This window comes from Neltuma alba, unplaced genomic scaffold, assembly GCF_004799145.2.
Source record: "Neltuma alba isolate B1F8T4 unplaced genomic scaffold, ASM479914v2 tig00010818_pilon, whole genome shotgun sequence".
Lineage (NCBI taxonomy): Eukaryota > Viridiplantae > Streptophyta > Magnoliopsida > Fabales > Fabaceae > Neltuma > Neltuma alba.
In genome coordinates, this window is record NW_021635626.1 from 1 (window position 1) to 72,089 (window position 72,089).

At 33.4% G+C, this 72,089-nt stretch overlaps 3 protein-coding genes and 1 pseudogene across 3 annotated transcripts; 1 reads left to right on the forward strand and 3 right to left on the reverse strand.

The window, feature by feature from the left end:
- Positions 1 to 339: 339 nt before the first annotated feature.
- LOC114759328 (sugar transport protein 10-like) lies at positions 340 to 2,541 on the reverse strand (annotated as a pseudogene).
- Positions 2,542 to 8,396: 5,855 nt separating this feature from the next.
- Positions 8,397 to 10,515, reverse strand: LOC114759331 (sugar transport protein 10-like). The gene is made up of 3 exons (XM_028948498.1): positions 10,060 to 10,515; positions 9,055 to 9,678; positions 8,397 to 8,852 (listed from the first exon to the last, which is right to left on the reverse strand). Exons 1-3 carry the CDS (start codon positions 10,513 to 10,515, stop codon positions 8,397 to 8,399), a joined length of 1,536 nt encoding a protein of 511 aa, XP_028804331.1.
- Positions 10,516 to 12,763: 2,248 nt separating this feature from the next.
- LOC114759332 (sugar transport protein 10-like) lies at positions 12,764 to 15,817 on the reverse strand. Its single transcript, XM_028948499.1, has 3 exons — positions 15,362 to 15,817; positions 13,921 to 14,544; positions 12,764 to 13,231 (listed from the first exon to the last, which is right to left on the reverse strand). Exons 1-3 carry the CDS (start codon positions 15,815 to 15,817, stop codon positions 12,764 to 12,766), a joined length of 1,548 nt encoding a protein of 515 aa, XP_028804332.1.
- Positions 15,818 to 63,543: 47,726 nt separating this feature from the next.
- LOC114759335 (uncharacterized acetyltransferase At3g50280-like) lies at positions 63,544 to 65,239 on the forward strand. Its single transcript, XM_028948502.1, has one exon. It carries the CDS (start codon positions 63,717 to 63,719, stop codon positions 65,109 to 65,111), a length of 1,395 nt encoding a protein of 464 aa, XP_028804335.1. The 5' UTR covers positions 63,544 to 63,716; the 3' UTR covers positions 65,112 to 65,239.
- Positions 65,240 to 72,089: the final 6,850 nt, after the last annotated feature.

A 72,089-nucleotide genomic window follows, 5' to 3' on the forward strand; every position in this document is an offset into this window, starting at 1 on the left:
GTCATGATTAGCCTCATGGTTGCATTTTTATTGCAAAAATGGTGGTGTGTACAAATACAAATGGAAGAGTACACACAAAATTCCCATACATCGTGTACAACTCGCACATCACTCAGAAACAACAATCATCTTTTTCGCATAAGAGTGTACACCAGTACGATGTTCGGAGACAATAGAACCATGCAGTGTCCAATTTCCATGACTCTATCATATGTCTCAAAGTTATTTTGACAAATAATTTTTTTTGGTTTGTTTTCACCTTTTTCACTTGTCACATAACTCTTCTTCTGGAAATAGTGCTGAAAAATTTGTGCACCAATAATTTATTTTTTTCAGCTTTCAAGGAGTGGACTTTTGGTCAACACTTTTAGTTGCGGGAGCATCTTCATAAGGAACAAACTTGCACCAGAACCAATGTGATTTCCAGATATTGCTCATTTCTTCAATTGGGACACCCTTTGTCTCAGGAAGGAAGAAAGCAATGAAGAAGGTCATTACGAGGACAAAAGCCGCGAAGAAGAAGAAGAGGCCAAACTTCAGGTGACAAAGCATGAGCAAGAAGATCTGGGCAATTAGAAATGTGAAGATCATATTCACTGCAACATTAACGGCCTGCCCAGCGGATCTGATCTCCAAAGGACACACTTCACTTGGCACTAACCATCCCAATGGTCCCAAGACCAAGCAAATGCTGCCACATAGGCACAAATCAAGAACAGAAGCAAGTCGGCCTCACCTTTGTTGAATGAACCTTGCCCATTCACTCCAAACTTCAAAGCTATCATGATTCCCACAGCAATCTGAAAGCAATTAGTAATAATATATGTTACAAGTTTTGAAAATCTCGAAGAAACCTAAATAAAATATACCAGAGGCTTTAGTTATCAGGTTATTTAGCACAACTGACACTAGACATCTTCTTAAATCTTAGTTAGTTAAGCATGAGGCTGTGTGTTCGACCCTTTATAGGTACAAGCCATAAAAAAAAAAAAAAAAAAAAAAAAAAAAAAAAAAAAAGTCTTTAGTTGTATGTCACCTGGCAAACAAGCATCTGAACGCCACCTTCAAGGAACAGAATCCTTCTTCCAAATCTATCCACAGTGAATATAGACACCAATGTGGCTATGACGTTAACGAGTCCAGTAATAACTGCTGACATGAGGGAAGCTTCAGCACCAAAGCCAAGAGTCTTGAAGAGAACTGGTGCGTAAAACATGATGACATTGATGCCTGTAGTTGTTGGAAGAATGGGATTAAAGTGCAGAAAGTGATTTGGGGTCTATATTTGGATTGTGCAATGTTCTTCCATGGGTGTTCAACTTGTTTGGCTGCTTCACTTGCATTGATCAGATCTTGGAGTTCGTCATCAACGTTCTCAGTTCCACGGATCTTAATCAACATTTTCTTAGCTTTTTCGGTTTTGCCTCTTTCAATCATGGAGTTTGTGTGTCTCCCAAGAAAACAGATCCTAAGCACAAGAAAAATGCAGGCACGGCTCCTACACCTAGTGAAACTCTCCATCCGTTTTCATACTTGGCAGTTCCATAGTTGATAAGTTTGCGATCAAAATACCAATTGTTATCATCATTTGGAATCCCATGTTAAGTGCTCCTCTAATATGTGCTGGTGCCATTTCAGATAAGTATACTGGAACAGACTGTAAAAAGTATGAAAGAAAATAAAGGTGTTAAAATCAACAAAAAAGAAGTGCTTGAAAAAGACCATAGGGACCAAGATTGAATATTTCTTACTTTTACTTGTTTAAAAATTTATTTTGATGTTTACATAATTTAAAATAAATATAATTTTTAATTGTCAGTTTTTGAAAAAAAAATGATTTTTTATTTACAATTTAACCCTTAAAGATGATACATATCTCTACAATGGACATCAAAACCAGCTCAATGGGGTAGGCTGGATTGTGAGTTTAAATCTCACATGGTACCTCTGTAACATATAAGAAGAGGAAATGTTTTTTTTTTTTTAGCCATCAGTATCCTCTAATGAAAGCAATCTTTTGAGGCCGATACTAAATATTATGGGCACTAAAAAGATGAAATGTTGATGCCAAAGTTTATTACTTACTTGATTACAGTAGCCCACACCAAAACCAAGCAATATACGGCCAATGATGAGCATTGCAATGTTTACTGCGAAGCCATTCAATAAAGCACCGACAAGGAAAAACAAACCACCAAGAAACATGGAAGGTTTCCGACCAAGTATTCTTGTAGTGGAAGAAGCGAAGAACGACGCAACCAAAGCTGCGAGGTACAAGGACGAGGTGAACAACGTAAGGATTTCGTCGTCAAATTTGCAGTATGTGTTCTCATGAACACCAGCCTTTATTCTTCTATACACAGAAGGGAAAAACTTGATCAAGAATGGATCCATGGAAGTGACTCCTCCTGTGATTCCAAGATCGTAACCAAAGAGCAGACCTCCCATGGCTGCCACGAAACATGTGATCAACACAAAGGTTGTCACTTTGCCTTCAAACTGCTTAACTTGACCTTGATCAACAAAAGCACCTCCTGCCATTTTATTCGAAACTGATCAATAATGAGCAATTATTTCAAGCTTAATTACAATGCTCGATATATTTACTCACTTCTTTGAAGTGTTTATTGTTTTTGGTTCTACACCTCGATGTGTGATATGGCTTATATAGGATCTGATGTGGTGAATAATTCCGAAAAGTCAGTGTTTGTTTTGCGAAAAGGTTGATCCGATTCAACAACTTTGTGCCTTTTACGACATGTCACTTGGTCATAATGTTCTAAATTAGAAGTTGTTTCACCCCGAATTCGTCGTTGAAGTATTGCCACAGAGTACACTGGATAATAGGAATAGTCTTGACTAGTTTTCCAATTTTGAATCCATAACTTTTTTGGTTTGTACTAACAGAATAATAGTATTCAATAATTACTTTTGACATAAATTAAGCACCAGCTTTGGTGGAAAGTGGATTAGTGGTTCTCCTTTTATTAATTGAATTAATGATATTCATATTATTACACTGAAATTTTCATTGGTTTTACTAGTTCACGCATGCCTAAGTTTTCAAGAAAAAGTTGTAGGGTTGGAGAAGCATGCGTATGGCTCAAATTGAATAGGATACGAACTTTAAATTAAATTGTTTTTAGATTAAATGGTTTAAATTTTATTTTATTTTTATTTTTCAATTCCTATCGTCCTTGGGAAAAGACAAAGAATGAAGCTTATTCTTCCAACTTTCAGAATATAAGTATAGTGAAAATCATAAAACGGTCTTAACTGTATTATGTATTTTATTTGTTTATATTGAACAGAAATGCCTTCATTCTGTTTTAATCGAGCCGTTCCAATATAATTTTGCGTTTAGTGCAGCAAAAATAAATGAGATAAGAAGCCGTATAATCATTATATCAAATACATCTTTGAAGTACTAAAGTAAATAAACCGGAATTTCTTTAATTTCAAACTAAAAATAGATTTGGGAATTTTTGGTTATATAGCTCAATTATTTTCATTGCTTCAGATTGGTAATTGAATTATAGAACATTGGTTTGGGATTAAATGAGATTGTTGGATGGTATTGGATTATTATGGAAATCTCATATTGCAAGCAAAATTGGAGATGGACGGCCTTCTAACAATTTAATGATATAATCAATTATAAATAGTATTTTACAATATCCATTTCTTTTTATAAATCCCACTCTTGCATGAAGAATATACATGAATAATTATCAAATGAGTTATCTATACTTTTTTTTTTCAGACCACCTTCTTACTTTTCATTTCTATTTCTCCCGTCTTTGTTTTCTTCTTCATCTTCTTCTTCTTCCTCTTCTTCCTCCTTTCGCTCATCCATTTTTTTCTGATTGTTTCTTCGCCAACCTCTCTTTCCATTGGCTGTTCTTTTACCTGGTGGGGAACCCAAATATGGGCTTCATTGCTTTTGTTAATCCCTTGCTTCTTCTTTCTGACAAGCTCTTTACTCCTGCTTTTAGTTATCTTATTTGTCCTAAACTCTCTCTTTTTTGGTTTATGTTGTTAGTTTCTGGTTTAGTTTGTTTCTTGTGCTTTGGTTGCAGGTTTTGAGCTGCAGTTAGAATAGCAAACCCTATCATCCTACGGCATTTTCAGGGCCTTTATGGTCCATTAAAGTAGTTTGTAAATTAGCATACTTGTGCTAATTTTGCATATGGTTGCCTTCCATCTTGCTGGTCTTGTCTTCTCCTTCTGCAACCCTTTTACTGTGAGTATATCAGGGAGTTGGTCTTCGTTCCAGCTCTTCGTTGGTTGTCCGTCTATTTGTATATGATTTTATTTAGACTTCCTCTTGCTTTCCTTTGGTTGCACGTGTGTGTTATTGTAGTTGTTTGTGTTTTTTTGTTTGTTTTGACTATGTATAGACGTCCTTTTATTAGAAGTAATGCTATTTGAAGTACTGTTATATAGTTGTTGGTGTTTTTATTCTCTGGAGCTTATGGGTTTTTTTTTTCATTTTTTTTAAAATCATGTAAAGAGGCCCATTTTGTTTTGCACCATTTACCTTTTTTTGGGTATCATTTCATTTTGTATATACAAATTTTTTTTTTCCAGTTTTAAGGCATGTCCTTATTTTAATGAGTTGTCGTGATCCAATTCACATAAAATTTTTGTTATCAATAAAATAGAACACAAAGAACAAGGTAATGTGGCTTATGTAACCAACATATTTGATAAAATAAGACTTGTTATAATTATTGTGATTTTTTTGGAAAAAATCACATGCATTGTGCGATTTTATAGTTTTTTTTAAACCAAATTTTATAATTTAAGTTATGACGAAACAAATAGGCCAAGCGCAAAATTAACTGTCACGAGTAATTTTATTTTACTTAATCTATCTATATAAAAACTAAAAAAATTTAGAATTACTGCAAATAAAAAGATACTTACACCTAGCAAAAAAATTTTAAAAAAATTAGTTCAATTCTATAACTTACTAAATGCAGTGAATTTTCGGAATAAGCTCTGTAGAAATTCCCCACAAGAATAATGTGAATGAATTTTTGAACGCTTGAAGACTATATGCATGATAAAAAAAGAAAGAACACTCTATATGCAAGATAAAATATAAAGTTCTTTTTTTTGTATGGAAAATTTGGTATAAAATCTTTGTTTGGAAATTTATTGATAAGAAGGATTTGATATGTTTTCATATACAAATACTGATATTTTGCAAGATTATATGTGTATATAAATATATATATTTATATATCAAGTACTGGTATTGGAAATTAGGCCTTTCTGGTTAATAAAATTTTCAAGTAGAGACTTTTTATTGGTTTTTTTTTTTAGTGGTGTGTGTCTCCCTCTACTTTAATAGCAAAAAGACACAAAAATATATCCCAAAAGATGGTGCTCCAGCAACCGGCTGCCCAGGCTTTGGCAGCCCCTCCCTGTTAGAATAATTTCATTTTTATCCATTAATACTGAACCAAAATTTCAGAATTTTTTTGACTTATTGAAAATTAATTTGCATCTGTAGGGGTAAATGAAACTTTCCTATAATGTAGCATAGTACTCTTTTTTTTTTAGTAACAATAAAATCAGAACAAAATATAAAAGGAAAAAAGATAAGAAAATATCTTTAAAGACACAAAATCTACTGGTGAAAAGCAAAAAGTCATGTCAAAACAGGTATACTGATTTGGCATTTATAAATGTGGATAAAAGATAAGCCTACCCTTAATAAATTGATAAAAGGAAAGACGATACAGAGAACAAATTAGTATAGTCTATTTATGTAAAGGTGTTGTTAATCGATATGAAAGTTTTGTCAACATGTCTAGCAAAGGGGCAACATATGATTTGTTTAAGTTTTCTAATTGGTTTGTCCTGTAATGAATTTTGTTAATTACTTGTTGTAAATATACTCCTCCGGTTCTTAATATAGGACCCAATTGTTGAGTTGGTTTTGGTCCTGAATATAAGACCCATTTATCATATTTATCAATTTTCTCTAAAGTACCCCTATGGATACTCCCTCAACCACAATCAAGTAGAAGAGGGAGATGAGGTATTAAGAAAGATGATTATGGTATTTTAGGAAAAACATGTCATATTTCTTATAATTAACTAACTTACTTAACTTCCTTAATCTAATCAAATTAGTTAAATGGGTCTTATATTAAGGACCGGAGGAGTATATAAAATTGTTGTCAATATATTTGAAAGAGTTGTTAATAGCCCTAACCAATTGATAGCATGTAATTTGTCTAAGTTTGCTGATTGGCTTTCCTTGTAATGAATTTTCCTCATTACATGTTGCCAATACATATAAAAGTGTTGTTAATATATTTGAAAGAGTTGTTAACGTGCTTCACAAAATTGTAATGAATTTCCTTAATTACTTGTTGTCAATATATATACAAGTGTTATTAATCTATTTTGTAGAGTGGTCAATGCTCCTGACAAAGTTGTAATGAATTTTCCTAATTACTTGTTGTGTTGTTAATATATTTGGAAGAGTTGTCAATAAGTCTAACAAAGTTGTTAATATATTTATGTGATAGTAATTGGTGTGCCCTATTATGAATTTTACATATTACTTTGTAGTGAGCATATATAAAGTCATTGTTAACCAATAAATTATACACAATTCAAGTGATGTTTTTGAAATATAAGTAGTCACCGGATACTACACAGTTGTCAAAAGCTTTGATAAAGTAGCTAGTAAACACCTAATTCATACATTATCATCACGTAAACCCAACGAGCAACAACCTCGCTCACTACTTGGACAAGTGTTGCCACTTTGTTGTCGTTTTTTTTCCTTGTTCAAGTACCTTCAAAGCTTTAACCCTTCTATAATTTCCATCATGGTTAATGAGTCATCTCAAGAGATCACGTCTAAAAGTAGTCACTTATTCATTTGTGTATTCTAATGCCACATCTGGATCCCATTTGTTTAACCATATCAACACATGCACGCCACATTCTCTCTTAAGCAAAAAAGTCAATAATTAATTCCAGGTCATTGAAGCAAACGTTTTTTTTTTAAAAAAAGAAGAAGTGTCAAATTACAAAATACCAACAACATTAAGCTCATAAGAATTAAGTAAATGAAGCAATTCCACACTATATATAAAATATAATATATTGCATAAGTAGATTGGATATAAAATATTAACAATAATACTACAACTATTAACAACTTTACTTTAGTCATTGACTACAAACTAGACTTTTCATGACAGTGACAAAATTCGCTATATTAGATTGAGCATTAACAGCAATAATGAGTTCCTTGCATTTGGGACACCTAAGAAATGGTGAAATGGTCATACCAGAAGAGAGCTTAGAGTTGATCGCTAAATCCTTTAATAACTTCAAAGTCCTGGTGGTGTCCTCTTGTGAGGGTTTTAGTACCGATCGATGGACTCACTACAATTGCTGCCAATTGCAGGTCTTTTCATTCTCAGTTCTCTCTTCTTTCCCATGAATTTTGTCTTGGCTTTGCTTTTGTCAGAGTGAGCATGAAAGGGAGACAATTTGGGCTCCGAACATTTTTCTTTTTTCACAGAAGATCGTGAAGTTTGAATCTTTTCTATGGGAGAGAATTTTGAGACACAAAGGAAGGATAGTGGAAGCAGAAGATCGAATTGGTGAAATGAAGACTAAGGAGAGAAATGAAGAAGCTAAAAAGAAGGAGTAGGAGAAGACGAAGGACCTAGAAGGAAGAAAAAAGAGAAGGACAGAAGGAGAAAATGAAAAGAAGGTCATGTACGTAAATTGATAACATTTTGAAATTTCAAATTGGTATGTGGGAAAGAATTCGGCATTTGTGAAATTTAAAGCATTGATTTGAAATTTTATAATTTTGAAGGTAATTATATGTCTTTTTTCCAATATAAAAATGTAATTAAAAAGGTTTATACTATTTATAAATAATGAATAGTAAGGCTTACAAATACTATTCTGTAATGAATCGATGCTTTCAAATAGTATACAATACGCATACATTCGTGCGTGTGTGTGTTAGTTAATTATAATCTCTCGTTAGAATTACTGTTATTGCTTGGGTTCAACACTACCATATATGCGACACGTATATAACGAGATAAATTCTAACAGGAAAAAAAAAAGGCTAAATGTGAATTTCCCATGTAAAATTATCTGAAAGATAAACTCATATTCCTAAGTAAAAAAGGGATGCAAATCTTTGGAGAAACAAATTTCATATTCGTAAATAAAAGTGTACAAGCTTTCGAAAAGAACTGAATGATTTATTCAGTATTTTTTCAACATCATCACTCAAGATCATTGACCCTTTTTTCCTCAATTATTGATTTCAATTCTTTTCACGTACTTGTCATCATGTTATTATGTCCAACATGAAAATTTCTCCCCCTTTAACAGCTTCATGGATTTGTCTTCTGATCATGACTTTTTGTGTCAGCATCGAGGGGAACAAACTTATTCCAGAACCAATGTGACTTCCACACTGAGTTCATCTCTTCAATGGGTACGCCCTTAGTCTCAGGAAGGAAGAAAGCAATGAAGAAGGTCATTATGAGAACAAAAGCTGCGAAGAAGAAGAAGAGACCGAACTTCATGTGGCAAAGCATGAGCAAGAAGATCTGGGCAATTAGAAATGTGAAGATCATATTCACTGCAACATTAACGGCCTGCCCAGCTGATCTGATCTCCAAAGGACACACTTCACTTGGCACTAACCATCCCAATGGTCCCCAAGACCAAGCAAATGCTGCCACATATGCACAAATCAAGAACAGAAGCAAGTCGGCTTCACCTTTGTTGAATGAACCTTGCCCATTCACTCCAAACTTCAAAGCTATCATGACTCCCACGGCAATCTGAAACAAAAATATTAACACCAGTGAATCAATGTTGGAAATTTTTTTCAATTCAGGAAAGATTTAATGAGTTAACCACTCGTTCTTAGTTTCAATGAAACGGTTGAAAGTGACTTATATTTTGTACCAATCGGAGCATATAGGCATATATAATATAATAGTGCATTACAATGTAGAATCGTATAAGTTGTATATATGTTACCTGGCAAACAAGCATTTGGATGCCACCTTCAAGGAACAGAATCCTTCTTCCAAATCTATCCACAGTGAATATAGACACCAATGTGGCAATAACGTTAACGAGTCCAGTAATAACTGCTGACATGAGGGAAGCTTCAGCACCGAAGCCAAGAGTCTTAAAGAGAACTGGTGCGTAGAACATGATGACATTGATGCCTGTTAGCTGTTGGAAGAATGGAATTAAAGTGCAGAAAGTGATTTGGGGCCTATATTTGGATTGTGCAATGTTCTTCCATGGGTGTTCAACTTGTTTGGCTGCTTCACTTGCATTAATCAGATCTTGGAGCTCATCATCAACATTCTCAATTCCACGAATCTTCTGCAACATTTCCTTGGCTTTTTCGGTTTTGCCTCTTTCAATCATGGAGTTTGGTGTGTCTCCCAAGAAAACTGATCCAATGCACAACAAAAATGCAGGCACTGCTCCAACACCTAGAGAAATTCTCCATCCGTTTTCATACTTAGCAGTTCCGTAGTTGATAAGGTTCGCAATCAAAATGCCAATTGTGATCATCATTTGGAATCCCATGTTAAGTGCTCCTCTAATATTCGCTGGAGCCATCTCAGATAAATATACTGGAACAGACTGTCATATAGTTCAAAACAAGATAAATTACATTAAAATCAACAAAAGACGAACTACATGAAAAATGAGTCTTGGTATTCTAATGTGCCTTCCTGCCTTCCTCTAATGCCATTGGTAATTCCTCAACCTCACGAATTTTTTCCTTTTTATAACCATTACATTCTAAATAAAATGATAAGTGATCTTTTGAAATCATCGAGTTTTCAATATTTTTTTAATGATTTTTCAAAAGAAAACGCTATGAAATTGTGCTTTTTTTTTTTTTCTTTGAAAGGTTGGGACGTTGCAAAGAGCATTTGGAGAATTTCAGAGAAAGGTGCATTAGAAGCCCCAAGTCTCATGAAAACGGGTATGCTGATGCAAAGATCTATTATTACTTACTTGATTACAGTAACCCACACCAAAACCAAGCAGTATACGACCAATGATGAGCATTGCGATGTTTACTGCGAAGCCATTCAATAATGCACCGACAAGGAAAAACAAACCACCAAGAAACATGGAAGGTTTCCGACCAAGTATTCTTGTAGTGGAAGAAGCAAAGAACGAAGCAACCAAAGCTGCGAGGTACAAGGACGAGGTGAACAACGTAAGGATTTCGTCGTCAAATTTGCAGTATGTGTTCTCATGAACACCAGCCTTTATTCTTCTATACACAGAAGGGAAAAACTTGATCAGGAATGGATCCATGGAAGTGACTCCTCCTGTAATCCCGAGATCGTAACCAAAGAGAAGACCTCCCATGGCTGCCACGAGACATGTGACCAACACAAAGGTTGTCACTTTGCCCTCAAAATGCTTAACTTGACCTTGATCAACGAAACCACCTCCTGCCATTTTTGAATTAGCTGAGCAATATCACTTCAAATTTTATTTGATGCTCAATCTTGTTTTGTTTATTTCTTCTTCAAGAGTGTATATGTTTTTTCTTTCTCTTCTTCACTACGATGTTTGCTGTGGCTTATATAGTGTTTGATTTGAACAAGAAGCACGAAAAGTCAGAGTTGATTTACACAAAGATGATCCTATTCAACGTCTTTGTGCCTTTTTAAGACATGTCACATGGTCGTGTTTTCCTAAATTAGCAGTTCTTTTTATCCGAATTCGTTGTTGAAGTACTGCCATGTGGATATTTTCTGTAAATAGGAATGTCGTTAGCCTAGTCCATTTCTATTTTTGAGTTGATAAAATTTTCTTGTTATTATTTAATCATTTAGTAATTATCTTGAGATCGGTAAATTAAATATTTTGTTTTAACAGTCTCTATTTGCAGGGTATGGTTGAGGAAGGGACAGATCCTTCGTCAATTCTCGCTTTAATTTATTTTATTTAACTTTTTAATACAAAATAAATTGGAATTATTTATAATTAGACTCGTTTAATGGAAAAGGGATTATGCTCAAAACAACCCCGGGGGGGGGGGACCTGCATAGATACCATCTAACAATATGCAGAATAAAAACAAAGTAGAAGCTGCCTAAAAAATGGAGTCTTATTTAATTCGCTTCTTTATTCTCAAAAATAAGCGTGTTATGCAAACCTTCTAGTCTTATTTAATAATGTAATGAAGAAACTGTCATAGTCAACTTTCTGCAGCTTATGACCTGAGATGTGTGATGAATTTTTTTTTTTTTTACCAGCATGAGATGTGTGATGATTAGATCATCAAGATAGACGAACAATATACACAAGTCACGTCCCCCTCCCGGCACAGGCATCTCTAATATTCTTATTAGAAATAATATTACTTGAGACGCTATCAAGTATTAAATATAGGCATCTTTCAACAGGAATTTGAATTTTGATTTATCATATTATGGGAAATTAACCCCTTCTGCTAGACTTAACTTGATGGTTAAGTCACTTCCTCTCTTAGATCATGCTATGTCTAATGAACAAAGATTGATCCCTGGCATAAAAGAAGAAGAAGAAGAAGAAGAAGAACAAAGATTTGATCACGTTTAGCTTCCCCCCCCCCCCCTGTAAACTCTTGTTGTGGAGGAAAAACAAAAAAAATTAATCACATTTGCTTGACTCAAATCCAAAATTGAGCATTGTAAAACCTCTTGAAACAAACCAAGGGCTCTGGAGAATATTAGTATAGAAACTCTTGTTTTCAATGATTAGTCTCTTGTATCTTAAGCTAAAAACAAAACAATTGTAAATTATTTATCCGAACGCCACCTTCTTCAAATATGAAGATCCTCTAATACTCATTTGTACAAATTTAAATATATTTGATATTTCTACGTTTTGAATAGAGAAGTCAAATATTGTTAGCATGTAAATTTTATTTAACTTAATTTTAAAGTTAAATACATTTTATTTAAATAATAAATATAAGAAATAAAATAATTTTTTTTTTAAAAAAATGCCCCATTGACCGAAGTTAATGGCCTAAAAGTGAATGAAATTTATTGCAGGTATATGTAGATTAAATATTGTACTACCTCCAGTCCTAAATATAAGCTAATTGAAGATTCATTTTGATTCTAAAGTATCAATATATTTTGTCTCCTATATTTATTTATTTATTCTTAAAGTAGTGCCTATGATGTTATACATGTTAAACGGCCTCTATTCCAATACACATTATGAACAAAGATATTTAAAAAAGAAACAACACATATTTGTTACAAATAGCTAGTTTAACTAATTTTCTTAATATGGACAAATTAGTTATTTAGCTCTTATATTAAGAATCAGAGGTAATATTATTTTAATGCCACAATTAGCGATCTTACATTACTAAATCAAATGAACAATTAAATAAAGAACAAGGGGATTGTGTATGGAAAAAGATACTAAGAGAAAGTAGAAAGGATCCATGTCCATTGCTTGTATTTCTATTACAAAACGTTTTGTGTACAAAATGTATTGAAGAATATACACATGTAATTTTATACACATGTAATTTTCATACATCATATACAACTCCTCTATGCACAAGAAATCAAAATTATTAGTCTCGAAAGAGAGAGAGGGTGTGAACTTTGGAAAGAAATGAAGTCATATCCAAACGTTTTCCTGATTCTTCTCACATTTTTTTCTTTATTCAGTGCATATTTAACTACTATATAATCTTTCAAAGATTAATAGCCTTTCGATTGTATCCAACATTCGGTGAAGGCATGCGACTGAGAGGAACAATCTTGCCCCAAAGCCAATGTGTTTTCCAAATAAGATGCATTTCTTCAATAGGAACGTTCTTTGTTTCTGGGAGGAGCAGAGCAACAAAAATGGTCATCATGACAACGAAGCCGGCGAAGAAGAAGAAGAGGCCGAACTTCATGTGGCAAAGCATGAAAAGAAAGATCTGAGCAATGATGAAAGTGAAGAACATGTTGACGGCGACGTTGATGGCTTGGCCGGCCGATCGGATCTCGAGAGGGCATATTTCACTAGGAACTAGCCAACCTAAGGGTCCCCAAGACCAAGCATAGGCTGCAACATATGCGCATATTAAGAACAGAAGCACATCTGCCTCTACTTTGCTAAATGATCCTTGACCACTTACTCCAAACTTCAAACCTATCATGACTCCCACAGCAATCTAGAATAGCAATTCAATGTAACGCATATTAGTACATTTTGAAGTGCTCGGAGAGATTTTAACATGCAAGACGAGGCATTTGACGCTAAATACGAAAAGCATTCGTTAGATGTAAATAAAATACATACTACCCTTGTTTTCAATATAAGTCATTTTCAGAAAAACAAACAACATATAATTTAATATATATATATAAGGTTTTTTGTTCAAAATTTTAAGGGTTCTTACACCTAAAATGCCCCTGAGAATATATGGAAACGGGTTGCCTCCCATTATCGGGCTTCATTAATATTAAAATTAATGATAGTATAAAGGGTAAAGTTGAGAAATAAAATTGAGAGCTGAACTATTCTTTTGGTCCTATTTATAAGAAATAACTTTTTTTTTTTGGTCTAGAGCATTTATTGAAGTTTTCCTTTCTATACTTTTATTAAAAACGAGTATTTATTAAGGAGATCAATTATTAAAAGTCTCCAATCAATTATGAAATAAGAGTATATTGTAAAAGAAATATGCATTTTTAACATGTCTATCAACCTAACTGACTTTTTAACTATTATTTTCATTGTTGAAAATTAATTGTTTGCCACTCGTAAAAAAGGACTCAAAGAATACCTATAGCTATTTTTATTTGTGGGTGTAAATGTCTTGTATGTAAATATTTTGAAATGGGAGGAGTATATATATACCTGGCAAATAAGCATTTGGAAGCCACCTTCAAGGAACAAAATCCTTCTTCCAAACTTATCAACAGTGAGTATAGAAACTAGCGTGGACAAGGCATTAACAACTCCAGTAATAACAGCTGACATCAAGGAAGCTTGAGAACCAAATCCAAGAGTCTTGAAAAGAACTGGTGCGTAGAACATAATGACATTGATGCCTGTTAATTGTTGGAAGAATGGAATGAAACAGCAGAAAGTGATTTGAGGCCTATATTTGGGTTGTGTGATGTTTCTCCATGGATGATGAACTTCCTTGGCTTCTTCGCTCGCATCGATCAGATCCTGAAGCTCCTCGTCGACGTTCTCGGTTCCTCGGATCTTTATTAGCATTGCCTTGGCTTGTTCGTGTTGACCTCTTTCTATTAGGGAGTTTGGTGTGTCACCCAAGAAAAGTGATCCTAAACACAACAAAAAGGCAGGCACTGCTCCTAAACCTAATGAGATTCTCCATCCTTGTCTATACTTAGCTGTCCCATAGTTTATGAGGTTTGCAACCAAAATACCAATTGTTATCATCATCTGGAATCCCATGTTTAGTGCACCTCTGATTTTTGCCGGAGCCATTTCAGATAAATACACCGGAACAGACTGTGAACACATTGAAGAATAAATCATAATATTGATTTCCTGGACACAGATTAGTCTCAAATCTATAGTGATTTAGAGATACTGTGAATTAGATTAAAAAAAAGTCATAATATTGATTTCAAGACATTATATGATCACGCGCTCCAATTCTTAAAGAGCCCTTTCTTATATTTTTCTTAAAAGAAATATATATATATATATATATATATATAGAACCCTTTGCAAAGTAGGATGCAATATTTACTATTCATTAATTGCCAAGTTAATATACTCAGATTCAGTTGACGTGAAAATGGGTAATGAAATAGAGTCTACACATTATCGTACATTCTTTCAATAAAATTAAATAAAAAGCAAGCAAATTTAGAAAAGATTTTATATATATATATATATTGTTTTATGAAAATTAAAGCTGTCAACTAGCTTCCTTAATTGGCAACATTCAGTTAAAGGTGTTTTATATTTAGGTTCAAAGTAAGAGAGTGTATATACATATATGCCACACTTCGAAGGGAAGCACTTAAAAATGGTTAAAAGAGACAGAATAACTTATTTTCAATGATAAAACATATATAGTTAACGTTAATAAGATTAATCAATAGGTTAAAAATTCAAATTTCTTTTTAAAATATCATCATTTAATTACTTGTGGTTTTAACAATTGATCTTGTTGATAAATCCTCTTTTTTTTAAAATTAATATGATATAAAAGAAAAATTTTAAGAAATGCAGACGATAAACTTGTTGTTCCTTATAAACGGGATCAATAAAACTCGAAAAAATTTCTCTCATAGAAAGAACAGGAGAGACTACTTACTTGATTACAGTAGCCAACACCAAAACCGAGCAATATACGGCCAATGATAAGCATTGCAATGTTCAGTGCAAAACCATTTAAGAGAGCACCAACAAGGAAAAACAAACCACCAAGAAACATGGAAGGTTTCCGACCAAGTAATCTTGTGGTGGCAGAGGCAAAGAAAGAAGCCACCAAAGCAGCAATGTACAAGGACGAAGTGAACAACGTAAGAATCTGATTATCAAATTTACAATACGTGTTCTCATGCACGCCAGCCTTCATTTGTTTATACACAGATGGAAAAAACTTCTCCAAGAATGGATCCATGGAGGTCACTCCTCCGGTGATCCCAAGATCGTAACCGAAGAGAAGGCCTCCCATGGCCGCCACGAAGCAAGTCACGAGCACGAACGCCGTCACCCTTCCCTCGTAGTGCCTCACCGGACCTTGATCAGCAAAAGCTCCTCCCGCCATATTTGAAATATAGCTTCAAAGTACTTCAAATTTTTTTTTATTATATATGCTGTCTAGCTCTACACACTTATTTGTTTTTGTGTGGTAACTTATTTTTTATGTATATACAATTTGGTTGAAAAGAATCAGAAAAGCTAGAGTTGGTTTTGTTTTTTTTCCAGGTTGAAGACGATAGATGTTGTTTATATAGAAGAGAATATTGTGGGTTTTTTTTTTTCCCCCGAGAAAGGGTCATAGTGCAGTCTTAGTTTCTAAAATTAGAAAGAAGTCTTTGAATTTTCAACCGATCAGAGAGTTCGTCGTTAAAGTATTGCCATAGGGATGTAGCCAAGGAAATCGTACTCTTGACTAGTTATTATTCTTTTGTTTTTTTCAATGGATAAGTTTATTTTTTTCTAATTTTATCCGATAATTACTGTGATACAATAGTGACATGGATTCAGTCAACGAATATAAGGACAAAAAATTGGCTTAAAAAGGAGGATAATATTTTTAAAATGTAAATTTAATTGTTTATCGATAAGGCAAGATATGTTTTAATTGTATTGTATCATGCTAGTATATATTATTAATTAATTATAATTTTGAAATCATTGGAATGTGTGGTTGAAAATATTTACTTATTATGTTATTATGTATGTTTGCACATTTGACATATATAACATCCCTTCTAAATAAATTTACATATACTGTGAAAGATGGAGGCATGGAGCTGAACACTTCGTACGCATATATATAACCAAAATATGCAGAACAATCATATATAAATTATAATCTCTCCCGTCATTATTACAAGGAATACAGCATGTTTCATAACATAACATATTTTGTCTGAAATATTAATTTTTTTACCTGGTATTCCTAACTAACTAATTATCCCATCCGGTTCATATTTCCTCCATTCCTTTTTATAAAAGACAATTAACTAAATTATCTTGTTCAAAATGTTGGTTAAAATTAGTTGAAGACAATAAAGATGTAACAAAAAATGTAATTTTTTGCCAACTATATATCCTCAATTATGTAGAAGAGAAATGATGTGCAGTGGGGGGGAGGGAATATTTAAGAATTAAATACAGCAATATAAGTAGTGAGTAATTAAATGGAGTAAAATGGGAAATCAAAAAATAACATTTAAGACAACACCTAAATATCTCTTATATAAAGTGTAAACACCCTATTTTGTTCGGGCTCACAAAAAAATAATAATAAATCAGATATATAAAAAATAATAAAAGAAAAGTCCTTCTTAATTCTTTCTTGGAGGCCAAGTTTGAAAGGTCTATTATGTGGCAAGCAAAAAGGAAAATCAAACAAAATATTCTCCCTACAATAAATGAGGATAAAAATATGTCATTAAATGCCGATTGACTTTTAAATTAAGAAAGGTGATGTGGAGTGGTTAAGGAGGAAAATAAGAAGAATCAAAATTAAAAAATAAAAATCTCTTATTTAAGATGATTGGCTCCCAATGTGAAAATTTCCTTTGAACTCATTATTGTGGAAAGTAGAAAAAGCAAAATTAAGATAAAAAATCACAAATTGATTGGAAAGGTTATCAAGAGTCATTATTGGGGAAATAAAAATTAAAAATTAAAAGAAAAATAAAAAATTATAGACGAAACCTATAAATAAGAGAGTAAGGGTTAAAAAAAGACAAATAATTTTTATTTTGGAAGAACGGAGGGAAGAGAGAAAGATAGATAGGCATAATTTGAGTTTTATTATCTCATTTTCCAAAATAATTTCTTGTGGGAAAGGATAGTTCACCGAAGAGACCCTCTTACTTTCGCTTTGTTCAAACAAGACCTTAGGATTCTTGCCTAGGCAATGAACATCCGTAGTTAGAGATGGAGGCATGGATCATTTAAACATTCGGCAAATCCTTTATTTATCGTTTGCCTATATTGCATGTGTCCATATTCTCATGGTAAAGGGTATGTATTTTAGCATATGTGATTGCTATCTTGATTTGATGAGTGTTTCCTCTTCTATTTCATGAAGCCCTGGACATCAAAGGCATGTGCTAATGATTATTATATATCAAAATTTTCCGCGCAATACTTGTTGCATTTTTTTAAAAAAATTTAATGTAGGGGGAAATGATGGATTCCTAATTTCCTTTTTGTCTACGGAATGCTATGGTAATCTCATGGTAGGATTTTCTGTTTGCCTTGACTTGTCTTGCCTTTTTCTAATAAAATTGATTTTTTCCTTGTCTTCATTCATTTATATATCCTCTTCGATATAGGCATATGGCCAAAATAATGGCATATAACTGTGTCCATATTTCTCTGCACACCTCATCTTTACTGCTTTGCTAATTTGCTTTTTTATTTAGTTGCTTGTCCAATCCATGAAGGTAATGCTCCAAGAGGTATGTGCTTGCTCCTCATCATCTCCTAGAATGATTCTGTGTTATGCTGTAGTGAATTTTATTAGATAATATAATAAGCATGCAATTGCTTTTTTTTTTTTTGGTTCGCTTAAATGTTTGCATAAAGTTTCATTTCTGTTGATCTACCTTTTTGCCAACAAATAAATTTTGGAAAAAGCTAAAAGCTTCTTCTTTTAAAAGAAAATTAATAAAAAAACTGTTTTCAAAATGATTTTATGTTGTGTGATGTTTTTAGAACTTATTTAGGAAAAATTAAGGGTTAATATGATTTTTGGTCTTTTAAGTTTGTCTCCATTTTGTTTTTGTTTTCTCAAGTTTTTTTGGTCCCTTAAGTTTCTTTTTATTTATAACATTAGTTCCCATAATCTCATAAAAACATGGATCATTTTACTCTTTGAGAAACCAAAACCTATGGTTTGAAACTTGAGGGATCAAAACCAAAATAAAAGTAAACTTAAAGGACCAAATATTATATTAACCCAAAAATTAATTATTTTTTCTTGCAAGGTTATGCAAATCTCTTTTCAGGAAGTTTAATCTAAAATGTTTTTAAAAAAATAAAATAAGATTTCAAAATAAATTTATGCCATATGAGGTTTTTAGAACCTCTTTAAGCAAAATTAATTATTTTTCCGTGTAAGATGATCAAAATCTCCTTGTGAAGTTTAATTCACAAATATTTCAAAAAAAAAATTTCAAATAAAGATAAAAGAACTTTTTTATCAATTAAAAAATACAAACTGGTAAAAATGTTTTCCGTGAATAAATTAAATATACCTTTCTTTTAAAAGACAACAGCCAAGCCAAATGCATTTATATCATCAAACTATGTGGGTTTGATCTTCTAAAGAGTGTTTAGGTCCTAAGTTTTTATCTTAAGTCAAATTTAGCTTTGAAAATAAATAATTTTTCCCTTTTTCATGAATAAACTTTATTTTTTTTAGGCTAAGTATAATATAATTTAAGGCCAGGTTAATTTGGGTAGTCGACTTAGGGGCGTTACAAGGGATGCTGTGGGGTGTCTAAAATTTCAGTGATGACTCCTTCTTTTTTTCTTTTGTTAGACGATCGGGATTGGGACTTGACAGAAAGGAACATCAAAACATTCCATACTCCATAAGTGTCTCTTATAAAAAGGAATAGATGGAGTATAAACTTCAACTAATTACTTTAAAAATAACAAAAAATCAGCTAAACTTAGTTAAAAGTAATAAATAGCTACAAAAATATATTTTCTGAAACATGCATTAATAATAAATGAGAAAAAAGATGAAAGAGAATATATGAAAAAATAGAATGAGAGGGCGCGAGGAAAAGAGGATAGAACAAATAATTAAGGATAAAATTGACCCAAAAAAAGTATTGAATGTTAACATAAATCCAAATTAAAACCTATAAAATAAATCAGACCTCTCTCCAAATTTAAAGCTCTTAAATAGGACAATTTCGGAGCTAATTAACGAAACTCTTCTAACTAGCTAATATTTGTATTGAAGGTAATTTTGATATTTTACAATAAATAACTGATTTTAATTAACTTTATTAATTTATATAAATTTGTTAGTCGGTGTTTTTAATAAGGATAAGAGGGAGTATTTTTTCTTTTCGACAATGGGATAAGAGGGAGTATTAGATTTTTCTATCATAACATTATTCATAATACGTTTTTTGACTGCTCTAAATATGGCCTAAATTGTGGATGATCATTAAGATTTGGTGCATGAAAGTTCATGAAACTATTGAAAAAAAATTCATGGAGTCCTATTAATTCATAGCTCCTCCATAGTTTAATTTTCTATTCATATACTGATTTTTTTTTCCTACTGCTTGATCCTTTCATTTTAAAACAAGTAAATGAACTTTTTAATATGTGTGTGTGTATATATAATAAGTTTAGTTATAAATGGATAACTCTTGCCAAGAAAAAAAAAAAATCATTGCACTAAATGCACCTGATTACATATAGATTTCATTTATTGAAATTATTGAAATTATTTTAATACTTTTTATTATATCTCGCTTCTTTTAATTTATATTTAATTTAATTTAATTCTAAGTATCTTGCCTTACTTTATTTTTAGATTCACCTCGAAATATAAAATTTGATAAAATTTTCTGTAACATTTTTATCACGTAAATAAAGAAAAATAATCGTCAAAAGGTTAATTACATTTTTACATACTTTAGGAAAAAAAACGAAGGAAGAACTACCACGTCACGTACCAATTTCTTATTTACATATATTATTTTCTGCGAATATTATTATTATAATTATTTTATAAAAAAGGCATTACGTCCTGAATCAAATAAAAAAAGATTTAGTCAGATATAAATTTGTTAATGATTAAATCTTAATAATTAAAAAAATTTCAAACTTAAGTAAATGTTTCCACTTTAATCCCAGATTCTGCTAATTTAATATGATAATTAGACGAGAAATCTACAATCAATCTTCACAACGGATATTTTTCCTATCCACCGCCTTTCTTACTTTCCAAATTTTTTTTAACCAAATTACTTTCCTAAAATTGGCACTCGGTGGATTATAAATACAATCGACAGATTTCATAATTAGATTTTGAGAGTTTATTTGATAGATTTGTATCCTTCTTCTCTCCTTCCCACGATGTATCATTCAGAGCTTCTATCAATTTGTTCTGAAATTTCAGAGTTCTTCAACAAAGTCAACATCGCCGCCGCTTCATACTCCAGAACCGCTCCATTGTGGTGGTGCCCTCCCATGGAATCCGTCGCCGTCGCCGTCTCTGTCCCTTTGCAGAACCAAGACGACGTCGTTCCCAGCCGCAAGAAGCGACGCTTGAATCAGAGTCAGAGATGTCACAGAGGCTTCTCATCATCCCTTGGCGGGAATGCTGCAGTGACGACCGATGACGTGGCACAAACAAGTGATGACACTGACAACGTTGGTGGTCCCTCCCGCCACGTGGTGACCTGCAGGCGCTCCAACAGAATTAAGAGTATGCCACGTTGGATGGTTGATTACTATATATAGTTGAACTCCCGAATAGATTTACATTTTTGAATCTTGTTCACAAATTGTGTTTATTAGACAAATGGGTTAGGGCAAATATTGCTCTTTGCCCTCCTCGAAGTAGCTCCTTCTGTATATCTCTCTCTATCTTGAACTTGTTTTTTTTGGGAGCAAAATCTCTCCATCTTGATTTGTACCCATAATTTTACTCCTATTACTGGAAGTTAGCTAGCTGCGGTATCATTTATAACAATTGTTATTAGGATTTTTTTTTTTAATTTGGTCGATATAGTTAGGATAGTTATAATAATTGTGCCTGAACTTATTATATTCTCTCTAGTCAACTTTCTTACTAGTTGATAAGTTGCCGTTTTATCTTTTAAATTGTTAGACGTCCTTAATTTATTCATTAGTGAAATTATTATATTGATATGAGTTAATACAATTTCTTGGCTCTCAAGTTTATACTCATTTTTTGTTTTTGATTCGTCAAATTTCAAACTCTAAGTTTTTGTCCCTTATATTTCTTTTTATTTAAAATATTAGTTCATATAATTCAATAAAAACTTGAACCATTTTATTTCTTGAAGGACCAAAGCCTAAGATTTAAAACTTGAGGAATTAAAACTAAAATGATGACTGTTATAAAAAAAAACTAAAATGGTGACAAATTTAAAAAACCAAAGATTATATTAACCTTATTAATATATTCTCCTTCGTGAACTTTCTTCTAAGTTGGTAAATAATTGGTGTATGTTGCATGGTGTGTGCTATTTATGCATCTCCTTATTAATTTTCATATAATATATTTGACTTTTTATTTACAAAAAAACTAATGGACCTGAGAATATATTAAAAAAAATTTCAAATTTTTATTTAAAACCAATAATATGCGGTACACATATATTATATAATTAAGCTAGTCCAGTGAAACTGAAAATGTGAAATTACCGGAGAATATTTTCACCATTAACAAAAAAATTAATTTGGTTTAATTAGAATTAGATAATAGATAATAGTTTAATATTCATAACTTTTTTTTATCGAATTAAATAATGAGAAAACTCGCAATATGACAAGTAGCGTTTTGCTTGGGTAAGAAGCATCCTATTTAAAACAAGTGGCCGATGAATAACAATGGGGAAAAATTTTGAATTTTGAAATAGGAAACAAGCATCATATCTAATAAAAAACCACCGAAATTTGAAACAGGAAACAATTAAGCACCATATCTATTAATCAAGACTAAATAATTAAAGGAATCAATAATCAATGCTCGTTTCAATTTTCAAGGAGACTGTTGAATGTTGATCCTCAACGCGAATTCTGCCTATATGCCCCTTGGACTCACGATTTCGGACATTTTTGGTTTTTTTTTTTCCAGTTTTCAATTAGAACTTTATTTTCCGGTCAAAAAAATTAGAACTTTATTTTTTAATAAAAAAGATAGTTAAATAATTTATCATTATTTTATTTTATTGGCTCTGAGAACTTTATAAAGGCTATGCTTAACCATCCTAAATATAAGATTTACTTTATTGTGTAATTTGCTATACAAAGTGAATTTTATATTTATAGTTAGAAGTTAAAACTTAAGGTTATAATTTATTAATTTTGTTGTGCATGTTTTCTCAGAGACATTTAAATATGATATATTTATAATCTTCTGATAAATTTTTATTGAGAGCATTTTTAAAATAAATTAAAATTAAATTAAATTGTTCTACTATATATAAATATATATGCTTTTAATAAAATTTAAAAAATATGTAATTTACTCGATTCTTACATGTAATGTGATAAAGGCAAGTTGTCTAATTGTTTTCAATTTTATACATAAAAATTAATCGATGAATGACAATTAAACATTTTGACTCTTCCCCGCAAATCATCCATATAAAAACATTTAACAAGTAGGTCGAAATATTCTTAAGCTATAAATAGTGCGACTTATTTTCTAAACTCCACACAAAGCATATGATTTATATCTACTTATAAATTAAAAATACGATTTTTTTTTTCATATTAGTTATTCTAGCATTTATGAGTGAAAAAAATTAATTATAGGTATTTAACACACTATATATATTGAATGAGAAGAGAAATAAATTCATAACAATGAATTTAATTTCTGAGGGACCCACATTTTAAATAAACGTCTGTCTCTTTTCAAACTGAGGATTTTAGGAAAGTTTAGGATTTATGGAAACTAAATTATGGGCAAATATCCTGTATAAGATTCATGCATTGAAGGGAGCGCCTCTTGATTTCTTCCAAACAACACTTCATAAAAAAGGATTACTAATATGAATCGATCACTCGGATCGGTCCAATGAAGCTAGCGAGAGAGGAAAACCAATGAAAATGGCTCTTTTGGTTTACTCTTGAGCGTTTTCCTTCTCACAAAGATCGATGATGAATCACTCACAGTTAGAGACAGTTTCATTTGGTGAAATCTCAGAGTTCTTCCATAAAGCTGCCATGGCAGATGCTTCTTATCAAGAAGCTGAAGTTTCATGGTGGTGCCCACCATTGGAATCCATCGTCACTGATTCAGAGAGCCCAACACACTTATTCCCTGCTGATGTGTTGACCCCATCTCCAACCTTTGATGATCTTCCTCAGAATATTTCTGAAAGTACTGATGAACCTTGTTTGGAGAATTACCAGCAGAATCTCTTTTACTCTGTCCTCACACCAATGTCTGTTAAACCTGTTTATGTTTTCAGTACTAGTACTGCAACCAAATCTGAGTCTTCTTCTTCTTCCTCTTCAAGCCCAGATAATTGTTTTCTGGAACCAAGAGAATATTTACTGACTGCTCATGGTTTTTCCGATGGAAGTTACGAATCCTTCATCGGTTTCAGCCCCCTTCAGGTTTTCGATGCGGGCTTTCACGCAGAATCACATATATCAGTATCGTCCGTTGATGAGGAAACTAAACCCATAATTATGTCTTCTACATGGATAAACAAGCAGAATGAGAATTTTGTTGCAGATATTCCATGGTACTCTCCGCATCAGCATGCCTCTTCCCGGCAGCATATAGAACAAGTTTCAGAAGGGTGTTCCTCATCATATTGGTTCTGAATTCTAATTACTGTTATATATACATAGAGGGGGGGGGGGGGAAGGAGAGAGGGAGGTAGAGGGAGAGGGAGAGGGAGACCTTTTCTTTTCAATGCTTGTGTGTAATGTAATGCTGTAATGGGCAATGGACAAGCTGGAGTCAGTGAAATCATTTGTTCTGTTGAATGAAGAATCAGCTGTTTAAATGCTTAGCTAGACCGATCCTTTTAGCTTTCTGACTCGAACCGGTCCGGCCCCCCAACGAGCCACACCGTTTCATAAATCGAACACCCAAAAAACGTTTTACAAAAAAAAAAAAAACAGAGAGAGAGCGAACAGAGAAAATTCCCATATATATATGTGTGTGTGTGCGCATTATAAGGCAAAGCCTCTCGATCCACAGTCTCACTAATTTGGCTCTTTTCCAGTTTCCGAATTGGTGCCTCTTGATACAACCGACAGGTGGCTTTTATCCTTTCTCCTCTCATGTTCCGTATTTGATTCTCTGCTTCTCATTACTGGTTGGTTGTTGTTGTTGTTATAAGTTAGCATTAATGCTTTTCATTTCTTAGACAAAATGTCTCTTGAGAAATTTTCTTTTTAAAGCAACAATTTTCCCCCTCTTGGGCTTGTTTAGTAGGCGATGCGCCATGAAAGAAGCTTCCATTTTCACTTCATAGTTGCTAGATTGCATGTAATGCCATCCTACTGTTTGATGAAATTCCTATACGAGAAACTCAAGCTGTTGTCACCCCCCATTTTCTTTCGATTTTAATATACTCCCTCCTATCCTAAATATAAGATCTATTTTGTAATATAATTTATACTATAAAATGGGTTCTATATTTAGGATCAGAGGAGTGTATTGCTTTTCTATTGGTCTAAAGTAATTCTGCAATGTTTCTGGTTCTATTGGTATATGTAATATACTGATATTGATGAAACTAATATATGAAGTTTATATGGTTGATATTTTTTTTTTTTTGGTGAATTATATGGTTGATATTTTGTTGCTTGTTAAACTGTATTTTTTCGTGGGTACAATAGTTCAGACCAATCCTTATCCCTTTTTGAGTGGAATGGGATGGGGGGAAAAATTGACAAACTTGAAGTTATTTATTTGCAATCTCCAAGTGCCAATTATGCTGATGCGCGTCAATTATTTAGTGTAAAAAAGTTCAATGCGTCTAAATTATATTTCAGCAACATTGACATCGTCTTCTTAACTTTAAACTTCGGTTGGTCTCCAATCAAATTGCTCTTGATGTAGATAGTGAATTTTATTATATTTTGTTGTGATTTTACTTAATTAAGAACTAATTCTTTCATTCTCCATAGGGCGTTTTTGTTTAGTGTACTAACCTGTAGAGAAAGCTATGGATTAATTAGCTTGTTCTAAATAAGTTTTTTTTCATCTGCAAGTATTAGCAATTAAGAGACATGTATAAGTATTCACATAGAGTTGCCTGAACTAAGAAGCTTTAATGTCAGGTCAACGGAAAATTGTTGTAATGGCAGTGTCACCCATCACATTTAGATGAGGTTTCAGATTCAAGCATGACATTAACATGTTTATATGCATAAGTGTGCTTGATTGCATAAAATTATTAAAAGAAAAAAAGGCCTTGTATTTAAAACAACGTGAATTAGGTTTAGTGAAAAAGGGTTAGTTCCTCACAATGTAAATATTCGAATCCCTACTAAAAGAGGTACATACATTTAGTACCAAATAGTATCTCAAATAGGATTATTTCTAATAAGAAGATACCTATGCATGGGGAAAAAAACCAATTGTTTAGGCTGAACGTAGGTCGATTCCAATATGGTCCTCGTTAAACGATCCGTTTAATTAGTTGAATACAAGTGCTGGTGGGTGGTTCACAATCTGGCCCGTTTTATAAACAAGGCAAGAACGAGGAAGAAATCAAAGAAACGGGTGAACCAAACGCAGGTATAAAATGATTTGCATTCCAATACTCAGTCTCATGAATCTTATCTTTTGCACATTTTTGAGGTTAGAAAAAAGAAGTTAAATACTTTTATTTCTGCAACATTTATATAGTTTCTTAGAGCCTGTCTGTTTCTGTTTATTGTTTTTTTTTTTGTCTTCAGAATAATTTTGTAAAATTGTTTTTAATTAAAACAAGTTTTGGAAAAAAAATCTGTTTGGATAATTGTTCTAAAAATTTAAATTTGACAATAAATATACTAAGATATGAGGGTGAAGCTTTGATGATAACTTAAATCCTCAAACAGAGAAATAGCCTTTGAGTAAACAAAAAAATGTTCTCAATTTTTTTCAAACACAAAATAAAAATGCAAAAACAAAAACTAAAAAAACAACAAAATATTTTTTTGGTTTTTTAGTTTTTAAGAACAGATTTCTGTTTTATTTTGTTTTAAAAACATTTGACTAAAAACAAATTGTCAATCATGTTTTTTTGTTTTTCAAAAAAAAAAAAAAACCAAACAAGCCTGAACTTTCGTTGGTTTCCGATCTGGTTGCTGGAGATGTGTAAGAGTGAACTTTATTTTATTTCATGAAGCATTGAAATAAATTAAAAGAAAAATCACATGCCCCATTCCTGTTTAGTGCTCTCTATTTATTAAGCATTGTCCTGACCATTTTACTTGCATTCATTTATAAGTTGAAATCCATGCACTTATTTGTAAGTCAGAAAGAAAGAGAAAATAATTTTTGGTTTTATTTATAAGTCACATAATTAAATTTTATATGAATATGCAGTTTTATTCCCTCCCCTCTCTCTCTCTATATATAGGTATCAATTCAATCAGAATGAAGGTCAACATTTTTTTGAGCCTTCACACCAATATAAATGTAGACAATGAATTATATTTCCTCCCATCCTTTTTACAAGAGTATGAAATTTGAATTGTTTTAATCTTTTTTTTTAATAAGATTTCACTTGTAGTTTTTTAAACATTTAATATGTTTTTACTATTTTTGCCCCCAATTAATATTATATATTACATTAATTAAAAGTTTTACTAGTCTTACATATTTTCTCTCTCTTTACTTGCCTCTTATAAATAAAAGCAAGCTTGGAAAGGGGAAAAAAAAGTTCATTCCTTACATATTCATTAGTTTTAATTAATTTTAACTGGCTATAATCTTAAATAGCATAATTTAATTATCGAGTTCCTATAAAAAAAAAAAAAAAAAACCGGAGGAGTACCAATTAGTTCCACAATAATGGGGTGCTATGACTAATTTGCACGCTTAAACACCCATTTTGGTCATCTCTAATGAGTCCACCACAACCAATTTTACAATTCTCAAGTGTCGAACCATCCACTTTCAGTTTGATAAAACCTTTCAAAGTTATATCTCCATTTATTACATCTAGCAACCATATATCCTAATAGATATAACCAAATAGAACAAGCCACTGGATTTTCTTTAGTGTGGTTTAACCCTACTTCATTATTTGGAGAAAGATAAACCCATTCTAGGTAGAAGGAGATGCCACCGACTTCCAATAATCAAATGCATTGGAACAATCTCTTATTAAGTGCATGGATTGCAATTTCTTTGTTTATTAGAATTTTTAAATTTTTTAAACTTTATAGTCTCTTTTTTCTTTTTGGGAGTAAAAACTTTATAATTTAACTAGAGTAATCTAGTCTCGTGAAAAAACTAAAAATCTTTTGTTTTGCTGGACTTACCTGCCGTTCAGCTTAAATTGAAGCCCGTTTTAGTACGAGCCTAATTAGACCGATCCATTTAACATGCGAATTCAAACTCCCCGATGTTCGTTAAACAAGCAATGAAGGTTATGGAAGGCCTGTGAGTTCGGGTAGCAACATGAAGAACTGTATCTCCCTATGATGAGGGAAGTGATTGGCAATTAGCTCTAAAATGCTTTCACTCTCATGTTTGGCTGCAATATGCAAGTACAGTATCCCTTATATGGGTAACTTGTCCAACAATGACAGATAAGTGCATTTAATTTCCCCTTTTTCCTCACACTAAGAAAAAATTATACACGCCCTTGTTTCTGATTGTTTGATGCAATTCATGGATTTATTTCAATGCCATTTTGGATTTATTCACGTATTATAAATTAAATTATGTTTAGACACTAACGCATCCATTCGCATTCTTCTTTGACCTCAAGCTCTTAAGGATGGTTAAAATTAAAAGACACTGTTTTGAACTAGGTTATCAGAATGTACGATTTAATTTTTATGATGGAATGTTGTGTTCTTCAAATGAAGCAGCATGTCATCATCACAGTGGTCAACTTAGTCAAACTATGATCAAACAAACATAAAAATATCGAATAGTCATCCAAGATATGATCTCCAAGGGCCAAACTTGTGCAATTCTTTGTCCCCTCTTGTAGCTATTTTTATTTGAAAAGTAGCTAAAAAGTACATCATCTTGCAAGAATCTCTGTTCTTATTTATTGGGGCTGACCTTTGCCTTCTTCCTTTTTTGTTTCTTCTAGTGCCTTCATCTCCTTAACTTTAACTTTCCTTGTTAAGTTCCCACAAATTCCTGAAAATGGGATGATCATCTTAAAAATAAAGTCAAAGATGTGACCCAAGAAAAGAGCCTGTTCTCCTAAAGGGAATGTTAGAAGAATAAATACGCCCAAAAACACCAAAAGGAAGATGACTCCAATACAAATCACAATGTCAGCAAGCCATGAAACATTTCTCACTACTAAATGCAGTATAGCCATGAATGCAACTGACACTATAATTAGAGCCAAACCCACCAAATATAAAGCAAAGTATGTAGCACTGGATGCCATATTAAAATCTCCTAGGTGAGCCTATAGCAGAATGGAAGACCCCATGGTAGCGCTATACATGGCTATTGCATCACAAATTGTGAACAGCTGGAACATTTTTCTATTGAGCAAAGTGGTCATGCCTCGTTTCATTGTGTCTTTGTCATTAGAGTTATACACACCACCTGGCACAGTAAAACCAGCAATGAATGTTACATTGGCAACTAATATTGCTACTACTAAGATAGTGCTGACATGGTCTTCTATCCATTTAATCTAAAGGTGGTTCAGCATGTGAATGCCTGATTCTTCCTCCCTTTTCACTCAAGGGTGTGCCAATAGGCTTTAAGACTGTAAATGATAGAAACTGCAAATAACAAAGAGGCACTCTGTGATCTATCTATATTATTAAATAGTTCTCCTTTATTGATTAAATTAAAGAGCAAAAACAGATATTTGTGTTGAAAATTTCTTATTTTGGTAATTGTTACATGAATGAGATTTTTCATAATATTCTTAGTCAATATTTTGTGCTAATATTAAATAGTTTTTATCAAGTTATTGTAGAAGTTATGGTGTATTCTTAAAACAAGAAGTATGTTTTGTAATTAGCCATGTCATAGTAATTGGATTAGGTATTGACTCTCTATACTTTTATGAAACTGCGTACTTTTTATATTATGTTTGGAAAAGAAATGTATAATGGAGCATTTTAGGAAAAACCCTATTATTTCTGTTCTTCAATTTTTCAGCTGATAGCTTTCTACTAAGGAATGGTATCAAATCTGCATTCTTCTGAGAGACCGATGAGTTGAGGGATATCTCATTGTAGATTGTTTGTGAGCCAAGAGACTGAAATGTAAGTGTGAGTGAGATGGCAACCACCAATTCTGCAGGGATGTAACCTCCAGTATTAGCTGGGTAAAACCTTCACCTTTGGGTAATCAAGATGAAGGCTTATTTGAAGTCTAAAGGTTAATGAGATGTAGTAGTAATTGACATTAATCTACCAAAACTTATAGCCAATCCAACTCTGGCTCTTTTGCAAAGAAGCCAAAGGCTCTTCTTTTTTCTTTGTTTTTTCCTCCATTTTGCATTGAGCCTTGTTTGATGTTATACTCACTAAGGTAATGGCATGTGAAACACAAAAGGAGGCTTGGGATAAGTTGAAGGATGAGTTTGAGGGTGATGAATGAGTAAAAATAGTAAATGTTTTAATTTCGAAAAGAGAGTTTGATATGCTGAGAATGAAAGGGAAATAGTTAAAAGGGTATTCCTCAAAACTCTTTGATACTGTTCTCGGAAAAGATTTAGTGACATGAAAGTGGTGAAAAAGATGCCTATTAGCCCACCAGCACAATTTGAATCTAAAATCTTTGAAGTTGATGAGTCATGTGATTTGAAATTGCTCTCAAACTAAGTTGTAGAACTTATTAGCGAGTTGTAAGCTTAAGAACAAAGCGCTGGTACAAGGGATGATAGTGCTACAGAAGGGGATTTTTTGACATTTCAAATGAAGACTAAAAGTAAATCTCTTGTAAAAGAAGGAACCAGTTTGAAGGTGATAAGACAGGGAAGGGAAAAGCTGCTAGAAACTCCAAAAGAACCAGGGAAGCAAGAAAAGTTTCCACCTTGCAAAGTATGTATGAGAAATAGCTATCTAGAGAAAGATTGATGGTATAAGGGCCTATTCAATACCGATTTTATAAGAAGATTGGTCTCATTAAGAAGGCTTGCAAGTTAAAGCAAAATCAAGCAGGTGATCAACAACAAGATCAATCTCAATAGCAAGTAAATTTCACAAATGAACAGGATGTGGAGGATGATATATTTTTTATGGCTTCATAGTCAGTTTACATAGATAGTGATAAAATGTGGTTTAGTGACTGCGGTTGCACTAGTCATGTGTCTAAAGATGAAGGCATGTCAGTAAAGTCTAGAGTTAAATTAGGAAATGAAAAGGTTGTTGTAGCTAATGGTAAGGTATAAGCTACAGTGAACACCAAACAAGGTATTTAGCATATCAATGATGTCCTGTTTGTATCTAGTTTAACTCAAAATTTACTAGGTGTTGCTCAAATGAACGCAAATGGATACTTGTTGTTATTTAAAGACATGTTACATTTATGATTCTAATGTTTGTTTTTGTTTGGTAGCCAAAGCACATATGGTAGACAGAAGATTTCCCTTAGATTGGAATCAGTGATTTGATAGTGTTAATTATGTTTTGAATGACGAGTCCTTACTTTGGTACAAAAAATATGGACATTTTAACTTTATAGCTTTGAAGAATATGTCTCTGAAAGGCCTCGCTAGTAACTTATCTGAAATCCCTGTTGTTAACAATATAGGTGCTTCTTGTCATGGTAAAATGAATAAAGTGTCACTTCTAGCAAAAACAACTTGGAGAGCTAAGGAGAGACTGAAATTAGTCCACACGAATCTATCTACCCCTATGGCTATCAAGTCTTCAAGCAACCACAAGTATTTTGTGCTTTTCATTGATGGCTTTATAAGGATGTGTAGAATAAGATGAAGTATGGAAATAGTTAGCTTCTCTAGCATCCTTGAAGTGTATTGATGATTCTCCAAAGATATTGAAGATGAAGGAAATAATAGAAGATCATAGCCTGACATATATGAAAATTGCTATCATGTTGTGGTGGAACCTAGTTGCTTTGAAGAATCAGGAAGGTATAGTGAATAGAGGAATGCAGTGAAAGAGATGACGATGAAAGAAAAGAATAAGACTTAGGAGCTAGTAGACAGACTGTAAACAAGATTGTTATTGGAGTCAAGTAGATTCTACTAGCTCAACTGAACCAAATGGCTCAATAAACAAATGTAAAACTAGGTAGGTTGTCAAGTGATATTCACAGCAAGCATGAGTGGATTATTGTGATACATTTGCACTAGTTGCTAGGCATGATACTATCAGGTTTTTAGTGGCTTTATCAACTCAGTTGAAGTGAAAAAGATTCCATTTAGGTGTAAAGTCAGCTTTTATAAATGGAGAGCTCCAAGAAGAAATCTTTGTCAAAAAAACAAGATGATTATCAAGTTTTTTGTTGGGGGACCTTAGTTTATAATCTTTAGAAAGCACTTTGTGGACTAAAAAAAGCCCCTGGACCTTAGTATAGCCAAATTGATGGTTATCTTAATCATTTTGGTTTCAAGAGGAGTGAAAATGAAGCTACTTTATGTGTGAGAAAAGTGGAGCATGGAAAATTGCTGTTGGTGTCACTCTATGTTGATGATTTGTTAGTGACTGGAAATGATCTACAGCAAACTAAAAATTTTAAGGAAAAAGAAAAGGAAGGGATGCTTGAAATGAATGATTAAGGGGAGATGAAGTATTTGAAAGGAAATTTCCCAAACTAAGGGAATTTTCATTTCTCACAAAAAAGATGCACTTGATATGCTGAAAAAGTTCAAAATTGAAGGATGCAAAGCCATTAACACTCCATCGGTGTACAATGAAAACTTTCAAAACAAGAATGTGATGAAAAAGCTGATGCTACAATATACAAAAATTTAATTTGAACTCTACTATATTCAACTACTACTACACATAATTTTGATGCTTTCAGAAAGTTCACTATCAAGGTTTAAGCATTCTCCGATTCAAATTCATTAGGGAGTTGCAAAAAGGGTGCTTAGCTATGCGACAAGGACTGTAGATTATGGAATATGGTTTTTATCGTTTAAAAAATGGAAATTTGCTAGGCTATTTAGAGAGTGACTAGGCATGTAGTGTTCATGACATGAAAAGCACATCTGGTTATTTATTCTTTTTGGTATCAGGTGTATTCTCATGGAACTCTGAGAAACAAGAAGCGGTGGAACAATTCTCCACTGATGTAGAATATATTGCTACAGCAAGTGCATCAAACCAAGCTTATATTGGCATATAAAAATGCCAAATGACTTGCATATAGAACCTTATTAAGCTACTGTGTCTGTCATCAAGGTGGGAAACAAGTTAACATTTTGTGATGATATTAGTTGCGCAGTTATCAATTTACTGTAGAACTTATGGTGCATTCTGAAAACTAGAAATATGTTTTTGTAACTAGCCATGTCATAGTAAGTTGGAGTAGGTATTGACTCTCCATAGTTTTCAGAAACTTTGAATCTTTTACATTATATATGGAAAAGAAATGTGAAGCAAAGCATTATTAGAGGAAAAAACATTTCATTTATGTTCTTCTCTATTTTTCTTCTAATGGCTTTCTCTTAAGAGTAATTAACCATCATTAAAATAAAGCAAAGATTTGTCTGATCATACCTCTCGAAGAGTTGGTGCTATACTTCTTTTAAGCATGACAATATCACCGGTTGTCATGCTTTTTTTATTCACTAGATTGACATTGAGTCTTTTCTTTTGAGTTAGTTACTGCAATGTCTGGGTGCAAGTATTTGGAAGCCAAATGGAATGGTGTATTCCCATTCTTGTCCCTCTCGTTTAATAGCTTGTCAAACGTATCTATGTTTAATAGATACTCCACCACTGTATCTTTTCCACACTTTGATGCAATGTGCAATATGTTTTGACCTTTCTGATTCAACAAATCCATATGATCAAACCATGGCTCCTGTTTCTGAAGAAATTCTTTGACCACATTGACGTGGCCTTTCTTACAAGCAATATGGATAAGAAGATATCCTTTTAGATCCCACTCCAAGGCACTTAGAGGGCATGCTTTTAAAATTGTACATACACCTTCAACATTTCCCATGGATGCTGCAAAATGGAGGGCCGTACGACCTTTCTGGTCTTTTAGGTATACAACTTAAGGTAACTTTTCAAATATGCATGATTTTGAAACAATTAGAGAACTCATATATTTCAATGAACAAGAGGGAAAGGAAAGTTTTTTGTCTTTTTTTTAAAAGAATTTAAATGCAAAGTCACAGGTCTAGCAATTATTTATTGACGTATTATGCGATTTTACCATGAACTTCAGATGTCAAAACTGAAATCAGGTTAATTAATCATACCATACTAATTTATTTCTGTTCTTGTTGGTGAACACTCGACATCTGCAGTCTTGTCTTTCTTCCACCCTTCAACCAAGGATTTGAATTTATCTTTGATTATTTGACCTACAAGAAATGTTATAGAAATTATGGGATGGCAGAAAAATTGTTCTAAAAGGGACAAGAAAGATGGCAAACTAGTGTTCTAGGGGACACTGCATTTATGATATGCACTTTCAATTGGTATTATTCAAGGTGTTGTCCTTAGGTTTATAACTGTCATCTTCATGTGCTCTTTATTAGTTTGTTTCTGCTAGTGTTGCTCCCCTCTTGCTGCATGATCAGCTTCTGTCAGTGACCTGTGTGGGTGTTTTTTAATTGCTTGATGTGTATGCTATGTTCCATTATGCACGTACTTCAAGGTACTAAAAATGAAAAGTTCAGTTTTGCGTTGTCATTTTCCACTTGTATATCTTCTACTTAGCCTCTTGCTGCTCATAACTCTCCACGGATAACCCACATCCAAAGGGAGAATGCGTCTGAAAGCTAACTTGTCAGATGGGAGAACTTATAAACCCCTCTCTTTCTGTTTATCCTTTCTATCAACTCAATATTTTCTCCTCACTCCGGTATAAGCCAATGTCTAGAGCTAATTCATTGAATATTTTGTAATTATGCCACAAACTTTAGACGTTAAAATTTATAAAACTGATATAACTTGCATTGAAAGGAGAGTTATTATTCATACTGCAGCTGTTTGTTCTTGTTCTCATTGTCACAATGTTGAAATCATAAATTCTTGATGGCGGAAACTCAAAATTTGTGGACTTGTCTGTTGCCCAACCCTCCAGCAAGGATTTGTGTTTATGTTTTCTTTTTCGACCTGTGGGAAATGTTGTGCAGAAGTTTTAAGAATGGGAGGAAATTGTGTAGAAAATAAAAGGAAAAGGCTAAACTGTACCTGAACTCATAACCATAATAGTAGCATGGAGTGGGGAGGTTCCATGGTGCCTCTCCCGATTCTTTAATGAAGCTTGCAACAAAATATCAATAGTATCATCACGTCCAGTCTCAACAGCCAAGTACAATGGTGATTTACCTTCATTATTCAGATAATTTGTCACATCTTTATCTGCTTCAAATAAGAGACGAGCATGCTCAAGATGAAGAGTCATCACAGCCTCATGCAATGCCGTGTTTCCAATCTCATTCTTTATCCTCATCAGGTTCAACTTTGTTATCGTCATGAAATTGGCTTCCAGAAGAGAACCTTCCTTCTGCATAACAGGTTAGAATTATATCGATTAAGCCATCTTTCTTGTTTTTAACAACAAGATAAAGAGCCGTATCTCCTGCTATGTTTGTCTTTGTGATCAGTTGAGGGAAGTGATTGGCAATTAGCCGCAAAATCTCTTCCCTTCTATGTTGAATTGCTAGGTGAAGTATGACGCTTCTTCCATGGGTGACTTGCTCCATGATGTCTGATGCATGCATGAGACCCTCCGAAGCTAGGTCCTCTAACACAGCAATGAAATTAGACGCGTTATCAAACACAAATCTGTTCTTTTAACAGACCAAAACAACACAGATGACATTAATTTTGATGCCCGAATTCTTCCTTCAAGTGATTGGAGTGTGAAGGTGACGAAGGAGGATGCAGACTTGTAAGTTTTCTCTCTCGATATTTCAAACTCTTTATTCTCTCCTCCCATGTTTCTCTCAGATTTAGCATTGGGCCAGTTACCGTCCATTGTTAATGTATGATCAAATGCTGTTAAAAACTGTACTGCCCTGAAGTTGAAGTTGAAGGAGGCCTTCCTTTAAATACAGCCTAGCAGCCAAGTTTCTAGGTATGTTCAGCAAAAGCTTCATGCAATGACTTGCGAAAAATGGCATTTGCCATCACTTTTTCACTTTATTTATTTTGCAGACAAATTAATTTTCTTTTGTGAAAGTAAATATATGATTATTTAAGTGATTTTGACATATAGGAATCAAATACTCGCCCGCTCCTTAACATATGAATTAATTAGAGAGTTGATGTTGGTTCTATATGTAAGACATATTTCACATTGTTATCAATTTTTTTCCGATTAACCCTGTTGATATTCCTTCAACAATGATTAAGTAGGAGAGAGAGGGGGTAATGTTATATTAACTAATTAAACTACGTAGTATTATCTTTAATCTACTCAAATTATTTAATTATATTTTACATAAAAGATAGATGGAAGGAGTACGTGAAAAGAATTTTGTATCTTAGGTTAAACAACGATATCATAGAGTACAATATGAACTCCGTTTATACTTTAGACTTTTTTGTCCCTGGAAGGAAGGAAGTGTCGATCGCGTGGCAATTGTGGGGACATACAAGTTAGGTGCATTATTTTCAAAATCCAACTACACTGGTCTATTTGATTGAAAAAATGCCAAGGTATTTGAAAAAACTTTGAGGGTTCTTAGAAGCTCTCTCTCTGTGTTCCTTTTTTTTTTTTTTTTTAAAGAGCAGGTCTTCTACAGGCTGAAAATTCTTCGAAATAATCAAAGTCTCTCAATCAGGACTTTGAAAAGAGTCCCAAGAGGAAAGTAAGGTCCATTACATTGTTGGGAAATTCATTTACACAAGACAACAAATGTGTAAGCATGCAAGTCATATGCATTATTTAGAAGCTCGAATGACACTAGTTTTTTTCCACAAAAAAAGAAATTATTAATGTGCTTGTCGTTTGATTATTACTTGGCTTATAAGATTAAAAATTGATCGAACAAAGCGAATTAATGTATGAGTTTTTCTTTTTGTCTGTTTGAATTTTTAAATTTTTGAAAATTTTAAATCTTGTTTTGAATTAAAAAATGTGAAATTATATTATTAACTGGACTGCAATCATTTGTTTCGTTAGATCAAGAACCTGCGGCCGTACAGCATAAATTGAAGACCATTTTAATACGGGCCTCATTAGACCGGTCCGTTTAGCTTACGCACTCAAACTATCCGATCCGCAATCGGTGGGGCACGGGCACAAGCCAATCGGTTTTATTAATTTTTTTTCATATGATTCATATTATTCCAAGTCACTTTAGATTTGAGACTAGTTTTTATCAGGTTAGAAGCATTAAAGTTAAAATCCTCTTAACAAGTGTAATTCTTAGGATTTGAACTTGTATTCTCCTTCTTATAGATGGTGTTATTAAATTTATTAAAACGAATAGCAGAAAAACAATTCACAGCAACGAAACTAACACAGATATAATCACACAAAAGGCTTTGATCGTCAGTCTCATGACTTTCATTCTCTCCCATACTTAAGAAATTCATGGGACTGGATTCTCTCAGCGGCAGTGTCCCTTAGCGTCTCAATATATACTATCAGATTAATCTAAGAGCTTATAATATGCCATATCATCAAGCTATTAAAAATTTAAAATAAATCTAATTAATGCTATAAAAATGCTGAGTAGCTTGGGACTTTAAAAAAAAAAAAATTTTTGAATGCAACACCTAATTTCTTGGATCTAACTATTTTAATTATAAAGTTTATTAAGAGTCCAGATTGATATAAATTGAGTCGGATAGGACCACAAAAAGAGGCAAGTTCTGCCATCAATCAAGTGCTTTAATTAAAAATTAAAAAAATAAAATACTTGGTATAATTTTGCCACTCTTTATGGTCTTGTTTGACTTGATCTGTATTAGATTGAACTCAGATAAATCCTTCAGTTTAAGATCAATAAGTCAAAAAAATTATATATAAATATTTGATGGTTAAGTTTTTTTTTTTTTAAATTCTTTATGGTTATCTGGATAAGTCTGGAGTTTGAACCTCTCATGAATCTCTAGCTAGAATGAGAACGGTGAAAAAAAAAACAGATATTCATGCTTAAAAAGCCTAGTTAAAAGCTGGTAAAAAATTTTACGCTATGGTAAAAAAAGGCTTTACTCTTTGGAATTGCTAGATTGCATGTTCTGTATGCAATCTGTTTGTTTGATGAAACTCCTTTATGAGAAATTCAAGTGTCGTCATTAACATTTTCTTAGGCACACAGGTCCTTTTCTCCCGCCCATTTTCTGGTCTATTTTTATATTTCAAAAGTTGTGGTCTCGAGTATGAATTAACATCATTACGTGGTTTTAATTATCATTTTTTGCTTTTATGTTCTTCCAAAAGTATCTTTAGGTGTTATAAAAATTGGCAAAAGTGTATCTTCAGTCCCTAACTTTATACAAGGCTTTTGGCTACTTAATTTATAAATTATTTTTTTAATCCTCTAATCCTAACATCATTAGTCTCAAATGATAGTTGGGAGATTTTCAAGAAATCCCCACTAGACAATTCATATCAATTAACCCTCAAAAACTTCTGAAATTTTGCTGCATCCTCAAGGACCAAATTTTATGAGTGAAAAGATAAAAATACCCTTACTTTATTTTAGGTTATGAATTCATTTGTGTTTCTTGCAAATCGCTGATTTTTTGTTATAAATAATCAAATTTGAGTTGTTCATTCACGCCAAAACAATTGCATTTGGGAGATTTTTCTTCTAAATCTCCAAATTGGGGCCACAAATCACTGGATTTTGTTCTAAATAACTGAATTCGAGTTGTTCATTTACCTATAAAATTTACAAGAATAGAAAACTCAAATTCAGTGATTAACAGTTTAAATTCGGCGATTTGCAACCAAAATTCAATAATTTACAAGAACAATTTTTTAAAAAAATAAAGCAAGGGTATTTTTGTCTTTTGACCCGTCAAATTTTGATCCTTGGGGTGCAGTGAAATTTCAAAATTTTTTTCAGAGTTGACTGATATTAATTACCTACAATTGAGGGTAAATGAAAATTTCCTATGATAGTTTTTGTGCCAAATATTGTTATCTTAAAATACTGCACTTAATATGTCAACATTTATTACTATTGCAACATTTAAACTTTTAATGTTGGCATTTTTTTTTTGTTAATGAAGCTAACAATGTGTTAATGAATAAAATAGATACTTTATAAAATTAAGGGATGAAAATAAAACCTTCTATGAAGTTAAAGGAGCTAATAGCACTGTTGCCTATAAAAACATGACCTCGGGGGCCTTTTGGTATGTAGGAACTCAGTAGCATGGAAATAGAACAATGCCTAGAAGTCACATTTCGGTTTGTTCGGTGTGAGCAATGGCGTGGGATGTTGGAGTGATCGAAACCTCTAAGTTGTGGAAGGCTTGAGAATGGTAGCCTTTAAAGGCAGAGAAATTAATCTTCCACCTTGATTGGGGATTGCTGCTGGGCTTACTTCTGGTCTTGATGCTGATGGAGGGTTAAAAAACATGTTTTATCCTAGGAAAGAAAATTCAAACAGATAAAAGGAAGCAGAAACAGTATTAAATTAGTCTAAAATAAAAATTTGAACTGTTGAGTGGAAAAATGAGGGAGGCATATTGGAAATGAACATATTTGGAATCTTGGAAAAAATGTTTTGTTATATTTGTGCTTTTTTTATTTTTATTTTTTCTTGGGCGAATGACAAAATCATTCAAAATTTATACTCTGCTATAAGTAGTTGTTATTTGCATCATAAGTAAGTAGCTGAATTCCTTGCCAGAATAATAGCATCAAGTGGGGAAGATCCTTGGTGCTTCTCCCTGTATTGGAACAAAGCTTGCAGCAAAATTTGAGCAACTCCATCATTTACCTTCCTTGCTCAAAATATGAGCCGTGTTCATTACCCATTCTCTTTGTAGGCACTGCTTGCTCGCATTACAGGAGCAAACAATGAAGATTGTGGAAGGCCTCTGAGTTCTGGTAGCAACATGAAGAACTGTATATCCTTATGATAAGTTCATGGAAGTGATTAGCAATCAGCTCTAAAAAGTAGCTAAAAGGTACATAGCCTTATAAGAATCTCTGTTCTTATTTATTGGGTCTGACCTTTGTCTTCCTCTTTTTTTGTTTCTTCCGGTGCCTTCATCTCCTTAACTTTAACTTCCCTTGTTAACTTCCCATAACTTCCTGAAAATGGGATGATCATCTTCAAAATAAAGATAGAGATCAGAGATGTGACCCAAGAAAAGAGCCCGTCCTCCTGAAGGGAATATTAGAAGAATAAATATGCCTAAAAACATCAAAAGGAAGATGACTCCAATACAGATCACTGTGTCAGCAAGCCGCGAAACATTTATCACTGCTAAATGCAGTGCAGCCATGAATGCAACTTACATTGTAATTAGAGCCAAACTCACCACATATAAAGCAAAGTATCTCCCAGGTAAGCCCATAGCAGAATGGAAGACCCCATGACAGAGCTATAAATAGCTATTGCATCACAAATTGTGAATAACTGGAACATTTTTCTGTTGAGCAAAAAGGCCATGCCTCTTTTCTTCGTGTCTTTGTCATTAGAGTTATAGACACCACTGTAGTGAAGGTTATAGTGGCACCTAATATTGCTACTACTAATGTAGTGCTGAAATGGTTTTTAATCCATTTAATTTGAGGTGGTTTAGCAAGTGGATTCCTGATTCTTCTTCCCTTTTCACCTAAGGGTGTGCCAATAGATTTCAAGACTGCAAATGACAGAAACTGCAAATAACAAAGAGGTACTCTGTCATCCATTTATATCATTAAATAATTCTTCTTTATTGATGAAAAGAAAGAGCAAAAATTGGAATGCATTTTTGTCGAAAACTCTTATTTGGGTAATAATTAGTTGAATGAGATTTTTCCAAATATTCTTAGTCAATATTTTGTACTGATATTAGTTGCCTAGTTTTTATAAATTTTTAAGGTTTTGGGTCATATACACAGCAAATACATTGAAAAGAGCAGAGTTCTTTGAGACCGAGGAAGAAGGAAGTTCATAATAGCCCATTTCATTGGGCCTAGGCCCAAGTATATCAAGGGGGGACTGGGTATAGCCCAAGACAAATTATTGTAGAAGTTATGATGTATTCTGAAAAATAGGAGTATGTTTTGTAACTAGCCATGTCATAGTAATTGGAGTGGGCATTAACTGCCCATACTATTGTGTAACTATGTATCTTTCATTTTATGTATGAAAAAGAAATATAAAATAGAGCTTTTCTTTTCAAAAAGAAAATCCGTTCTATTCTTCTATTTTTCTTTTAATGCCTCTTACTAAGAAATAGTATCAAATCTTCATGCTTAAGAGACCTATCAGTTGAACCACGAGACCTAGCAGAAGTGGCAAGTACTTGGATTGCTTAAGCATCCATCCCAAGTTCCATCTGGGGGTGTGTACGCAGCAGGAATCATGGCCAGCACCAATGCCCCTTGGGGACCTCTACAGTGTGCTCCGGAATAGTCTGAGCCCGTTGATGTGCCTAGAAGATAGTCTTGGCTTAGGATACAAGGGGAAGAAATTCAAAAAAAAAAAAAAACAGAGACCTATCAGTTGAGGGATATCACATTCTAGAGTATCTATGAGCCAAGAGACCAAACATGCAAGTGAGAAAGGGGGGAGAGAGATGGCCAACAGCAACTTTGCATGGAGGGCACCTCCAGGATTCATTGAGTAAAAGCATCACATTTCAACAATCAAGATGAAGGCTTGTTTGAAGACTCAAACCCTATGAGATGTGGAAAATGACAATAGCCCACCTACACTTGAAGCCAATCTAACTACGGTTCAGACGAATAAACATGAAAAAGCTGTTGCAAAGAAGCCCAAGGCTCCTTTTTTTTTTTCCCCCCCTTTTTTACTAGTTTGTATTGAGCCTTGTCTGATGTTATATTCACTGGGATAATAGCATGTGAGACACTAAAGAAGGCTTGAGATAAGTTAAATGATGAGTGTGAGGGGAATTAAAGAGTAAAAATGATAAAAGTTTCAATTTCAAAAAGAGAGTTTGAGATGCTGAGAATGAAGGACAGAGAAACAGTTAAAATAGTATTCCTCAAAGCTCCTTGATACTCGTCTTTAAGAAGATTTTAATGACGTGAAGATGGTGGAAAAGATGCTTATTAGTTTACCAACATGAGTTGAAGCTAAAATCTCTAAAATTGAGGAGTCATGTGACTCGGAAATCACTCTCAGTTATAGAACTTATTAGCAAGCTGGAAGCTCAAGAACAAGAGCTATTACATGGGAAGATGGTGCAACAAAAGGAGATTTTCCAGCATTTCAAATGAATATTAAAAGCAAATAACCTGTAAAAGAAGAAAAGAAGTCTAGAGGTAATAAAACAGGGAAGAAGTAGGCTACTATAAATTCCAAAGAGACCAAGGAAGCGGGGAAAGTTTCCACCATGCAAGGTATGCATGACAAATAGCAATCTGGAGAAAGAATGAATGGTATAAGGGTTTATTCAATGCTGATTTTGCAAGAAGATAGGTTACATTAAGAAGACTTGCAAGCAAAATCAAGCTAGTGATCAACAAGAAGAATAACCTTAATAGAGTAAATTTCACAAACAAACAAGATGTACTGGATGGTATATTTTTTGTGGCTTCTCAGTTAGTTCATTTACTTGGTAATAAAATCTAGTTCGTTAAGAGTGGTTGCATGAATCACATGTCTAAGGTTGAAAGCCTGTTTTTGTTGCTTGGATGAGTCAGTAAAGTTCAAAGTTAAATTGGGAAAATGGAAAGATTGTTCATTTTGATGAAAAGGTTGAGCTACAATGCACAACAAAGAAGGTATCAAACACTTCAATAATGTCCTGTTTGTACCTTGTTTAACACAAAAATCTACTAATTGTTGCACAAATGAACACAAAGGGATGCTTATTATTGCTTAAAGACATGTTATATTTATGATTCTAATGATTGTTTGGTTGCCAAAGCACCTATGATAGACAGAGATTACCCTTAGATTGGAATGAGTCATTTAATATTGCTAATTACGTTTCAAGCGATGAGTCTTGTCATATCTCACTAATTTTAACCTTGAAAATATGAATAATAAATTAAACAGAAGGTCAAACAGTAAAGTAGACTCAGAAATGAAACAACTTTTAAGTCAAGATCCAACTCTTGTCGGAACTGATATTTTTGAAATTATCAATCCAAGAAGGGCAAAATGGAAAAATTAGAAAAAAATTTCAGAAAATTACCAAAAAAATAGTAAAAAGATAAATGAGAGGTTTTTGAATCCTATTTGAGGCCCTAGAAGTAGAAATGGCATAAAAATAAATTATTACAGATTTTTTGTAAACAAAGGTTTTTCTAAAAAACAAGGAACAATTAGCTGGAAATAATTATTTTAAATATGTAAAGACCTCAATAATTCTAAAAAATATAAAAAATTATTTGAGTTTATAAAATTATTTTCAAGCCCTAGGAGTGAAATAATTAATTTTAGAATATTTATTATCGAAATCTTATCGGTAGAGCTTGATTTCGGGAAAAAATTCAAAATAAATAGTTATAGGTTGAGATAAATTTTAGAAAAATTAAGAGATCCTTCCTATATTAAAATATGATTTTAGATGGGTAGAAATGAATTTTTTCAGGTCCAAAAATATTATTAAAAATTAGAAATAAATTTTAGCCGATATGGTAAAATCGGGTAAAAAATGTTTGGAAATACAAGGTAATACTTCTTCTTTCTTTCTCCAGCCTGTTGGACTTCATTTTGGACCAGGAATGAACAGTAAATTTTTGGCCCAAGTGGTGCACATGGTTATAAAATAAAATAATACACAATATCACATGATTTTATCCAAAACATTATTACATAAGGGACACTTGCACTACCAATTTTCTACAGCTCCTCAAGGTGTACAGAGGGCCTTTAGCTCCAGATTTTTAAGAGACACTTGGAAGAAAGATGAGACTACATTGAGGTTTATAAATACCCCCTCTTACGCTTTCAATTTTTGGTTTTTAGACACTCAAAAGGAGGGGAGGTTTTGCTGTAGAAAAAGCTGAGTTTGGGAGCCAAGAACATGCTGAAAATAGCCCAGAATTTTCAAGCAAGAATCAATGATCAATCAAGGTATGTTCAAGTTTTAATTTGACTATGACTCTAGCTTATTTCAAGTGAAATTTGGTGACAAAATCCAAGGTGTTCTGCTGTCCAATTTTTGAAATGATGAGAAATGATTAGGGAAGGATAAAAAAAACCATGATTTAGAGCTTGGAATAGCTTGCTTGATTGATGTTTGGATTGATTTTTGAAAGAAATTTCAAGTTCCCTATTTAAGGGGGTACTTCAGCCACTATGTGTTCAGGGGGGTTAGAAATTGTTTTAGTTTAATTTGATAATTCTAATGAGTTTAGAATGTGTTTTTGTGTGGGAATATACCAAGAAAAAGTATTTGAAAGCATTGGAATTAAAAATGAAAATTCTAACCCTAAACTACCTTCAATTCGGCCATTGCTTATTCTTAATGTTAGAGATTGTTTCAATATGATTTGATGATTCCAATAGGTTTAAAAGGTATTTTTGTGTAAGGGAGTGCCAAGGAAAAGTGTTTAAAATTATTGGAATAAAAAATGAAAATTTTGGATCCCTAAAACATACTATTCGGCCAACTCAAGTTCAAGGGAAAGAAGTGTGATTTTGTTAAATATGATTTGATAATTGGATTCTACATAAAAAAATTTGTGTGGGAATAAACCAAGGGATTGATTGAAATAAAGAAGAAATAATTATTTCAAAAATCAAGAAAAAAAGGGGCTTAATTGAGTATATTGTTGAGTAAAGGTATTTATGCTTGGATTGATAGGCATTGTGTAGGAAAACAAAGAGGAGTACCAAATACCTAAGGAGGCCGAATTGTGTACTTGGGTAAGAGGTAGCATTGAACTCATTTGATTGCTTTCTTATTTGTTTAAATGTGTTTATGTTACTTGACTTGTGTTGCCATGATGTGATTAAGCAAACTATGTGATTATGTGTGAATTTCTATATCAAATATGCTTTGGCAATATGTAATGTGGAATGGCATCATGGTTGATTTATGGGTCTCTTTCCATGGCAAATCAAATGCAAATAAAATGTTGCATAATAATTCTAGTTTTGTGGTAACGTATCACATTTTAACATAGTATTATAAGTATGATGATTGTAATTCATTGCTACTGAAATTTTCTATGAAATCTCATTCTGTTGTGTTCAAATATCTACCAAGCAAGGGTTGGACCAAGCAAGGAGAAAGGCAAAGATATTGTCTTTGGAGATAATTGAGTTTAATGCCTGTTGATGAATATTTTGTAATTTTGATGAATTATTGAGAATTATTGTAATGATAATCAAGAATGTTATGCATGTGGATATTTGATGAAGAAATCATATATAAACATGTGATATGTGGCTGAATCATATTGGAATAGTTATTGTTTATTTTGGGCAAGTTTTGCATGAAAAGGGTAAAGGTTGACCAATTCAATGGTAAAGTTTGACCATGTGAAATTTTGAGCAAATGATGGAGTTTGGATTTGAAACTTGACATTTCAATAGATTATATTTTTAGCTTTAAAATGAGTGGTATTTTCATGAAATTGGAAGTTATATACAAAAAATTATATCCTTCCAAAGTTGAGCATAAATTTTAAAAAATTGAAAAAATGACCAAATGAACGTATATCTTGATGTGGAAACTGAGCACACATGAATTGGATTCATACTCTAAATGTATTTTTTTTTTCCTTAAAGAGCTTATTGCAAGCTTCAAGTAGGATTTGGAACCAAATTGTTTTGATTTTTCTAGAATTAGTTATGATTTTTCAAAGTTTAGAGAAATCTAAGGTTACAATAAATAGTAACCCAAGAAAATAAATTTAAAAATTCAAAATTCTCCAACTTAATGACTTGAGAAATGGTTCCAAATGCTCCCACTTTATGTAAAATTGGGTAATAAAGTAAAATGTGACAGGTCCTTGTTTTGGCATAGAAGATATGGACATTTTAACTTTGTACCTTGTAGCTTTAAAGAACTTGTCTGTGAAGGGCCTCAGTAGCAATTTACTTATCTGAAATCTCTATTGTCAATGATATATGTGCTTCTTGTCAACATGCTAAAATGCATAGGGTGTAACTTCCAGCAAGAGCAACTTGGAGAGCCAAGAAGAAATTGAAATTAGTCCACAGGGATCTATAAGGCCCTATGACCATCAAGTCTTCAAGTACTTTGTGCTTTCCATTTATGGCTTTACGAGGATGGAATGGGTATTTTCTTAACCAACAAGACTCAAAGTGGATATTCCTGAAATGTGATGAGATCTGACAACGGAAAGGAGTATACATTCATCAATTTGATGGTTTTCATACTGATATGGGAATTGAACATCAGCTTATGACAGATATTCACATCAGCAAAATGGGATTTCAAAGGAAAGTCGGGGGCTGAGGCTATTTGTACAGATATTTATTTGCTAAATAGGCGACCAACTAAACCTATCGAAGGGAAACTTCCCTGTAGAAGTTTGGAGCGATATTAAGCCTTCTATTAAGCACTTGAAGACCTTTGGTTCAGTCTGCTATATTCATGTTTCAATTGAAAAAAGGTCCAAATTAAAATAGATCAAAAGGAAGGAAATCTTTTTAGGTTATGCAGAAATGTCTAAAGGGTATAGTAATGTTAGTTGATGAATTCTCTCAGTAGAATTGGGGCAATGGATGTAGAGAACGAGATGAAGTGCAGAAACAGTCAACTTCTCCAGCATCCTTGGAGACTATCGATGATTCCCCAAAGCTTAATGAAGATAAAGGCAATAATGAAGAATCTTCACCTTATTCTACAGTTCTCAAGACAAAATCATGGTAAGGTATACTGAATGGAGGAATGCAGTGAAGGAGATGAGGATGATAGAAAAGAATAAGACCTGATAACTATACAAAGACTAGAAAACAAAACTGTTATTGGAGTATTGGAGTCAAGTGAATTCTCATCGCTCAGTTGAATCCAAATGTCTCAATAAACAAACCTAAGGCCAGGCTGGCTGCTAAGAGATATTCACAGTAAACATGAGTGGATCATGGTGATGCATTTGGACCGGTTGCTTGGCATGATCCTACCAAGTTTTTAGTGGCTTTCTCAGCTCAAATGAAGTGCAAAATATTTCATTCAGATGCAAAGTCAGCTTTCTAAAATGGAGAATTACAATAAGAGATCTTTGGTGGGCAATCAGAGGTAATCAAGTTTTTGGTAAGAAAGAGGCAGTTTATAAGCTTCACAAAGGTCTTTATGGTTTCAAACAAGTTCCTTAAGCTTGCTACAGCAAAATTGATGGTTATCTTAATCATTTTAAGTTTCAAGAGGAGTGAAAATGAAGCTACTTTACATGTGAGAAAGGAGGAACATACGAAATTTCTGTTAATGTTACTCTGTTGATTTGTTAGTGAATAAAAAATTTTAAGAAGGAAAAGAAATGAGTGATCTACGGGAAATGAAGTATGTTTTGGGAATCCAAACTAAGGGAACGGTCATTTCTTACTAAGAAGATACTCTTGATATGCTTAAAGGGTTTAAAACTGAAAGACGCAGATCTGTTGACACTCCATTGGCTTTCAAAAGAAGAATGTGGTAAAACAACTAATGTTACAATATACAGAAGTTTAATTAAAAGTCTACTATATTTAACGACAAACAGTCATAGACCTAAGTTTGATGTTTCCCACAAGTCTGCTATCAAGGGTCATCCATTCTCTAAGTCAAGTTCATTTGAGAGTTACAAAAGTGGCTTTATCCTTAGAGTAATTAATCATCATTAAAATAAGGTAGAGATTTGTCTGATCATACCTCTCGAATAGTTAGCGGTGTACTTCTTTTAGGTACGATAATATCACGGGCTGTAAGGGCTTCGTTATTCACTAGGTTGACATTGAGTCTCTTATCTTGCGTTAGCAACTATAATATCTTCTGGTGCAAGTACTATTAGGAAGCCAAATGCAACGGACTATTCCTGTTCTTGTCCCTCTCGTTTAATAGCTTCTCAAGCTTCTCTTGTACAAAAATTTTAAGGGGAGTAGATTGTGTTAAAAACAAAGGGGCTAAACTATACCTAAACTCATGACCATAATAGCAGCAAGGAGTGGGGAGGTTCCTTGGTGCTTCTCCCGATTTTGTAATGCAGCTTCCAGTAACAGATCAATAGTACCAACCTGTTTAGTCTCAACAGCCAAGTATAATGGCGATTTACCTTCATTATTCAGATAATTGGCCACATCTTTATCTGCTTCAAATATGAGACAAGCAACCTCAAGATCACGTGTCCTCACAGCCTCATGCGAATGCCGTGTTTCCAAACTCATTCTTTATCCTCAACAGGATTTTCTCTTCATCATCATCATGAAATTGAGCTGCATAACGGTAAATAATTGTAGAGGTTAATCCAACCCCCTCAATTCTAGGGACTCGGAACCCGTCCATTTCCCTTCCACTTTCCTGATCTTGACCGTTCATCAAATCAAGAGCCCCGGGGGGGGGGGGGGAGAAAGAGTTTGTAGTGTGTTGTGAAAACATGAGCCATGAGATTCAATAAATGGTCAAGATTGGGGAAATAGAGGGCAAATGGATAGTAAGAAAATGGAGATGTTCCGAGCCCAAATTCTAGTAGCAAAATGAAGACCCATATCTCCTGCCATGTTTGTCTTTGTGATTAATGGAGGGAAGTGATCAGCCATTAGTCTCAGAACAAGTCCGTTTGGATTAACAGTAGAAAAAGTAACTTATTTTCAATTTAATTTTTAAAAAAGTGAGATTGAGTAAAAGCTAGATTGAACAGTGTAATTTATGTTTGGATTGACTTTTATAAAAGTTAGTTTGTGAAGTGAAAAAGTTGTTTGGATTATAACAGAATAAATAAGTTTAGTTTACAAAATAACTAAAATGGATATGACTTTTATTAAATAATAAAAAATAATTAAAAATATGAATTTACAAAATATAATAATTTTAAATTATTATAATATGAAAAATTTATATTTAATTAATAAAATATATTTAAATTAGAAATGTAAAGTTTTGAACCAAATAATATTAAATAATTAATTAGATGATATACTCTATATAATTTATATAAATATACAATCAAAAATAATATTAAAAATTTTAAATATTACAACAACTATTAAAAATTATTTTAGAATATTAAAAATAAATAACTAAAAACTGATTGGAAATTACAAGGAATATATAGAGAGAAGTACAAGAACAATATAGATATAAGGGCAAAAATGTATTTTAATTCCAAAAAACTACTTTTACATAAGTCATAAGTAAGTTTAATTGTTTTGTAATCGTGCTTAAACAAACAACTTTTAGTCCATATATAAGTCAAATTGGCCAAAAGCTATGACAAACAATTCTCAAATTTACAAACTAACTTATCAAACATATAAGCTACTTTTTCCCCTCCAAAGCGCTACAACAAATAGACTGAATATCTTTGCTTTGCCTTTTAATCGCATGGTGAAATCATTACAAAAAAACATGCTTTTAGCAACAGAATTTAGTGAAAGAATTTTTTATTTAGCGACGGAATTAGTGACAGAATTTGTTCTGTCACTAATCCATCACTGACTTGATTTCTTAAAAAATAAAATAAAATGCTATGTGGCACCTCTACATATTGCCACATCATCACTGGGGACCACCTCCACATATTGCTGCCACCTCACCTCTGCCTGCCACTTGTGCTGTCACATGTTGCCACTATATAATTCTCTCCTCAAAGTGACTTTTCCATGGCTTGAACCCAGGACTCCCTCTATGCGCGCGTGCGGCTTTGCCGGTTAAGCTGCAATGAACCTATTGACTTATTATGTAAAATTAAATATATATATAATATTATTTTACACAAAAATTATATATACATATATATTATTAAAAACTAAAAATATACTATATGATAATTTTAATCATAACTATTTTAATGAAAAATAAATATTTGTTTTACTATTTGTTTTATAATGTTTTGTTTTTTAAAAAATATTTTTAATATAATTTTAATTTCTAACGACACTAATTTTGAATTTTAAATCATAAATAATTTTTTTATAAATATTTTTTAATTAACATTGTTAAGATATCCAATTTAATTATATATGTATTATATTGTATTATATTATATTATCTATACGTGTTTTATATATTTGAAGAAAATTATTTACAATTAGTCAAAAAATCTTATTATTCAAAAAATAACTACTATAATAAAATCTAATAAATTATTCTATATAAAAAATTAAATGATTTGAATAGATTATGATAAACAGTATTTTCCTACTTGTATATATATCCTATGTAATTTATTTTCTTAAAATTCTTTGTATATACCATGTGTTTTTTGTATTGAAGGCCAAAATCAATTTATATCATCAATATTAATTATATCATGATTAAATTTTATTGTTTGATGATTGAAATTCAAAATTCACTTCAATATTAGTTTGCACTCATATAAATTCATTTTTTTGGTTTTGAATTTCTATCATATATTATATATTTCAACATATTTTACATATGATAAAATTATTTCTTTCTTATATCAATTTGTATAAGAAAGTTATTAATATTCTTATTGTATTTTTTAATTATTATTAATAATCAAGAGGAATTTATTTTAACAAAATATAAACAAGCTTTCTAAGAAATTGTCTTTCTATTTTAAATGTATACATAATGATGACATGAATGATGATGATATCTTCATTAACACCAACTCCACAAATATATCAATTTATTTTATAGTTAAAAATGTTTTTGAATCATTATGTTCTTAATCGTTATTATATAAATTTTTGTAAGATTATAATTTAAAATAAAAAATTTAAAATTAGTGACAAAATTGCGACAGAATAGAATTAGCGACGAAATTAGTAACAAAAACTTCAGTGACAAAAATTTAGCGACAGAAATTTCTGACGGAAAAAATTCCATCGCTAAATATTTATTGATGGATTTTCCGATGGATTAGCAATGGACAGAAATTCCGTCGCTAATCCACCGCTAATCTACCGAAAAAATTAGCGACAGAATTTCTGTCACAATTCTGTCAGAAATTAGCGATGGACTTTGTTTCTGTCACAAATTTCATCGCTAATCAGCTAGTTTTTTTTGTAGTGAGTATAGTACTACTTGCAATTCTTAATATAAGACCTAATTTAATATTCAATTTGGTTCCAAATATAGGACCCCCAATCTATTTTATTTCTCATATTGATCCATTTTTTTCCAAGTTGTATATGTTAAAAGTTTTATCAAATAATAATTCTAGTTAACACATATGATTAGTATGGGTACTTTACGAAAAACAACACATATTTGTTACAAATAACTAAATTAATTTTTTTAATTCACTTAAATTAGTTAACATCTTCACTTTCTGAGGGTGTGAACAATTTTATAATATATGACAACCTCTTAAAATAATTTTCCATATTTTTTCTGGAATCATGGAGGCCTCTATGTATTTTAAATAATTAATTTTGGCTAACTTTACATTGTTTAGCCAAAAATATCCTAAAATATAGAAAATTCTATAATAATTTATTTTTACTTTTTTAATCGGGTGATTCAGGTGAGATTCAATGTAGATCTAACTTTCTATTCACTCGTGGGTTAGTGAATGTGTCACAGTATCTTATCTTATTATTAATAAAAAATTTCGTATATAGCTCGGATGATCCTCACAAATTGCAAATACTAATTTGGTAAGAATTAATTGGATTGAAGCTATAGCATCATCAAAAATAAGGGTATAATCTTTTGATTTTTTTAATTTTGAAATAGAATTTCCCCTGCTCCCCAAATTATTTTTTTTAGTGATTTTTCAGGAATTTTGGGCATAAATTCTTAGTTTGCACTTTCTTGACCCGATATTTTGAAAATGACAATCCGGTCCTTACTCAGGTTTCAGTTCAAAAATTTTTCTATCTATCTATCTACTATACTGCCTAACCCTTCATCTATTTTTAATTTCTTATTTCTAGAATTAAAATTAACAAGATGTGACAAATTCTAGCAGCAAAATGAAGAGCCATATGTCCTACCATGTTTGTCCTTGTGATTAATGGAGGTAGTGATCAGCCATTAGCCACACAATATCTACGCTTTGCTTTTTAACCACACGGTGAAGCATAGTACTACCTCTGATACTTAATATAAGATATAATTTGACAATCAATTTGGTTCTAAATATAATACAACCAATTTACTTTATCTCTCATATTTATCTTTTTTTGTTGTTATTGTACATATTAAAAGTTTTATCAAACGGTAATTCTAGCTAATACACATTATTAGCAAGGATAATTTAGGAAAGACAATGCTTATTTATTACAAATTGATAAACTAATTTTCTTAATTTATTGAAATTATTTAACTTGCTCATATATTAGTATTTCCTCCGCGGATGACTTTCTCCGCAATGTCTAACACATGAGCTGACCCACCCCTACCACATGGTTTCTTTAACACTGAAAGAAAATTGGGCATCCTTGTTCGAATAGCAATGTACAACTCTGGCGCCATTAAGTTTGATGCTTTGAAATTTCTTCAGCGGCGCAGGCTCAATTCTGAGTCGTCTCTTTTGAGATTTCAAGAACTCTATTCTCTGATCCCATGAGTCTGTTGTCGTAGAACTATCCATTAGCTGGACTCGCCGGTAGGAGTAATTGGATTCATGGAACGGCATATAGGAATATTGCTCTCTCCTTATTGGAGTATTTCAAAGTTTAGCACCGAAGCTTCCATACATTTTACATTAGATGTAAAATAATAGAGTTCAACAATTGTGGGGACATACAAGTTATATGCATAATTTTCAAAATCCAACTACATACACCTGTCTACTGATTGAAAATGATTGTTTGGGGGGGGGGGGAACAAACTAGGAGCTCATGATTTTTAAGAGAGTCTTGTATTGATGAAGAGCTAGTTGATGGTATGTAATATAAGAGCTAGTTGATGGTATGTAAATAATCTGTGAAAACGTCAAATGCAATGCACGAACTAACAGACAGTATGATGGAATGTACTTTGTACATTCAATTGATAAATCTGGTAAAAATCGCAGAGTTACAATAGCAAATGGAGAACAATACTTAGCAATGAAATAGTAAGAAAAACACCAAACAAGAGAGAGAAAGGATGAGAGAGAAAGTGAATCAACAGAGAGAGCAATCCTGAAGATATTCCACACCCTCATCTAACTGAATTTGTCTTATTATATTGCCTCCATTTCCTCGATTTTCCTTAATTTCCACGTTTTCCTTTTCACCTTCGCACTATGTCTCACTGGTCTTCCTTCTTCTATTAGGCTTGGGTCGTCCGTGGTGGATGGGCTCATAACATTACCCCCTCCTTTAGAAATTAAGGTTGAAAAGGGGATATCGTTCATGCATGTCTGAAACATTTTCCCAAGTGCGAGTATCTGAACTTGCCCAACAAACCAAACATTGCTCAACACGGTCTGTGCCCTACTGCAGCACATGAAAATCGTCCACCCCCTACGGTTCGTCTATAGGGCCCTTCGGTAATGTACAAAGGGGTAGCGGTAAATACGGAACCCCAATTTGATCACCTAAGAAAGGCTTCAGACTAGATACGTGAAACACCGGGTGACTACAAGCTGATAGAGGTAGTTGTAGTTGGTACGTTACTGCACCCACACATCTTTCAATTTGGAAGGGACCAAAATAACGCAGCACTAATTTTTGAAACTTCCTCAGTTGCACTGAGTGCTGACATTACAGTTGCAACTTGACAATACCCAGTCTCCCACTTGATATTCTCTGTCAAGTCTCTTCAGATTAGCAAAACGTTTCATCCTCTCTTGAGCCTTATGGAGGTTAGCTTTTAGAATTACCAGTACTATATCCTGTTGTTCCAGTTGGCGGTGAACATCAAATGGAGTATATTCTAAGGACAAATACGACAGCAAGGGTCCCTTCCGTAGACCACCTTGAAAGGTGTCATGCTAGTTGCAGAATGATAGGCTGTATTGTACTAGAATTCTACCCATGGTAAGAAGAACAACCACTATCGTGGATAGTCAAACACAAGGCACCGCAGGAATTGTTCCAAACACTTGTTCAAAGCCTCTGACTGGCTGTTCGATTGGGGGTGGTAGGCAAAGCTAAAGCAGAGCTGGGTCCCCTGTAAATGCATTAGGTGATGCCAAAAGGTGCTGGTAAATACCATGTCTCTGTCCAACACAATGCTCTTGGGCATCCCATGCAACTGAACCACATGTTGAAGAAATGCCTCTGCCACGTGACTGGCACTAAAGTTCACAGGTAATAGAATGAAATGGTCATATTTAGATAAGTGATTGATGACCACCATTATCACATTGAGTCCTTTAATAGCCGATAATGACGTGATAAAATCCATTGCAATGTCCTCCCAAATTTTGTCAGGAATAGGTAACGGGTTAAGTAACCCAGCCGGGTAGAGCTGTGAGGTCTTGCCTTGTTGGCACACCACACACCGTCGAATATAATCCCTGATGTCTAGTAGCATTTGTGGCCAAACAAACAGACTAGCCACTCAGTGGAAGGTACGAAGGAAATCAGAGTGTCCCTCGATAATGGAAGAATGAAAATAATCCATAAGCTTAGTGATTAATTCAGGTTGGTCCCATAGAACTACTAATCTACCTTTCTAGTACAGATGATCATGCTTCAAATGGTACCCTCGTGATGATACTAGTTTAGAGTTTAACTAAGAACGAATAGTTTGTAATGCAGGGGAAGTCATGGCGTGCCAAAAAACCTCATTCATCAACTCATCCTAAATACTCAATAAAGACATACAAATGGCTCGTGACAATGCATCTGTAGCTTGGTTTAGATTACCCGGCTTGTATTCAATCGTGAAATGATATCCCAACAATTTAGGAAGGCAAGCTTCCTATTCGGGGGTTTGAATGGTTTGTTCACTGAGATGCTTCAGACTGGCATGATTAGTTCGAATCACAAAAGTGTGACCGAATAAATAATGTCAAAATTTCACTACAACCTCTGTGATTGCATATAGTTCCTGCATGTAAGCTGAATATGCTTGCCGATGTGGAGATAGCTTCTTTGAAAAATAAGCTATCGGGTGGTTGTGTTGACTCAAGATGGCACCAATGTGTTCCTGATGCGTCTGTTTCTAAGACAAAAGGTTCAGCAAAATCGGGTAAAGCCAACATAGGAGCTTGGACCAAAGCCTATTTTAGCTTGCCGAAGGCTTCTTGGGCTTCTGAATTCTAATGGAACCCATCTTTCATTACAACTGAGTCAATCAGCCTGCTAGTTGGGCATATCCTTGAATAAACCGACAATAGTACCCACTCAATCTGAGAAATCCCCTAAGCTGCGAGTAGGGGTGCTCATGGGACGGGACGGGATAGGGACGACCCCGTCCCAGTCCCATCCCGAAAATTGGGACGGGACAACCTTTTCGTCCCATGTCCCGTCCCATCCCGTTGGTGTCCTGTCCCAATTGGGACGGGACGGGGATGGGACAGGGACGTCCTGTATAGTTTTTTTTTTAATTTTTTTTATTTAAAAACCAGCTTTATATGAAATGTTAAAAAAAAAAAGATATCATGATAAAAATTGTACAAAAAATAAATAAAAACTGGTCAAAATTGATAGTGATCGAAAATTAGTAACAAAAAAAAGTTTCTAGTATCTTAAAAGATAAAAAAAATAAATAAACTCAAATGACCACTAAAAAATATCATAAAACTCTTGTAGAAAAACTTGTAAATAACATAATCAAAGAAACAATTATTAGCTACGAGCTTCCACCAAAGTAACAATTATAGCTACCAACTATGGGTTTCAACAAACTATAACAATTAAGTCCAAAATAAAATAACTTAATCAATGTAGCAAACAACATGAATGAGCAATAAACAATTCAACATTTTCTAGTTCTTTGATCCTTCCTCTTCGTCTAAGAGATTTGAAGCTGCTGATTCTTCTGCAAAAAAGAAACACAAGGACAAAAAAATATTACCAGTAAATGACAAATATGAACAAACGGGAATTAAATAAAATAATGAATAGATATTACCTTGTACTATGACATCAGTGTCGTTAAAATTATCAGTATCAAGTCTTTTTAGTTTTACTATTGATGGAGATAGCCAATTTTGTGCGCAAATTAGTGCCTCAGCCATCTTTGATGACAATGAAATTCTGAATTCATCAATGATACGGCCACTTGTACTAAATGCAGATTCTGAAGAAACGGTAGAGACAGGCATGGCTAACACATCACGTTCAATCAATGAAAGGACCTTGTACTTAAAGCCATTCACTTTCCACCATCCCAAAATATCAAAGTCAGGATCACATGCTTCAGCTAGCTCAGCTTGAAGATACTTGTCCACCTCTGCATATTTATCTGCCAAAATCTCAGTGTCATTGTCAGCAAGGAATCGTTGCAATGAAGACCTGGAACCCAACAAGGTTCTACATGTTTGAGTCGAAGAAGCATTATTACCACTTGTTTGTGCTTGACTCTGAGTTTGACTAGTTGATGTGTCAAGACTATTTGAATAATGATCATACAAATGATACAAGACTTTTGAAACTTTTTTGGCCATGGCTTCTTGTTGTGCAGCATCACAAAATATATCCTCAAAAGCATATTTCAAATATTTCATTTTGTACCTAGGGTCAAGCACAACTGCTATCACTAATAGAGGATTAAGATTTTCTAACCTTCCCTAATACTTATTATACTTGCTCTGCATACTCTTAGCCATGTCAGCCACTAATGAACTAGGATCATTTGCACTTGTATTTAGTGTAACAAACACATCAACTATTTGTTGGAAGCATAAATTTGAGGTAACAAAAAGTGATCCTGAAAACTGCAAAGTGATATGATAAAATTCTTGCAAGAACAAAACAAAATCTTTTGCATCTTTCGCAAACAAGTGTGTGTTTTTATAGTGTTACCAAAACCTCCCTAAGATGTTGCTCTGCATACTCTTAGCCATGTCAGCCACTAATGAACTAGGATCATTTGCACTTGTATTTAGTGTAACAAACACATCAACTATTTGTTGGAAGCATAAATTTGAGGTAACAAAAAGTGATCCTGAAAACTGCAAAGTGATATGATAAAATTCTTGCAAGAACAAAACAAAATCTTTTGCATCTTTCGCAAACAAGTGGTGTTTTTATAGTGTTACCAAAACCTCCCTAAGATGTGCCAAATGCTGCTCCCAGGAGCTACTATAGACCGATATGTCATTGAAGAATATCAAGATAAATTGTCACAGGAATGGTTGAAAAACCAAATTCATCAGTGCCTGGAAGGTTGCTGGGGTATTTGTTAGTCCGAAGGGCATCACCTTCCACTCATATAGACCTTAATGGGTGCGGAAAGCCATTTTCTCTCAGTCCTCTTCATGCATCAGGATCTGATGGTACCGAGATTGCAAGTCTTGCTTGGAATAAATGGCAGAGCCATGCAATTCATCTAATAATTCAACCACTATGGGCAAGGGAAAAGCATCCTTGACCGTAGCATTGTTCAAGGCGTGATAATCGATGCAAGACCGCCAAGTACCATCTTTCTTTTTAACTAAAATAACCAGTGCGGAGAATGGGTTGTGACTATGTTGAATGAGCCCTTCATCCAGTTGTTATGTCACCAGTCGTTCAATCTCTACCTTCTGGGATACTGGGTAGTGATAGGGCCAAACCTTGATCGATTTGACCCCTGGTAACAGCTCTATTTGGTGTTTGTGGCCTCTGTCTGGGGACAAGCCACTGGGTTTGTCAAAGACGATTTTGAATTGCTCTAGGACTACATTCAAATCATTCGAAATGGCACCCTCCGGTGTCGTTACTGTTGCATTCACTGGTTCGATCATGAAATATTCTGCAATCAAGTCCATATTGCAGATCCGGGTTAAATGATGCAGCTGTGCTTGAATCACCGATGGTCCTCGAAATCCCTTCAGGGTTACAAAACTGCTATTCTCAAGAAATTTGATGGTAGATAAGCTATAATCTGCGACGTGTGGTCCTAAGGTTTCCAACCAGTCTGCTCCCATGATCATATCCACTCCTACCACCGGAAGCACGTACATTAGCAATGGCCAAAGTGTGCCCACAAATCTGTACTGATACCTTCACTATTGTTTCATTGGTTCTTAGTATCCTATCGAATCCCCTTTGCACGTGAATTTCCTTGGCTATCTCAATGGGTAGCTTAAGATGATGTACCATCCTGGGGTGTATGAACATGTTTGAGCTCCCTCCATCTAGCAGGATCAGCACGTTGGTGCCCAATATAGATCTATTAAAGCGAATCATGGTAGGACCTTGTGTTCCTCTCAATGCGTATAAAGATAAATGATGCAGGGTTGCCTTTACCTCTCCTTGTTCCTCCCTCGCAACATATTAGAATCTTCCTGCGCCTCTTCTTCACACTGCAGCATCATCAGTTGCTTATTCGGGCAATGATGACTTGAAAAGAACTTTTCATCACATGTGTAACATAATACCTTCTCCCTTCTGACTTGTATCTCTACTAGAGTGGTTTTCTTGATAGACGGCATATTCGGTGTAGGTAATAGGGGTGGCAAATTGGATTTCCCCCTGTGTAGTTTGTGGAGGCTCCTATCAATGATGGGCTAAAATTCTTGGATAAATTGCTCCCCCGCTTGAGGTAGTCTTTGTTTTGGATTGCGTAAACCCGAAGGCTATTGCATCATTGAATAGTCTAGCCAGAGCCATGGCCTTATGCATTGTGGTGGGTCTTTGCACAAGCACATCTTTCTTCAACTCAGGTTTTAACCCCCCATATAACAATCCAACAGTGTGACTTCTGATATTTGCTCTGTTTGGTTGGATAAGGCGATAAACTTGTTATTATAATCTTCTAACAGACCCTGCTGTGTCGGTTTGAATAATTGACCCAGTGCACTGTTGAATTGCGATGGTCCGAATTGCTCTTCAATAGCTTGCACCAGATCATTCCAAGTAGGCACCCGATGTGACCTTTCTAGCATTTGAAAACCAAGGTAGAACTTCTCCATCGAAATGTATTGCGCGGCTATGATTAATCACTGTGATTCCTGGATCTCATAATATTTGAAAAATTGCTCCTTCCCATCGAACCGAGGAAAATCTAGCTTCATTTGCTTACCGATGATCGTTGTAAAGGTGTGAACCGAAGGGTTTGTAGAGGGTTCATGAGTTGCTGAAGGTTTGTGCATCGATATCGAACTTGACCCAACCTGATTGTTTTCTTGTTTCAGCTCATCCAAAGATTGTAATGCTATCTCGAACAAACTTTCCCTTCTCATAAACTTCCCCTTAGCTTCTTACATGAACTCGCTAGCTTTATTCTGTTTGGCTTGTATCTGTTTCATTCTCGTATTCTCTGCCATTCTCTTAACGAAAGCACCAAATGGTATGTAAATAATCTATGAAAACGTCAAATGCAATGCACAAACTAACAAATGGTATGATGGAATGTACTCTGTATATTCAACTGATAAATCTGGTAAAAATCACAAAGTTACAATAGCAAATGGAGAACGATACTCAGCAATGAAACAGTAAGAAAAACTCCAGACAAGAGAGAGAAAGGATGAGAGAGAAAGTGAATCAATAGAGAGAGCAATCCTGAAGATATTCCACACTCTCATCTAACCAAATTTGTCTTATTATATTGCCTCTGTTTCCTCGATTTCCCTCAATTTCCACGTTTTTCCTTTTCACCCTCGCACTACGTCTCATTGGTCTTCCTTCTTCTATTGGGCTTGGGTCGTCCGTGGTGGATGGACTCATAACAATTGACTAATTTGAAGAGATTAAAAAAATTAGCTAAGTTAGTTATTTGTCATAAATAGGTATTGTCTTCCCTAAACTACACTTGTTAATTATGTGTATTAGCTAAAATTACTATTTGATAAAATATTTAATATGTATAACTACTACAAGGACTAGCTTGGGTCTTGTATTTAGAATCAAATTGAAAGTTAAACTAACTCTTATATGGACTAGAGGTAATATGATGGAATGTGGAGGCAAATTCTAACATAAAATTCCTCGAAATGAGCGAAAGGAGGAAGGTAATTAATGTCCATTAAGCTGCTGGGAAATCCAGTTACACAAGACAACAAATGTGTAGGCGTACAAGTCATATGCATTACTTCCAAACTTGAATGACACTATCACCTCGACGGTGAGTCAATTCGGCACTTTGTTCATTTTGCTCTCAAGAGGAAACATCCGTTACGTTGCTGGGAAATTCAACCACGCAAGACAATAAACATGGGTTCATAAATTTTACAGTAACGTGCATTATTTTCCAAAATCGATCTACACAACTGTTTTATTCGATAAAGAAAATTGATTAATAGCTTTATTATTTGATTCGGGTAGCTTAAAAAAGCAATTATGTTGAAGTGTATATATATCCATCAAAGCATAATATCAATTTGATTAAAAATTGATTGAACAAAGTGAATCGATGCATGAGTTTCTCGCTTTAATTCCGTAAGTTTCTGGTTTGATAGGCTCGTGCAATTTGTCAGTACATGAAACACTTAAAAAGTTGGTCTTTTGTTGCATGTTGAGCTGATTGTTCTTCTATACTAATTAAAGTTTAGACTAGCCTTTCTCCCATTTTGGGTCAAATGGCATTGAGAAAATTAAATCCCAGATTTAAACTTACATTTTTGCAATCTCTGAGTGCCAAGTTTGCTGATGCTATCTGTTCAAATATAAAAGATTTCTTTTATATATGCTTGTTATGCAGTAAAGGAAGTTAACTGCTCTGTTCAGTATTTCTGCACCATTTACGTTGTCTTCCGAACTTTTTAACTTCTTTTTATTTTTTTTAAGTTATTCCCAATCAGATTTCTTTAGATGTTCTCCCTCTTGTCCATATTATAAGATGTCCTCCAGAACAAATTTTTGGTCCATTTTATAAGGAGGTTTTATAATTTCAATGAGCATCAATATTTTTCCCATAACCGTTTATATTTAATAACGATAGTAGAAATTAATACTCCTTCCCTCACCTTTTATAAAAAACATTATCTCTTATAGTAATATCCCTAAATATAAGAAACAAATCTTTTGTCTAAAATTTTAAAGACTAAGATAGGCATAACTCGTGAATTTTGAGTCAATTGCATATAACTATCCTGAACTTCTAAAGTTTAAATTTCATACCCTCACCTTTGACATTTTGACCACCAACCTTCTTCTGTTAATGATTTTATAAATACGATGTGTGAATGATTTCATAAGCTTCATCACGTTAGTCACAATCTGTCAGATTTACATGAGTTTAATGAAGTTAAATTAGATCCATATACTGACAAATTGGAAAAGCTTACGGAAAGAGAAACATTACCGAATTTAAAAAAAGGATTAATATAATTTTGGATTACTCAAGTTTCTCTTAATTTTGGTTTTGATCCCTCAATTTTTTTATTTAAAATATTGGTCCTTATAACTCAATAAAAACTTAGACAATTTTGCCCATTAAGGAACCGAAACCTATATTTTGAAATTCAAGAGATCAAAACCAAAATTAGGACAAATTTGAATGACAAAAAATTATATTAATTAGAGGAAAAAACAATCATGTGTGGTTTCACTTTGTTCAATCAATTTTTAATCAAATTGATTATGTTTTGATGGATACTTAAAAGATGATTTCTTTCTTAAGCCAATCGAATCGAATAATAAAGTTACGAATCAATTTTCTTGATCGAGCAGACCAGATGTAGAATGATCTTGAACATATTGCATGTGAGTACAACATGTTTGACCCTATATTTGTTGTCTTGGGCAGTTGAATTTCACAGCAACTTAACGTATGCCCCACATTTGTTTGTCTTGCGTAACTGAATTTCCCAGCAATTTCACGGACGTTTCCTTCCTGCTGAGACTCTTCACAGAATCCTCAGTGAGAGAGCCTTCGCTCATTTCGAGGAATTTCATGTTAGGAAGTACTCCCATTGGATTTTGCAAATTATGTAATACTCCTTTGGTTCTTAATATAAGACCTATTTTTTATATCTATTAATTTTTTCTAAATTGTCCCTATTAATATTCTATTGACAATAATCAAGTATGAGAGGGAGGGAGGATATAATGAAGATGATTAAGGTATTTTAGGAAAAACATGTCATATTTATCATAGTTAACTAACTTACCTAACTTCTTTAATCTAATCAAATTAGTTAAATAGGTCTTATATTAAGGACCAGGGGAGTACCTTCTATCCTTAATATTCAAACTAGTTTAACTTTTAATTTGATCTTAAATATAAGACTCCAATCTACTTTGTCTATCATATTTATTCATTTTCGCCAAGATAATCCTTGAAATAGTTGCACACGTTAAAGGTTTCATCAAACAATAGTTCTAACTAGCACACTTGATTAGTAAGAGTATTTTAGAGAAGACAGCACCTATTTATTTCAAATAACTAACTTAATTAATTTTTTTTATCTACAAATTAGTTAGCTAGCTCTTATATCACATCTTATTACTTGTATGTCCCCACAATTGTCGAACTCTATTTATCCCCAAAGCAACATGCCTGGAAACTTGACTAAACATTCTTGGAAGCTTCGGTGGTAAACTTTAAAGTCTTCTAAGTAAAGAGCAGTATTACTAAATTCCGTTGCATGGACTGGATAAGGTGCCAGTTTCTTGTCTAGCTAGTGGGTAGTTCTACAACAGCAAACTCATGGGATCAGAAAATATCGCATGTCAGTGTAGAACAGATGTATGTAGTGGCAAACGCATTTAATTTGTTGCGTCCAAGTTTAGTTTAGGGAGAAAAATATTTTTAGTTAACTTTCAATCCCTATTGTTTCCAATGTAATGAGGTAATTAATTTGTAAGAATAAAAATTATTTGAAAAATGTGTAATGATTAGGAACAACTTTTAATAATTTATATTAGAAAATGCTTAAAAATTCTAGTATGCGCAATGATTAGGAACAACTTTTAAAAATATAAATTAGGGAAATAAAGGAGATTGATATTATATTTTACATTAAATTATAAAAACATTGTTCAGTCTTTGTTGGCTTTAAGGCAGAGTTGGTGTTATTTACTCAGGACCTAATATCCAAATCTTGTAATGTGCTAATTCAAAGAGATTAGTCTCAAGTTCAAAATGGCGAGGATACCATAGTTAATTCACTAAAAGAATCCAATAGCCCCTTTGATACAAAATGGGCATATTTAGTAAATATGCCCATTTTGTAAATATGGAATTTTTTTTTTTTGGCTTCCTTTCCCAACAAAGCCATTACTTTATGTGCTAACTATAATAAAAATACATTGGCTTATACTTCCTCTTTATTAGCCAAGGGGCATCGTAGACAAAACACGGTCAGCCTATATATTTCTAGCACAAACAATAAAGTAGTTACATGAAATTGGATGTGATTTTAATTTTTAAAATCATCACTTTTAGGTTTTATAAATATTTCAAAGTCATTTTTCACGGACATATTTTTTAAATCTGTACACAATATGAACTCTAAATCAAGCTTTTTTATAAACCATAAATAATTAATATGATTATTATGTGCAAATTTTAAAATAATCAAAACAGGCCCATAATCTGACTTCGTCTTTATGTGTGAATTCCACATTGTAATTACTCATCAGGAGGGCAAAGGAAAAGGAGAGCTGGGACGCTGTGGGGACTTCGTTTTGCTTCTTACACTATATATGTAATAAACAAAAAGAAGAGTGACCCAACATATCATACTTTGATCCAAAGTCATCTCTGAACTGTGAGTGAAGATGAGTTCCCACCCTACCGTCGAGCATATCTCCCAATGGTTCATCAAACCCCACCTTCCGCCCAATGACTCTAAGCCCATCTGCCATCTCTCTCCGTGGGATGTTCTTATGCTGTCTATTCAATACATTCAGAAAGGCCTCCTCTTCCTCAAGCCTTCTCCTCCTCACAATCCTCCCTTTTCCATCGATTCTCTTCTCGGCCGCCTCAAGCACTCTCTTTCTCTCACCCTCCTCCATTTTTATCCCCTCACCGGTCGCCTGGTCACGGCTCGTCCCCCTTCCTACTCCGTCTTTGTCGATTGCGACAACAGCGAGGGAGCTAGATTCATCTACGCCAAATTAGACATGACCGTCTCCGATATCCTCTCCCCCATCGATGTCCCCGCTGTAGTTCAATCGTTCTTTGACCATGACAGGGCGGTCAACCACGACGGCCACAGCTTACCTTTGTTGTCCGTTCAGGTCACTGAATTGACAGACGGCGTTTTCATTGGCTGTTCCATGAACCATTGCCTCGCCGACGGCAATTCCTTTTGGAGATTCTTCAGCGCGTGGTCTGAAATCTTTCGAGCACAAGGTGATAACTATGGCAGCGACGATGTTTGCATTCCCATCTCACACCCACCGATTCACAATCGGTGGTTCCCGGCGGGTTGTGTTCCCCCAATCAATCTCCCCTTCAAACATCACGAGGAGTTCATAAGCAGATTCGAAGCACCCCCTCTTAGGGAAAGAATATTCCATTTCACGGCCGAGTCTATTGCGAAACTGAAAGCAAAGGCCAACCAAGAGTCCAACACCACTGAAATATCGTCCTTCCAATCATTATCAGCACTCGTCTGGAGGTGCATAACACGCGCGCGGAGTCCCTCCCGTGATCAGAGAACAATCTGCAGTGTGGCGGCAGATAACAGATCAAGAATGGAACCGCCTTTGCCAGAAGAGTATTTCGGGAACTCTGTTAGCACGGTGGCTGCGGAAACGACGTTAGGGGAGTTGCTAGAGCACGACCTTGGATGGGCGGCGTGGAAGATACACGTGGCTGTCGCGAACCACAACGACAAAGCGGTGCGTGAGCTTATGAAGAAGTGGTTGGAGAGTCCGACGGTGTTTCAACCGGATCGGTTCTTTGACCCGTACGGCGTGATGATCAGTAGCTCACCCAGATTCGACATGTATGGTAACGAATTCGGAATGGGGAAAGCGGTGGGTGTTCGAAGTGGTTATGCCAACATGTTTGATGGGAAAGTGATGTCATATCCGGGTCGTGAAGGAGGGGGAAGAATAGATTTGGAGATATGTCTTTCGCCGGCTACGATGACGGCGCTGGAATCTGATGACGAGTTTGTGAATTCTGTGTCTCTACAAAGTGTTTCGGCATTTGGGTCTGTTTGATGTTAAAAGACAGGCTTTCAAGTAATAGTGGGGGTTGGGTTCTATCTACTTGTGGACCATCTGTTAAAGCGTATGAAAACACTTATAACCACATTTTATATAAGTTGAAATAAAATACCTCCAATATATTTATCTTATATTCTGTAAAACATGATTAAAAAACTACTTATAAGCTACTCTAAACAGGTTCTGTTTACACTTAATTAATTTTCTTGTAACCAATCTTTTTATCTGTATTTTTTATCTTTTAATAAATTGTTTTTTTGATAAAACAAAATGTCAAAAGATTGATTTTTTTTCATTTAGTATTGCTAGCTCCTCATTATTAATCGAATTATTGATTGAATTTTCTTAAACAAATTATTAAGGATAAGGATGCTTAATTAGAAATTTTGGATGGGAAGAATGCTTTAGTAAATCAATCCAAAGATACACTTGTCATATTTTACATGTGTCAGCACCTTTGCTCAGAAGTCAGAATGCGTTTTAGGAGTAATTAAGGCGCTTATATTTTGGGGTATTAGCAAAATAATCACACTCTTTACAGCTAGTAGCAATGATGCCGACAATGCTGTTTATACATTTGCTTGCGATCGATTCACAGCATCTATCCAAAGATACACTTGTCATATTTTAATTAGAAAATTATATTGCTGTTATGGTTTGATATAAAAAATTCATAAAAGAAAAAGATATGCACAAAGTGGGTTTAAATAGTCTAATGGGGTGTTACTTTTTCAACTCAAGAATCATCCGTTAAGGTGGCATAACCCACTATAGTATAAAATTTCAATTAATTAATCATTTTATGGAGAAATTAAATTTTTTCCCACCATCTCTAAATTATTATTTTAATTAATAAATTGTAGGTCAATCCTTGACGGTACAAAGCTGCTTTTTTTTTTAATTTACTTTTTATTTCCCTAACTATATTCCTCTTCACTCCACAATCCTCGTTATCCCTTGCTTCTATTGTTCTTCTTGTTTTTTTTTTTTTGGTTTTGTTAGAATATTTCTATTCTTCTTTCACACTATATATAATTTGAAAGTTATTTTTTAATGGTTAAAAATAAGATATTTTTATTTTTATTTTTTTTAAATCGAATCTATATAACTACTATTTTTTTGTACATTGGAAATATTATATAACTACTGTTAATAATACTTCATTTATAAGCTGGTCCGAAGACGTGTTAATTCGTAGCATTCATCAAGGTCGTTTTTTCCCCCAGACAAATTACCTAATATGCGGAACTACTGACTAATTCGTTTTCAAGTTAAATTAGGCCTCAATTTTAAGGGAGATCTTTCAACACGGTTTATTTGATCTCTGATTTGACAAAAAAAAAAACATTGTGAGATTAAAATGCTCTTAAAATGTCAGAGAAATTGATATAAATAACACATTTGTTTGAATCTCTCTTATGCTTCAAAAATATTTGTGATTTTCCAACTCGAAACGTTCCAAATCCAAGAAAGAAAGAAAAAAGGAATCCGGCAATCTCATTTTTACTTCCTACCTAAAGTAAGAACTTGAGCAACATGTGGAGTTGAACATGAAATTAAAGTATGGTATATTCAATGACATGATAGGTGTGAATGATTTCATAAGCTTCATCGCATTAGTCACAGTCTGTCAGATTTACATGATTTTAATAAAGTTAAATTAGATCCATATACTTACACATTGGAAAAGCCTATGGAACCAGAAACACTACCGAGTTAAAACAAAAAAGGGTTAATACAATTTTGGGTCCATCTAGTTTATCCTAATTTTAGTTTTGGTCTCTAAAATTTCTTTTTATCTAAAATATCAGTCCCTATAATTTAATGAAAATTTAGACCATTTTGCCTATTGAGAGACCAAAACCTATCATTTGAAATTTAAGGAATCAAAACCAAAATTAGGACAAATTTGAAAGACAAAAGACTATATTAATTAAAAAAAGCAATCATACCTCGTTTCACTTTTTTCAATCAATGTTTAATCAAATTGATTATGTTTTGATGGATACTTAAACATGATTGCCTTCTTAAGCTAACCGAATCAAATAATAAAGCTACTAATCAATTTTCTTGATCGAATAGACCAGATGTAGACCGATCAAGAAAATATTGCCTGTGAGTCCAACATGTTTGACCCTATATGTGTTGTCTTATGCAGTTGAATTTCACAGCAACTTAACGTATGCCCCACATTTGTTTGTCTTGTGTAACTGAATTTCCCAGCAATAATGTAACGAACATTTCCTTCTTCCTGAGACTCTTCACAAAGTCCTAAGTGAGAGAGCCTTTGCTCATTTCGAAGAATTTCATGTTAGAAAGTGGGCTCGGAATGTCTCCACTACAGCTTCTCTCCATTTTGCATCCACTAAAAAGAAACGACGTCGTTCTTTTAAAAACCATGTTACTCATTTGTTTATTTCGAAACTCAGTCTCTCAGCGTCCTACTCCAGCACGGGAAATTCATCCATCTTTTTGGTTCCAGAAAACACTATGCAGCAGGCTCAGTGTGGGAAGAGATTGTTGAGGAAGGAGGAGCATTTGCAGGCTTTCATCACTAAGATTTTCTGGTTACCTCCTTTATTGTTTTATTGTTTTTTTTTTGTCTTTTAGTCTCTACATATGCTCTCTCTCTCACACACACACACACGTATATATCCCTTTTCTTTTTCTTTTGTAATTTTTGTTGAATTTTATATGTATTGTCATGTTATTCTGGTGGCCATATGTATTTGTTCGATTAATTTGTATCTTGGTTAATAAAAAACTCCATTTGAGTCACTGTGTGAATTCCTCATTTATATATATATATATATATGGTTTGTCGTCATTTTTTTGAAATGATTATTTTTATTTGTTATAAAATGTATGAAATTTATAGTGTTTTATTATTTATTTCAGTTATTTACTCTGTTGTTGTTGTTCTTTTTAGGCATCTCTTTTTTCAATTTCTCTTCTATCTTTAAGCAATGGATACAAATATGACTCCCATCCTTGATCTTGAATTTGATAATATAGAAGAGGCATGACAATATTGGGTTTGCTATGGTAGAAGGATTGGATTCGGTGTTAGAAAAGAAAACTCCAATAGGAGTAGGAAAGATGGTTCTATCATATATTACAAATATGTTTGTAACAAGGAGGGAGTGAGAAAACCAGATAAAAGAGATTTTAAAACCAAGAACCCTCAACAAGAAACAAGAACAAGATGTGAATTTAGAATGATAGTAAAAAAAGTGAATGGAAGATATAGAGTTACAGAACTTTTTTTGGAGCATAATCATCTTTTGGAGACTTAGGAAACTATTCATATGCTGGCATCACAAAGGAGATTACCGAAAGCACAAGGCTATGCTCTAGAAGTTGCAGAAGATGTTGATATTAAGCAAAAAGCCTCTTATAATTTAATGAGTAAATATGCAGGAGGGAGAGCTACTTTGAGGTTCACCCAAGATGATGTTAAGAGTTACCTAGCATCAAGGAGGCAATGAAAAATTGTTTATAGTGAAGCTAGGTGTCTACTTCGTTACTTTCAACGACAATTGGCAGAAAATCCTTCATTTTTTCATGCTTATCAAGTGGATTCAGAAGACTGAATAACTAATGTGTTTTGGGCTGATGCACGTATGCTGATAGATTATGTTTGTTTTGGAGATATCATTTCATTTGATACAACATATTCTACAAATCGTGACAATAGACCACTTGTTGTTTTCTCAGGTTTCAATCATTATAGAGAAGTAGTAATATTTAGTGCTGCTTTATTGTATGATGAGATCGACTATTGAGTCTTTTGAATAGCTTTTTGACATGTTCTTGGAAGCACATAAGAAAAAAATGCAATTTATTGTGTTTACTAACCAAGATGCTACAATGACATGAGCCTTAAAATAAGTAATGCCAAATGTAAAGCATGGCTTGTGCACATTCCATATCAACAGAAATGCGGTGAAACATCTTGGGAACCTAATGAAAGATAATTCTCATTTTTTGGGTAAGTTTAATTGGTGCATGTATCATTGTGAAAAAGAAACACTGTTTGAGGAATCTTGGAAAGCATTATTATCAAAACACAATGTAGGAGATAATCCATGGTTAATGTCTATTTACGAGTTAAAAGAAAAATGGGCAGCATGTTATATGAAGGAATCAAAGACACTTGATATGAGAAGCACACAACTCAGTGAAAGTATCAATGCATTTATAAAAAAAAAAAGCACAAATCCTAAATTGGCTATCAATAAATTCTTTAAAGTCTTTGAACAAGTTGTTGTGGATAAATGGTATAATGAGTTGATGAGTGATTTTAATTCACGATAAAAGCTACGGAGATTGATTTTGAAAAGTTCAGCTATGCTTCAACAACTTTCTCAAGTTTATACTCCACCAATTTTTAACTTGTTTCAATAGAAATATGATTTACATGATGCTAGATGTATAAAAGAGAGAAAAGTAAGAAAGATGAATGAATATGATGATGCTATTGTATTTGATTATGTTATCACCAGGGTTGATAAGAAAGGAGAGTGGAGATTGACATTTGAGCCATCAAGATAAGAAAATGAGGCTACAATTACTTGTAGTTGTAAGAAGTTTGAACAATGGGGAATATTATGTTGTCATGCCTTGAGGATATTGTACGATCATGATGTCAAGTTGCTTCCACATAAATATATTTTAAAGAGGTGGACAAGAGAAGCAAGGTGTGGTGTGGTATATGATAACAAGGGAATGGAGATTGATGTTAATCCTAAGCTAGAATGCTCAAATCGATACATGCAATTGTGTCCAATGCTTATAAAACTAGCTAGTGATGCATCTGAATGTCTAAAGACTTTCTTTATGGTTCAACAAGTAGTGGAAAAATTTAGTAAGAAAGTGTACGAACTTCTTATCAAATAGTCATCAGATGCTGTTGATAGTGAATGTGGTGTTGATAATAATGATGACAAGAATGATGGTGAAGGCATTGGCTTTAAAAAGAGAGAAAGAAAAAAGATCAACAAAAGTTGGGTTGATGACCTTAATAAATAGAAAAGAAAAGTCAAAATGTCAAGAAAACCTGCTAACAAGCCTTCAAAATGTTCAAAGGTATAAGATTTTAACATTGATTTCTTTTTTAAAGCACATGCCATTATGTTTTGTGTTGATGAGATTTTATTGTTGATGATGTAGGAAACCCAAAACATGTTGGAAGCAGTTAGCTCATTAACTCCAGTGCAACATAATCTCCATGTATCAATTATACTAGTGTCAGGGCAATATGGTCCCCCTCTCTCAAATGGACTAGTACTAGTGCAATATGACCCCCCTGTGTCATCTACACCATTGCCTGTGCACTATGGCCCCCTTATGTCAAATATATCAATGCTAATGCAATATGGTCTCCCTATACCAAATACTCTGGTATCTATGCAAGATGGTGTTCCTGTGTCAAATACACTGATGCAAATGCAATATGGCCTCCCAGTGTCAAATACAATAATTCTAATATAGCATGATCTACCAATATCAAATACACAAGAACCAAGTCAAATGCCTTTTACACCATTAATTATGGTGAGGCTACTTAAGTTCTTGATCATTTTATTTTAAATATATCATGTCATTGATATTTCTTTTCTTTTTTTTATGCTTGTAGGCACCATTGGACTATGATGTGAATTCACTCGAAGCATCACAATCTAGTCAAGTATTTACAAAAGATAAACCATATCATTACTTGAAATCATATTGAAAACGAATACAGTTTTATTCACATAAAGAAACTTCTATTGCAATAGAATTACATTACATTATCCACAGTGCATGAACAATATTATAATATGTTATATATACAGGTTCACAAATGAATTTAGATCCTCCTCAATGAAGTCATCCAATTCAGCTCTTCTCATTCTAGGTCTTGCTTCAATTCAGCTCCTCTTGGTTTCTTTTGTTCTAGCCTTTGCGTGCTTTTGATTCAGTTTAGCTCTTGGATGCTTCCATAGCATATACTATAAGTGGGCTGCTCTCTTTTTGATTATGTAGCTCATTTTGCTTATAGCTCATTGGTTGATTCAAGCAGCCACTTTCTTATTGACCTGCAATTATAAAGTTTTGTTGCTTTTGATTCAGTTTAGCTCTTGGATGCTTGCACAGCATATACTATATGTGGGCTGCTCTCTTTTTGATTATGTAGCTCATTTTGCTTATAGCTCGTTGGTTGATTCAAGCAACCACTTTCTTATTGACTTGCAATTATAAAGTTTTGTAATATGTAATTATTTTCATGATTTACCACAGTATGTTGTGTTAGAACTGCAATATATGACACATTGAAAAGTTTTAGTATATTCATTTTATCTATACCAATTCCAAAGAATACAGAACTCCCTTTGAAGTGACATATAACAATACTCTTTATCTTGACAAAAAGCAAGAACAAAAATACTAATGCTTCATTTCGTTTCTTCTCTTAAGAAAAAAAAAAAGCCCAACAAGAGCATAATATTACTCAAATAAATGACCATCATAGTAACCTTTGAAAAAAAAAGTTATTTTACTTTGATCAGTTTGTCCTCTTCCTCTATTATTATTCATCCATTGATTGTCCAAATGCCATTTATTCCAAGTTCAAACATTTCATTTTGAATGAGACAACACTTTACAGACCATTTAATATCCTATACTTTAACATTCCTTTTTAATTTGTAGTTAGCACATAAATTGAAGTTTATCAATTGATCAAAAAAATTGAAATTTTATCAATATTGTTTATGTGCTTAGCCAGTTTGATTTTTGATGATATCGGTTATTTAGAAATGGGTTTTACTACTACAATCCAAATTCTGCACTTTGATAGCAGGAAGCTGAATTTACAGGGAGAGGTCTTTTAAAGAAAATTTGTAAAGCTGTATTTACAGATTTAAATCTAAAAACAATTTTTCATGAACCTAAGATAAGTTGACGTCCATCGCCTCCACTAACATTGTA

Excerpts from the sequence above, each read along its gene's own strand:
- LOC114759331 (XM_028948498.1), bottom strand. The coding sequence starts at position 10,515 with ATGGCAGGAGGTGGTTTCGTTGATCAAGGTCAAGTTAAGCATTTTGAG. Across the intron at positions 9,679-10,059 it reads GTGTGGGTTACTGTAATCAA|TCTGTTCCAGTATATTTATC; the intron begins GTAAGTAATAAT and ends ACTATATGACAG. Across the intron at positions 8,853-9,054 it reads TCCAAATGCTTGTTTGCCAG|ATTGCCGTGGGAGTCATGAT; the intron begins GTAACATATATA and ends TTTTTGTTTCAG.
- LOC114759332 (XM_028948499.1), bottom strand. The coding sequence starts at position 15,817 with ATGGCGGGAGGAGCTTTTGCTGATCAAGGTCCGGTGAGGCACTACGAG. Across the intron at positions 14,545-15,361 it reads GTGTTGGCTACTGTAATCAA|TCTGTTCCGGTGTATTTATC; the intron begins GTAAGTAGTCTC and ends ATGTGTTCACAG. Across the intron at positions 13,232-13,920 it reads TCCAAATGCTTATTTGCCAG|ATTGCTGTGGGAGTCATGAT; the intron begins GTATATATATAC and ends TTGCTATTCTAG.
- LOC114759335 (XM_028948502.1), top strand. The coding sequence starts at position 63,717 with ATGAGTTCCCACCCTACCGTCGAGCATATCTCCCAATGGTTCATCAAA.